The 68,495-nt window shown below is 40.5% G+C and overlaps 1 protein-coding gene across 1 annotated transcript; it reads right to left on the reverse strand.

Annotated features, from left to right (window-relative positions):
• Positions 1-8,351: 8,351 nt before the first annotated feature.
• On the reverse strand, positions 8,352-47,407 carry LOC109692415 (uncharacterized). Its single transcript, XM_074057544.1, is given in 7 exon segments — positions 8,352-9,980; positions 10,843-12,045; positions 12,048-12,329; positions 30,828-30,923; positions 31,860-32,004; positions 39,282-39,344; positions 47,271-47,407. Coding segments are annotated over 6 exon segments (1,755 nt in total). The 5' UTR covers positions 47,382-47,407; the 3' UTR covers positions 8,352-9,980; positions 10,843-10,987.
• Between the last annotated feature and the right edge of the window lie 21,088 nt (positions 47,408-68,495).

The following is a 68,495-nucleotide window of genomic DNA, read 5'->3' on the forward strand; positions in this document are numbered from 1 at the left end:
CACACTCTGAACATGGCCACGTCATCATCCTGTGCAGCAAGGGCTCCCTCACGGCCTTCTGCTGTGTCCTGGGCTCCCTGGGCTCCCTGGCCCTGGCCAGCTTCGCTGTGGCTTCCCTGGCCAGGAACCTGCCTGACGCATTCAGTGAGGCCAAGTTCCTGACGTTCAGCATGCTGGTGTTCTGCAGTGTGCGGGTCACCTTCCTCCATGTCTACCACAGCCCCAAGGGGAAGGTCATGGTGACTGTGGAGGTCTTCTCCACCCTGGCCTCCAGTGCAGGGCTGCTAGGCTGCATCTTTGCCCCTAAGTGCTACATCATCCTGTTCAGGCCAGACAGGAATTCTGTGCATGTGGTCAGGGACAGAACGCACTCTGGGAGAAATAAACCTTCCTCGGATTAAACACGGAGTTCCTAAAATGCAGACAGAGTCTGAGAAAACCTCTACAATTAATCCAGTGAGAGATCATTTTATGCTATGGGAATTATTTCCATAAATGACTCCTACTCTGTTGTCTGGTATTCTTATAGACACTACACCTCGCAGCCTTCCTCTTCTAAATTAGAATTTTATTATAGATATTTTTGGTTCCTTTCATTTAACCTGCATTTAATCCCGTAACAGCCAGGGTTGAGTATATTACCCACTGTTTTCCTGAGTTCTTCTTTGCTTTATCAATTTCTTTTTCTGAACTTTAAAATATATGAAAATCATGCCTGACATTACTGGGGTGCTGAGCTCTGTAATTACGCCGTTAACATTTTTCCTCTTGAGAAAGTCCTTTGCTTTTCCTAAACTGGTCATCACATGCTCGGCCAGCTAGTTCTTCATTTCTATTCCCACATTTTCCTTTTTCAACTTTTCTGAGGATATTTCTCCAGAATCCCTTTCTCATATGGCCTTAAGAATTCTAGAAGTAGTTGATTACATGCTGCAGAAATACTCTGCAATTTCGTATAGCAGTGTATCAAATATGTGGACTAATTTTTCAGGAGTTTGGATGAGGAATAGTTTTCTCATCCATGCCTTATCTAATTGCTCTTTGTTAATGTGATATAAATTTGTTTATATTATACACACAAATACAATGCACACATCATTCATTCTTGTCATATGTATCCTTGGACTTCTAAGGATTGTTGATAAATGAACTTGTCATACATTCACTTTATTTTGAAAATATTATTTCTAGTATCAAATTTCCTGGCTCCTATACTTGTGCTGACAGAATACCTCAATTTTAAAGCATATCATCTATGTCAGCCCTTTCCTCTCTCTCAAATTGTTCATTGCACTTATATTTTAATTTATATTGTTAATATGATGCTTGGTTACATATCTCACCATGGGATTTTATTACTCTACTTTCAGTGGAAAAGTATTATGCATTAGTCACAAAACATTGTATATTTTTACTTTTTGAGGTCACACAGTTTACCAATGGGAAAAAATGTTTTGTTTTGTTTTGTTTTGTTTTTTTGGCAGTACTGGGTTTTAAAACAAAGCCTGTGCTTACTAGGCAGGTGTTCTACCACTTGAACAATGTCTCCAGTCCTTTTTATTTTTGTTGTTTGGGAATTGGGTTTCGAATTTATGCCTAGGCCAGCCCAGGACTAAAATCTTACTATTTACACTTTCCGTGTAGCTGGATGATAGTCATGTACCACCATGCCCAGATTTTATTGGACAGGAGTCTCCCAAACTTTTTCTCCCTGGCTGGACTCCAACCATGATCCTCTAGATTTCTACCTCCCAAGTAACTAAGATTACAAGTGTGAGGCACCATTCCTGGTTGAAAACTTGTTCTTATTACACATCTAACATATTTCTTGCTTCCTATTGGAGTTACTGTGTTTCCTTCCTTCTTTTAGTAATTTTATTAATAGTGTTTGATTCTTATTACTGAGTAAAATACTGAGTGCTCATTTTGTGAAGCTCTTTAAGAAAATTTGAAGCTGGTATTTTGCATGTATTTTTTAAAAGCTGACCAATATTATTCCTCTGTAGCTTCATTTTAGTTGGCTTTTTTGTAAACTTATCCAATAATTTTATTGTAAAATGAAGGAATGAAGAGAATGGAGGCATGGATGGGAGGATGGGTGGATAGGTAGGAGGAAGGATGCACAGATGAGGAGAGGTTAATAACAGGGACAGGAGCTCATAGGGAAAGGATGGAGGGACAGAGGAAAGGAATAAAGGGAGAAGTCGAAAATGAAATGGGAAGTTGGTAAGTGTGATCATTTGTTTATAAATTGGAGTATGTTTCAAAACACGGAGTTCTTCATGCCCATGGATGAAAACAGAATAATGAAAATGTGTACAATATGGGAGGTGGGATAAGAAAGAGTTTAGAGTGGGTAAATTTATTTAAAGCACATTATGAACATGCATAGAAAAATCCCTTTGTGCAGTTATTATATGCTAATAAAGATAAATAAATCCTAAACACACTGATAAACTTAAAGTTGCTCTGTCTGGCCCAGTCCTGCTGAAGTCCGAGAGCCCTCCTTATGTTTCCCTCATCAGCAGTCCTCACCCAGAACCAGGTCCCAATGACTGATCTGCTGAAATACATTCTTCCTCACCTAAGACTTGACTTTCCCCTCTTACTCATCTCCATTTTCTGTATTATACACTTAATCCTATTTAAGTCACTAAATTGAATAATTCTTTGATCTTCCCTTATAAAATCTCGCCTAAGGGAGAAAAAGGCAAACGCTATCCATCCTTCTGTTAAAGACAGTTTCAGTGGAGCTTAGAACTCCATTGGTATAAATGTTGGGAAGTTGAATGTTTCTGGAATAATCTGACACACCAACCACTAGAGTCTTGAGAACTTCCCAGGAACTCAGGTCCATAGAAATCTCTCAGGTGCACAGAAGATTCAGGCCAAGAGGAGAAACGTATCCATTTTCTAGCAACAGATGCTATTTTAGGAGACACAGTAGGCCCACAAGTTAGCTGGAGCACGTCGCCCACCTAATGCCCACAGGTCACGTCTAGCTCTAAAATACTTTGTAAAAAATGTTTAGGTACCCAGGTCACCATGTTAACGCCATGTCTGATAACTGCTGAAAGGAGCCAGGTCCATATATTTTAGAATGAAGGATTCTGGGAAGTATCCTTGTCTCCATCTGACATTCTAGTGAAGTCATAACTAAAATCTTGTCCTATATTAATCCTCCTTGTGAGTGACAAGTTCTACACTTCATATTAGAGCATGTGAGGAATTTGTAATCCACATGTCTGAATAACACAGTGTTAGTTCTTCAACTCACTGTATGGGTAAATAATTATGTGTCATACAAAGGAATAATTTTAGCTCAACTCTTGGGTCCTAAAATGCCAGACAGAACAGACATAAGGTTGTATTGATTGAGAGCATGTTCGTGAGGTTTACCTGGTCCTGTCATCTGCAAACAGATAATGTGACTTTTTTCTATCCTCCTTGAATTCCTTTTATTTCTTCTTCCTGTCTTATTGTTCTGCCTAGGAATTCCAAAAAGTGGGAAAAGTGGACACCCCTGTGTTGTTCCTGACTTTAGAGGAAATGGTTTCAATTTTTCCCATTTAGTATGATGTTGCCTATAGGATTGCTGTATATAATCTTTATTGAGGGAAATTCCTTCTATTCCTAGTTTCATCAGAGCTTTTATCAAGAAAGGATATTGAATTTTGTTTTTTTTTTTTTCTTCACAGTACTAGGGTTTGAACAAAGGGTCTCATGCTTGCTAGGCAAGTACTGTGCCACTTGAGCCTCTCCTCCAGCCCTCTTTGTGATGGGTACTTTCAAGATAGGGTCTTGTGAACTACTTGTCCAGGGCTGGCTTTGTACTGGCATCCTCCTGATTTCTACCTCCCAAGTAGCTAGGCTTGCTGGTGTAAGCTTTTCCTGCATCTAGTAAGCTGATAATGTGATTCTTGCCTTTGATTCTGATTCTATGCTGCACTCATTATATTTATTGATTTGCATATGTTAAACCATTTCAGTGGTGAAACCAACTTGATCATAGTGTATGATCTTTTTGATATACTGTTGAATTCAGTTTACTGGTATTTTGAAATTTTTTGCATCTGGGTTCATTAGAGATTGGCCTGTAATTCTTTTTTATTATGTCCTTGCCCAGTTTTGGAATGAGTGTAATTGAATGAGTATGGTAGTGTTCCTTCCCTTTCTATTTCAGGGAAAAGTTTGAGGAGTGTTCGTTTTAGTTCTTCTTTGAAGGCCTGATAGAATTCAGCAGTAAATCCACTGAGTGCTGGAGTTTTCTTTGTTGGGAGACTACTGATACTTCAATGTCATTGCTTGCTATAGATTTAGGTGGTTTATATCCTATTGGGTCAGTTTTGGTCAAATACATCTGGAAATTTACCAATTCTAAATTTTCAATTTATTTGAATATAGGTTTTCAAAGTATTCCCTAAGGTTCCTCTGAATTTCATTGGTTATTTGTTGTAATATCACCCTTTTCATATCTAATTTTATTAATTGGGGTATTTTCCTCTTCCTTTTAGTCAGATTGGCTAAGGGCTTATCAATGTTATTTATCTTTTTAAAGAACTAGCTTTTTGTTTAATTCTTTACAGAGGTTTTTTGTTGGTTTTGTTGTTGTTTTGTTTTATTGTTGCTTTTTTGGTCTCTATTTTGTGGGTTTAGACCTTTATTTTTATTCTGTCTCCTGTTGGTTTTGGGTTTAGTTTTTTTCTTGTTTGCTTTTTGTTTGGTTTTGAGGGTTTTGAGATTGCAGTCTTAGGTCATTTGAAATCTGTTTTAATGTAGGCACTCATAGATATAAATTTTCCCTTTAGCCCTGCCTTTTCTGTATTCTATAGGTTCCAGTAGGTTGTATTTTCATTTTCATTAGATTCCAGGGACTTCATGATTTCCACTCTTATTTCTTCCATGACCCATTGGTTGTGTAGTAATGTGTTGTTCAGACTGGTGTTTGAATATTTCATGCAGTTTCTTCTGCTGTTGAGTTCTAGTTTTATTCCATTGTTCTCAGACAGGATATAAAGTTATTTTTATTTTCTTATATTTCTTAAGACTTTTTTTTTTAGTCCTAAAATTGGCTTTGGAGAAGTTTCATGGCTGCTAAGAAGAATGTGTATTGTGCTGCTGCTGGATGAAATTGTCTGTAGATATCTGTTAAGTCCAATTGGCCTATGATCTAATTCTGAAGTTTGTTAATTTTTTTGTCTGGATGATCTATCTACTGTTGACAGTGGTGTACTAAAGTCTCCTACTATCATCCTGTTGGAGTCTATCTGTGCCTTTAAGCCCAATAGTGTGCTTGATGAGTTGGATCCACCACCATTACGTGCATGTAAGTTAACAATTGTTATTTTCTCTTGATATATTATTCCTTTTATTAATATGAAGTGACCCTTTTTGTCTCATCTAATTTAGGTTTGAAGTCTGTTTTATCAGATATATGTAAATACTCCAGTCTGTTTTGGGAGTCCATTTGCTTGGAAATTCTTTTTCCATCCTTTCACTCTAAGTCAATGTTTTTGTTGGTGAGATGGGTTTCTTGTGGACAATAAATTCTCAAGTCTTCCTTTATAATCCAGCTCACCAATCTGTGGGTTTTGATGGAGTTGACATCATTAATAATGTGTTAATATTGAGAGGTAGGTTGTAATTCCTGCCATTTTGTTGCTTTTGGGTTGTGTGTTTCTTTGCTACTCTGCAATTGCTTATCTGTTCATCTCCTGAGATTTAATTATTCCCATCCCTACAGGCTACATTTATCTTCAACTTGTGTGTGTAAAATTCCTTTGAGTACCTTGTGGAGTGCTGGATTAGGATCATATATTGTTTCAATTTGCTTATCATGGAAGGTTTTTGTTTCCCCTTCAATTATGAATGATAGCTTTGCTGGGTAAAGTATCTAGGTTTGAAATTATTCATTCCTCAATACCTCATTCCATGTCCTTCTTGCTTTTAAGGTTGCTGTTGAGAAAGCTGGTGCTATTCTGATGGCTTTAGCTTTATAAGTGATTTGAAGTTTCTCTCACAGATTTCAGTACTTTTCTTCTTTTCTGTACTTGATATTTTAACTATAATTATGCCATGGAGAGGTTCTATTTTGGTTATGTCTGTTTGGTGTCATAGAGGCCTCCTGTACCTGGATGGTAATCTCTTTCTTGAGGTTTGGAAAGCTTTCTGCTTTCATTGTGTTGAATGTTTCTATTCTTTTGGCTTACACATTTTCTTCAACGCCCATGATTCAGAAGTTTGCTCTTTTAATGGCACCACAAAATTCTTGCATATTACTTTCATATTTATTCTTTTCTGTATGTTTTTCCATTTTTGCATTATATCTACTTTATGTTCATCTCCTGAAATTCTGTCTTCCACTTGTTCCTGTCTGCTTGAGTGCCTTTCAAATGGATTTTTTTTATTTGACTTAAGGAATTTTTATTTCCACGGTTTCTATTTGGGCTTTTTAAAAATATTATTAAATTCCCCTTTCACATCTACTATTGTCTTCTTTATATCTTTTACTTCTTTGTTTTCATTCAGATGTTTCTTTGTATCCTACTAATTGTTTCTGTGCCTAGCTCTGTTTATCCATACTTCTTGGGTTTTGTTGACTTGTTTTTGTGTATCCTCTTTAACCTCCTTAACTGTTGTATTATCAGTCTTCTGAGCTCAGAAACTGAGGTTTGATCCCCTGCACTATCCATCAGACCCTTTGTTGACCTTTTGAGGTGTCATATTCTCCTGCCTTTTCCTGTTTCCAATGCTTCTGAGATTTGTTCATCTAGTGTCGATTACTTGTTTGGGGGGTTTAGTCACCTCAAGCCTTGACTTAATTTCTATTAAATCAATTTAAGACAAATTTCTTAATTTCTGTGTTCTGGTAGGATTTGTTAATGACTAGGTTATTATGTTGTTTCTGTTCACTGACATGGTATAACTTAGCAATATAAATTTATGAATTCAATACCATGCCAGAAATTCACATGAAATATAAAACTTTTGCAGTATTATCTATATATAGAAGGGTGTTGGAAAAATAAGTTGTTTGTATACAGATTAAAACTTAGATTGTAAAAATAATGAGTGGGAGAGGGAACTAAGGAAGAAGTAGGATGGAAAAAGGGAGAGAAGAGGTGTGAAGTTAATAAGACCCTAGAATATACATTTGTAGTTGCTGTTGTGGAAGAGGGTGCTATTGTCAGGGATTGCATGGACAATGATGGAAAGGATGAGAGTAATGTAAGAAGGTGGTGGAATAAACCACTTGTTGAGTAGCTTGTAAGGAAGATATAGGGAAAGAGGGGGTGGAAGGAAAACAAAGAAAAAAGGGAGATTTGAAAAGGGAGAAAATTTTGGAATAAAAGAGGGGTAGACAAATTGATACCTTAACAAAAAAGAAAAAGTGTGACAGAATGAAAGATGGGGAGTTGGGGGGTAAGAGTAAAGCTCTTCTAATGGAAAGATGGTCATTGCTAATAAGAAAAATGTGATGGAGTCAGAAACTTATTTTGCAACCATCATGGTAATAATTGATTCAGACAATAATCAACAATGAACAATAAAGTTAGTGGGTGAAAGACTCATGAGGAGCTATGCATGATGGCACACACCGGTCATCCCAGTGCTTGGGAGGTGGAGACAGGAGAATCACGAGTGTAGCCAGTCTGGGCTGCATAGGGAGACCCTGTCTCACACACACGCACCCTGAAAAAGGACTAAGGTATGTACAAAGTCTCAAAGATCTCCTGTATAATACTTACAATACTAATACACCAAGCAAGGTGAGATTACAGAATCCCAGGTACTTAGGAAGCAGAGATCAGGAGCACTGTGGCTCAAGGCCAGACCTGGCAAAATGTGAGCTAGATCCCAACTCAACAAATAGGCCAGGAGTGGTGGTATGCACCTGTAATCCCAGCTAGGCAGGATGCCAGCAGGTAGGAGGATCTGGTAGGTAGAAGGATGGTGGTCTGAGGCTGGTCCTGTGCAAAAGATATGAGACCCAAATAACTAAAGCAAAAAAAAGCTGGAGGTGCAGCTCAAGTGGCAGAGTGCCTGCTCAGCTAGAATGAGGTCCTGAGTTCAAACCCCAATACAGCCAAAAAAATGTTTTCTTGCAGCTCTCACTTGTTTCCCTCCCTCTCTTCATTTTGTATTTTTGGCAGTTCTGGGGATGGAACCCAGGATCTTGCACATGCCAGGCAAGCACTCTACCACTGAGTTTCATCCATACCCTCTGCCAACTTTTCTCAATAAGTTCTGAGATGCACCAATGTCAGTAAGCATAAGCTTACATTCTCCCACTTCATTCCACATAGTGTTCCACGGCATGGAGAAGCCACAAAATACACTGACAATCCAACTAATATATGCAAAGTTTGCATTTATGAGCCATCCTTTCATGAATGCATCTTTTCTATTCCTGTAACACAGATTTACATGCCATATGAGATAGAGCAATCAAGTAAGATTTAGCTAAAAGAGATTTTCTTTTATGCATAATTGCTTCGGTTTTATTGCTTTGGTAAAGTTGTTTATAATCACTGAAAGTTTTGAAGGTCAAGAATGGTGGTAATGCCTGCAATTCCAGCTACTTGAGAAGCAGGAGGATTTTGAGTTTCAGACCAGCTGGGGCAAGGCTACTAATACCGTATCTCAAAAACAAAATGATAAAACACAAAAAGGTTGGGGGCATAGCTCAAGTGGTTGAGCACTTGCCTAGCATGCACAAGGCCCTGAATTCAATCTCTAATACTGAAAAAAAAAAGATCCTTTGTAAACCATTTCAGCATATTAATGGATATTCTTCTGTGCATTATTCCTACACTTTAGGTATACAGATATCTATTAGATTATACCATAAAGCTCTAACCTAATTTTCTCATAAATGTGAGTTTTCTTGTCATTATAAATGTATATTATTAGAACAGAGTGAAATTTATTAAAATCTTTTAACTATTTCCCTCTTTTTTGTGGGGGACAAAACTGGGGTTTGAATTCAGGGCCTAGTGCTTGCAAGGCAGATGCTCTACCATTGGAGCCACTCTACCAGTCCTTTTGCTTTTAGTTTTTCAGACAGGATCTCATGCTTTTTCCCAGACGGACCTCAGACTGTGATCTTCCTATCTCCACCTCTTGAGTAGCTGAAATTACAAGTATGCACCCCACACTTGGCCCATTTCCTTTTTTAAAAACTTTAGCATATCCTTGTGTACAATCATTCTCACTTTTGTTATAAGCCCCAGAGCAGAGTCAAAAGGTAATTGATACACATTAGCCAACTGATCTCCAAAAAACTCATGCTGTTCATGCTCCAAAAAACTCATGCTCCAGAGAAGGTAATGAACACAATGCTGGGTAAGTGGAAATCCACCAAAATCATTAAATTTAATGAAATCTAACAGGTTTCTTGAGGTGTCCCCCAATCTTGGGAAAAGGAATAGCCATAGAGGCAAGGAACTTGACAAAATTAAGGTCTTTGGACTCTACCTGCTATGGTTTGAATGTGTTCCCCAAAGTTCCACCTCTTAAAACTTGCATTAGTGATTAAGAGGTTATTAAATCATGAGGGCTCTGCCTTGTGAAGGGATTAGTGCTGTTATTTCAAGGTTAGGGTTTGGAGGGGTTTTTTTGGGTGGTACTGGGGTTTGAATTCAAGGCCTCATGTACACAATACAAATGCAAATTCATGCCATTTGAGCCATGCTGCCAGTCCTTTTGCTTTTAGTTTGTTTTTCAGATGGGGTCTAGTGCTTTTTGCCCAGACTGGCTTTGTACCATAATCCTTCTGCCTCCATTTCCCAGATGGCTGGAACCACAGGTGTGTACCACCACACCTGCCAAAAGTAGGTTGATTTTCATGGCTGTTGACTGGACATTGTTCCTGGTTCTCTCTCTCTCCTTCCCTCTCTGCCTCCTTGCTCATGTCCATGATATAAGATGGTAGAAGGTCCTTAGCAGATTCAGCCTCTTGATCCTGGGCTTCCCAGACTCTAGAAATACAAAAAATAATTACTAATTCTTTGTAAATTACATATCCCCAGGGTAACAGCCCTCCAAAACAGATCGAGACACAGCAACTCCTTTCCAGAGACACTGACATGGAGAAAGGACCACCTACTCTAAGGCCTGACTGGAAATGAGAAAAAAAAATTGTTAACACTTTAGGTTTAACTAGAAATCTTGTCATTGGTAAGTACTTCTAACATTTTCAGTAAGGTATAGTAAGCCCCATCTACATGAAGTAGACCCCCAAAATTCTAATTATGGAAATTACAGTGTCATATTACTAGATTTTTTTTTAATTCCACCATTTAATTCCACCATTTTAGTCTTTAAAAGTTGAACTAAAAATTACACTGTACACAATGATGCACACAGAGAAGTGAGGTTGGATGATGGATGGAAGTCATTTATAAGTCCTTTGTCCAAATTTGTATTCTTGTCAATGGCAGTGTTAATTTTTATACTTTAATATTTTCTGACTGATGTTAAGGCTAGTTGCAGGATTCCCGATGAATATAATTTAGGGTAGGGAACTGACTAGCATTTTCAAATATGGGTCCTAATTATAGGGGCTTCCTCACTCTCTACAGAGCGCTGACCATTTCACAAGCCAAGCACAGCTTTATGAAGCAGAGGTGGTGGGGTAGAACCTCTCTCTACATGAAGTTACACTTTAGGTGGCATCAGTTTTGTCAGTCACCAGGTCCTGCCCACAACCTTCCTTATAGGACCTTTCTCCTGGTAGACGCTGATCAATGTTCAGACTCTGCATGGCACATCTTCAGAATGGCGGCACTTTAGAACTATGGTATAAACACTGACCACATTTATAGAACTGACTTCTCTCACCTGAGATCTGACATCATCTCAACATGGAGAACTTCCTCCCTCCAGAAGATTCTCTGAAGTTTCTGGTTGTGAAGGAACTGCCCACAGTCATGGGTGTGGGCTTTCCAGTAGCAATGAGGGTATGGGGCTCTTCACACCTCACGCTCTACACATTCCCTCCCGCATGGACCCTCTGATGGTAGACGGGATGTGACCTCTGACTGAAGCCCTTACAACAGATGTTGCAGATGTAGGGCCTCTCTCCAGTGTGGACCCTCTGATGGGTGTGGAAGTGTGAGGCCTGACTGAAGCCCTTCCCACACTACTGACATGTGTAGGGTTTCTCTCCCGTGTGGACCCGCTGATGTGCACTGAGACCTGCGCTCCAGCTGAATTCTTTCCCACACTCTTCACACTTGAACGGATTTTCACCAGTATGGATGATCTTATGAACCTGAAGATTTGACCTCTGACTGAAGGCCTTCCCACATGTATCACCTTTGTAGGGTTTCTCTCCAGTATGGACTCTCTGGTGGGCCTGAAGGTGGGAGGCCTGACTGAACCATTTCTGGCAGGCATCACATTTGAAGGGTTTTTCCCCCGTGTGGACGCTCTGGTGGGCTTGCAGATTGGAGGCCTGACTGAAGCTCTTCCCACAGGCCTCACACTTATAGGGCTTCTCCCTGGTGTGGACTCTCTGGTGGTTGTGGAGATTCAGGCTCCAGTTGAAGCGCTTCCCACACACTTCACATTTGTATGGTTTTTCTCTGGTGTGAACTCATTGATGGGCTTGAAAATAGGAGCTCTGACTGAAATCCTTGCCACACTCATGGCACCAATAGCGCTTTTTTCCTGGGCAAGTGTTTCGTTGTACGGAAATCCCCGAGCTGTAACTGGTGTCCTCTTCATGGGTACTGCATGTGGGGGACTTCTTCCCTGTGTGTGCCTCCTGATGTAGTTCAAGCCTGGGGCTATTGCTGAAGGCGTCTTCACAGTCGCCACATGGGGAGGCTTTCTGTCCTGTGTAAATGTGATGCTGGGTAAGAGGGGAAGCCTTGAAGGTGTCTTTAACACAATCTCTGTTGCTGTGAGCTGCGTCTCTTCCTCTTGTTGTCTTATCACCAAGGTGTGAAATACAACTTAAAACATCAACACGTGGAGCAAAGAGACATAATTTGTTCTTCATGTGAGTCTGCCTACAACTTGTCTGATGGTTCTGAGGCAAGTTTTACTCCAAGAACTCTGAACTCTTCCAGTTAGAAGTTCTTGATCTTCTTCAATATTGGAACGTGCTCCTCTGAGAGTCACGAGGCTGCTGTCATCTACAAGTGCAATACATTGCTTGGGGATCAGAGAACTCTTTCCCTGGATATTCATTATGGAGTCTCGACTTCTGGTGAGCCTGTTTACAACATGCCTCTTCATCTGCCAGCATGAAAACTCTCCCAGCGAAAGGCACCTGAATCCTGCTTTGCAAAGAGTCTCCATCTTGCGCTGACTCCCATCACCTGAAAGAATGAAGAATGAGGAATTAAGGACAGAAAATGACATCAGCAAGGCTGTGAACTAGGAAGCTCCAAGTACTCATTTCCCTTTGGGAAGAGACCAACAAAAATAAGCTTACAGGAGCTCTCAGAAATAATGGTCTAGAGCTACAAAGGGAATGCTGAATCAAGAAAGAGCCACACATAGGGTGGAAGGAAATCAGGGGTCGGCCCAGCGTGAAGGTTTAATTTCTTTTCAAGGTCTTCAGTCTTCCCTGAGCATGTGTCTTGCTGGGCCAGTGTGTGCTTTTTTTCCATGTTTCAGTTTACACAACTGCTTTTCAATGCCTTGGTGTTTTTACTCATGGAGTGGGCTGAAGGAAGCAGAGACTGTATTTGCAACATCCGGGTCCTGTCCATGGGCTACATAAAGACTGATCTGTTTTGCCTGACTCAGAGCCAGGATGAGCAAATACATAGAAAATGGCAGTGGTTGTCATCAGGGAAGCTGCAGGGGACTGCAGACTTATAGAGACCTGGGGAAAGATTACAGGTGTGGGATATAACACCATCAAAGGCCCTAAGAAGCCAGGGTCTTACTCTGGGAAGTTGAGACCTTCAGAAGCATTTGTACACAGAAGGTAAGTGGAAAAACACAAGCTCATCAACTATCTGATGAGACCTTAAGCTCTTATCCTGAGCAGACACCATGGCTCAAAACATGCCCTGCTAATTAGTGAAAGCTGTTCTTGGAAAATAAGCAGAATGAAAAGACTGAGAAAGATGGCCTTTTTTCAAATGCAAACAATTGAAAACTTGAAGCAGAAGATTCAGTGAACTTGAAGACAGGTCATTTGAAACCAAGTTTGAGTAACAAAAAAAGAATGAAGAAAAGTGAATAGAGCTGAAGGGACATCATCAAACAGATAATGTATGCATAATGGGATCCTAGAAGAAAGAAGGAGATAATGTGGTGGTGTACTCCCAAAATTTAAGAAGTGAATACACAAATTCAAGAAGCTTAAGCACGAAGAATATACCCAGAGAGCATGATGAAAGCAGCAAGAGAAAGAAGACTCATCACATACAAGGGATCCTTAATAAGATGAACAGATTTCTCAGCAAAAACCTTGTATGCCAAAGGTCACAGTGAGATGATATGCTTAGTCATGACAAAAACCATCTATCAGCTGAGAATGCTGTATCCAATAAAAATGTCTTTCAAAAATATGGGTGGAAGAAAGACACCCCAGACAAATAAAACCTAAGGAAGGTCTTCATCATGAGAATGCTACAAGAAATGTCTAATGGAGTCCTTCAAGTTCAAAGGACACTAAATGTAAAATCAAAATTCTCTACTAAAGGGAAGTATATGGGTAAATACAAACTCCTGTATTATAATCTTGATTCATAGTTTCCACTTTCAATTCTGTTACAGGCTTTACAAGGTCAGGAGCATATAAACTAATTTTAAGCCAATGGTAACAGGGTACATGATATGTAAAGATGCAGTTTGACATTAATAACATTAGAGGTGGACAGAGCTGTATAAGAGTAGTTTTTTAATGTGACTGGAGTTAATTTTATGTTTCACATGCTCCTCAGATAAGCACAAAAAAACAGCAACAGAGAGGAAATAAGGGACAAAAAGCTGTAGGCACACAGAAAATAAATAATAATAAGAATCCTGCCTCTAAGAAATCACCTTAAATGTTAATAGATTATAAACTCCCCAGTAAAAAGACACAAATTAGAAGGATGGATTTTAAAAAACTAAGATCATGGGAAGATGGCAGATTGCTGACAGCCCCCTGAATCCCAGAGCCCTACAGTTCCAAAGGAGGAGGAAAATGAGGGTCTTGGAGAACATATAGGAGGTCCCACAGTCAGTGTTTGCACAGCAACAGCTCTGTTCAAACCAAGACAAAAAAAAAAAAAAAGTACACAACAGTTCACAGATCTGCACTCCCCGTGACCCTGGAGCCAAATGCCAGCTTCTAAGGTGGGGGCACGGAAAGCTTTCACCTCAAGAACCACGTAGAGAAGGTCAGTGCCCAAGCAAGAAAGGTGCCCAGTGTGTCATCTGCTGTAGAAAGCTGCTGGGGTCCAGGGAGCAGAAGCAGAAGCACATGGCATAGCATGTCTTTGAACAAAGACCTTACCTGGAGCCCACGCATGGGGCAGCAGTTGATATGGTTGTTGTGGTGCACAAACCTGCCAGGGAAACACCAGGACCTGGTGAGTAGAAGCTTAGCTCTCATGGGTTCCACAGAATATTGTGCAGCATGGCCTAAGAAGTTGCTGAACACACAGTGGCCACAGTAACAGGGGCCTGTGCTTCCAACCCAAGTTCAGGTCCTCCAGCTAGTGAGGACATTGGACATAAGCCTGTGAGCCTGTGTTTGTGCAAAACTACAGACAGTAAGTACTGGGGAGCCTGAAACAGGGAAAAGCTGTAAGAGATCTAACTTAGCTCTCCAACCACCTCCCTCTCAATCATCAGGCACCATTCCAGAGGCAGGTATCCAGTTAGACTGTCACCTAGTGCAGTGAAAGACTCAGACATGAAGAGAGGGGAGAGACCAATGGCTCAGAAGAGCACTAGAAAATTCATATTTGTTGCTGTTAAGATTGTGATATAGATTTGTTATTCATTTGTCTTTATCTTTCTCTGTACACGCCAACAATTTTACATTTTCACCCCCCAATTTTCTCTTTAATCATCACATGAGAGCCCCATAAGCCACCCTTCAGTTTCCACCTTAAACCATCTCTTCTCCTCCCCAATTTATACTTTCCACCTATCAACAATCAGAACCACTTTCTAGCTCTTAAGTTTCCCTTTCTCTGTCTACTCACCCACAGTCCTCCTTCACTAATAGTACTTTTAGTGGATAGATTCCCAGGTTGTTTTTGTAATTTGTTGTGTTTATATTTGTTTGTCTGTTCAACTTTCTCCATTGTTCTCCACTATCTTAATATCTAATGGATCTCTTCTACCTATCCTAGTCATTAATCCCTTTGATTAGCTCAGCTGCCACCCTGTTCTGCTTCTTAACTTCATACCACATATTATCTACTAAAGTTATTCCTCATCTCCCTCCCATCACTACCCTTACTACCTTTAGTTTTCCAGGACCATTAAGATTCATCTCTGCTCCAATAGACAACTAAAGATACCAGAACAGTAGCAGTAACTGATTGTCATTAGGGACTACTGTAATTTCAAGGCTATAGCTAAGTCCCCTTGCCCTATGTGGAACAAGGGGAAGCATCCAGCATCTTGAGAACATGAAGCAAAGGGTTTATTATTGAGCAACTACCCCTATCTAGAGACATGAAAACACACCAGAGCTCAATCACCATCCGGTCCTGTATAATCTTTCGGAAAACCCAACTAAAGGGACACAGGGGATTGGAACCTCCAACCAAAAACAACCCCAGATGTGTAAATCTCAATGCAGAAACATGAAGCAGTACGGCAACAGTTCTCTCTCAAAACTCAAGTCCACCACAAAGGATCTAAACAGTAGTGAAGACTGGAAATATCAAATATTGAATTCCAAAAGGTAATAGTAAGAATGATTAATGAGCTCAAAGAAGAGACACACAAGCAAGTGACTGAACTCATAGAAGATATGAATAAAACAACTACCTGAGCTAAAGAGAATTCAAACAAAGAGATGAATGAAATTAAGAAGAACATGCAGGATATGAAAGAGGAAATAAAAAAGATACAGAGATCCTAAAAAATAACCAATTTGAAATGAACAGCTCATATCCCAAATAAAAACCTCAATTAAAAGCTTGGCTAACAAGAGTGGAACAAATTGAAAAAAGAGTGTCAGGAACAAAAGACAAAGTAGAAGAATTAGATCAAACAGTCAAAGACCATGAAAAAATGCTAAGAAAATATGAATGGAACATGCAAGACATCTAGGATGCCATCAAAAGATCAAATATATGAACCATGGGTACAGAAGCAGGAGAGATACAAATTAAAGGCACATATAACTTATTCAATAATATAATAACTGAAAATTTCCCCAATCTTGAGAGAAGGAGGGACATCCAGGTTCAGGAGTCTTACAGAACACCAAACCATCAGGACGAGAAAAGAAACATCCCCAGACGTATTATAATCAAAACACAATATTCAGAAGGCTGCAAAACGGAAACAACAGATCACATAAAGGCACACCCATTAGAATAACAGCAGATTTCTCAACACAAACTGAAAATGCCAAGAGGTTATGGAAAGACATATATCAGGCCCTAAAAGGAAACAACTGTCAACGTAGACTAATCAATCCAGCAAAATTATCCTTCCTAATTGAAAAAGAAATGAAAACCTTCAACAACAAAGAAAAACTAAAGGAATTTATTTCCACCAAACCAGCACTCAGAAAATACTTACAGAGGAAAAAATTAGATTCAGCCAGGAAAATCCAAAACAGAACAAACAACTCGGACCAAGGAGACTAGCAAAGAAGGAATAGGGGAAAAGTAAACATCAGGGGAAAAAATGAAATACCACTCACCTCTCAATACTAACACTGAATGTTAATGGCTTCAGTACCCCAATCAAAAGACAAAGAGTAGCAAGTTGGGTTTAAAAACAAAGCCAACCATTTGCTGCTTACAAGAAACACATCTCACTGAGAAGAACAAACATTGGGTCAGAATGAAAGGGTGGAAAAAGATTTTCCAAGCAAATGAACCCCAAAAACAGGCAGAGTAGCTATACTTATATCTGACAAAGTAGACTTCAAACTAGAATAATATATACAGTGGTGATCCCTGCAAAACAATGTGAAGGTACTTAATGCCACTGATCTGGACACCTAAAACTGGCTAAAATAATGTTTTTTTATAATACATACTTTACAACTAATGAAAAGATTAAGAACACATGAACACTTTGTTGGATGTTTCAGAATTGTCTGCAGTCTTCAGTCTTAGGCTTCCATTCATGAAGAGAATCCTTGGGCTGGCTCTACCACTGTCAATTTTCTTTGGTTTCTATGGAAATGCACTGGGCTCTGAGGCAGTAAGTGTTGATGAGATTCACTTAGACTGATCTAAGAGCAGGTTAGGAGGGAGAAATGAGCTGCTTGCAGAAAAACAAAAGACATCTCAGGAAGTGCTTAGAAAGGAAATAATTTACTTCCTAGCCTAGAAGAACAGAAAGTTATTGCCTTTTCTTTGGCTACAGCAACTGCATCCTAAGCTGCACATAAATGAGACCATACAGATGATATGAACAGCAGTATCAACTTGATGACTTGGCCTTCATAGAACACTCTACCCAACAAATGCAGAAAACTCTTTTCTGGTTTACCTGAAACACACTCCAGAACAGATCACCTTCTGAGCCACAAAAGTTTTTTTCCTTTCCTTCTGCAGTCCTGGGGATGGAACCCAGGGCCTCCCCGTTATTAGGCAAGCACTCTACCACTTAAGCTTTTGTTCTCTGTTTTTGATACAAAATCTTGCTACTTTGCCCTGGATGGCCTTGAATTTGAGGTCCTCCTGCCACCATCTCCCAAGTTGCTGGGATTACAGACATTCACCACTACACCCAGTAGAAAACAAGTTCTAATGGATGCAAAAGAATTCAAGTCATAATCACAACTGGATTAGATCAGAAATTAAAAACATGCCTGGAAAATCCAAGTAGGCTATGAATCAAAAGAAAAATCAAGAGACACTGTGAAGGGTATTGTGAGTGAAAATGAAAACAGAACATATCAAAATTTGTAAGAATGCCACTGAAACAGTGTTTAATAAGAAATTTATGTATTAGAAAGATCTCAAAGAAACTAGAGAAATGAACCCAATGTAAGCAAAAAATGAAATAATAGTAAATAATGAAGTAAAAATGAAAACCTAGCTCTTTGAAAAGAACAATAAAATTGGTAAATTTCAGCATGAATGATAAAAAAGACAATTGCAAGCACAGGGAATGTAGCTCAGAGGTAGAACACTTGCCTAACAAGCCCAAGGCCCTGAGTTTGATCACCAGCACACACAAGACAAGTAATAAGTATCAAGAATGAGAGAATAGTTATGACAATAAATGTAACAACTCAGACAACTGTTAGTTATGTTAGTTAGATACCATAACTGTTAGTTATGTTAGTTAGATACCCACTTCCTCCAATCAGGCCCCACCTTCCACAGTTTCCACCCACTACAATGACATCAAATTGTGAATCCATCAGTGCATTGATCCATTGATTAGGTGAGAGCCCTCAGGATGCAATCACCTATCAATTACTAGATCCACCTGTCGGGGACCAAGTCTTCAACACATGAGCCTTTTTGGAGGAAGGAGAGACACCTCATATCCAAAACACTAAAACACAAAACTATAAAAAGCTGCTAAAACAAAATAGGACCTAAATAGAGAGGTATACCATGTTCAAGGGCTGGAAAATATCTACTGCTAGTGTCTATTGTCCCTAAACTGATCTATACATTCAATGCAATTCCAATCAACATTCTGGTAGACTTTTGTAGTTATTTTTTTGAGACAAGGTCTCACAACATAGCCCAAGATGCTCAAGTCCTTGGTACAAAATGACACAATATTTGCATAGGTCTGTGTACCTCCTCCTGCACACTTTAATCTCTACATAGCATACCTAGTGCAATGCAAATGCTATGTAAACAGCTGCTATACAATGTTGTTTAGGGAATGTGACAAGAAAGCAGTCTCTCAATGTTCAGTACAGACACAGCTGGATGACTCCTCAGATACAAAACCCAGGATGAAGGACAGAGACTGACTCCACAAAAGCCAAACGCTTTCCTTACATCAACAATGGACAAGTGGAATTTGAACTTAAAGACAATGCCATTTCCATTACCACACCCCCCAAATGAAATACTTAGGTATGAGGATAAGAAAAGCTGTACAAAGCCTACATGAGGAAATCTACAAAATGCTATGAAAGAAAGAGCCTGTGTTCATGGACAGAAAGATTCAATATAGTCAAAGATGACAGATCTTCCCAACTTGATCTATAGACTAACTGCAATCCTGATCAAACTTCAGTAAGTGTTTCATAGATATTGACAAACATTTTACAGTTTATATGGAAAAGCAAAAGACCCAAAACAGGCAACAATGCTGAAGGAGAGGAACAATGTTGGGAGACTGATATTACCCAACTTCAACACTTACAATAAATAAAGCTATGATAACTGGTGCAATGTGGTATTAGCAAAAGAACAAGTAGACCAATGGAACAGAATCACCCAGAAAAAGATCCACATTAATGCAGTTACCTAATCTTTAATAAAAGAACAAAGAAAACACAATCATACAGTCTTTTCAACAAATGGTATTGGAATAAGGTGAATGCACATTCATGTGCAAAAAAAAAAATCTAGACCTAAGCCTTAAACTTTTCTCAAAAATTAACTTAAGGGCTGGCAGAGTGGATCAAGCAGTAAGAGTGCCTGCCAGCAAGCATGAGACTCTGAGTTCAAAACCCAGTGACATCAAAAAACCCATTAACTTAAATGGTCAGGCACCAATGGTGCCTATAATCCTAGCTACTTTGGAGGCAGAGATCTGGAAGATTGTGGTTCCAGGCCAGACAAGGCAGAAAAAAATTTTGTGAGACCACATCTGAACAGAAAAAACTGGGGCGTGATGCTGGGTGCCTATCATCCATGCTACAGTGGGAAGCCTAAAATAGGAGGGTCAAAGTCTAGGAGAGCCTGGGCAAAACACAAGACCCTATCTCAAAAATAATCAAAGAAAAAAGGGCTGGAGGCATGGCTCAAGCAGTAGAGGGCCTGCCAAACAAGCAGAAAGCCCTGAGTTCAAATCCCAGTACCTCCAAAAGGATTTAACTTAAAATGGATCATAGCCAGTTATGGTAACACATCTATAATCCCAGTATTGAGGAGGTTGAGGCAGGAGGATCATGAGTTCAAGACCAGTCTGGGCTTCAGAGTGAGTTCCAGGCCAGGCAACATGGCTACATAGTGAGACCTTGTCTCAAAAACAAGGAAAATATGGATCATAAACCTAAACATAAAACATAAAACTCCCAGGATATAATGAGGAAATCTATGTAAACCAGGTTTGGGAATGAGTTTTTAGATACAACACAAAGACATGATCCACAAAACAAAGAATTGCTTACAACTCAGTAAGACCAATTTCTTTTTTAAAAAAATGGGCAAAGATTTTGAGCACAGATACTATACAAAAGAAAATATATGAGGATCCAAGATGGCAACTAGGGCACAGAAGCAGACAGCATGAGCTCTGTAAATCAAAAATCTTGCTGAGAGGCTGGAGCCACACTTGGTGGAAATAAAGCACCAAGAAAAATCAACACTTTGACACCCTGAGCCCCTAGCCCGTGGAAAGCTTCTCCATGCCACGTTACACTGAGAAAACAGGAGGCTCCTATGCTGCCAGACACCAGCTCCAAGCCTCCTTGGTAGACATTCAGCAGACCAACAGGTAAGCAAGCACCAAGCACCACACGATATTCCCCCAGCCACCCCTGGGATAAACTAGCATAGCCCCCTGGGCAGATTGACCCCCCACCCCTCAAAAAAAAACTGAATAAACAAGGAACTGAAAACTACCACACAGCAGAGGGGGCTGGGTGCTGTAAGTGCACCGGAGAAGGGGGGAAGGACAAGGAGCTGATCTCTGTGCAAACTTTCAGTAAACAAAGGCTGGAAAGGCAGAAGGGCCGACAGTGGGCAGATGATAACACACTGCCTAAAATAGGGCATGTAGCCCTATTTCATCTCCTGAGCCAGTGAGCAACATCCAAAGTCAAATGGCTCTGCAAAATTGCAAACCAATCAGCAAACCATCATAACATGCTGACAGTGGAGGGGCCAGCTGACAGATCAGACCTTGCCCCTGATAAAGGGGGTGAGGCAAAGAAACAAGCCCCCAGTAAACCAACACAGTGAAAAACCCAATCCAAAGCAGGATGGCTGGTGGGCTACAGAGCTGATCTCTGGAATCTAAGGACAACATACAAACTTAAACTGCTACACCTCACTGAGGGAGGAGTTGACCAAGCAGCTGCTGTTGAAAGAAAGAAGAAAAACTGGCAAGACTCCCCAACCACCTGGCAAGACTACAACAGAGCTTCTGCTTAAATACCAACACCAAGACTGGATACTGAAGGAGTAACACCAGAACTACTAAAACTGAAATTCTATTGTTCCTGAACCTGGAGTTTTTTTGTGTGTTTGTTTTGTTTCTTGTTTGTTTGTTTGTGTTTGTTCATCTCTCCCCATTGATTTCTTTGGGTTTTTGTTTTGTTTTGTTAGTTTTACTATTGTGAGTTAGTTAACACTAAATTACACCGAGACCAAGGAAAGAAATAGCATACATACACTAAGCTAAAAGCCCAATACACCCACAAAACAAAATTAAACCGAGGGAAAGAAAACAGGTGACTGAAACCACAATAGCCTATCAAGAACATAGTTACACAAGTCGAGCAATGGGAAGACAAACAAGGGATGGAAACCATTCTCTCCCCAAAAATAATTTAATACAAGATTAAGAGGGAAATGAAGAAAACAGATACCAGTTCCAGACTCTAACAAAACAAAATAAATGACACCAAGGAACCCAATGATGCCCACAATAACATCCTCAAAGAAGAAATCCTGCAAGTAATCACTGAGAATTTCATGGAGATGTTACTAGACATGGTCAACAAAAACATACAAGAGGCACTGAAGAAATTCCAAGACACCAAAAATAAGGAATACAAGAAGACACAGAAAGAAATAAATGAACTCATACATCCCTAAATAAACACCAAAGTGAAACAGAGAACACTATAAATAGACAGATAAATGAATTAAAGACAAAAATTGACAACATTAAAGAGGAAGTGACCCATGATATGGAAAACCTCAGAAAAAAGAATGAAACAGAAATACAAAACAAATGGAAGGCCCCTCCAGCGGACTAGAACAAGCAGAAGACAAAATCTCAGAACTTGAAGATAAAATGGAAATTAAAGGAAAAACTGAAGCGCTATTAATCAAACAACTCAAAACCTGTGACAGGACTATGCAAGAACTCACTGACTCCATCAAAAGACCAAACTTGAGAATCATGGGCATTGTAGAAGGAGAAGAGGAGCAAGCAAAAGGAATTTGGAATATATTCAACAAAATAATAAATTTCCCAAATCTAGAAAAATCTATGCCCACTCAGGTGTAGGAAGCCTCCAGGACACCAAACAGATTTGACCAAAATAAAACCACCCCATGACATGTTATCATTAAAACAACAAACACAGAGAATAGACAAAGAATATTGAAGACTGTAAGAGAGAAAAAACAAATAACACACAAAAGTAAAACCATCAAAATCACAGCAGATTTCTCAATGGAAACCTTAAAGAAAGAAGAGCATGGAGAGAGATCTTCTGGGCACTGAATGAAAAGAACTTCAACCCTAGGATACTCTTCCCAGCAAAACTATCATTCAAAGTAGATGGAGCAATAAAAGTCTTCCATGATGAGCAGAAACTAAAACAATATATGACCACCAAGCCACCACTACAAAAGATTCTTAAGGAATTCTGCACACAGAAAATGAAAGCAAACAAAACCATGGGAGGACAGGCAACACCAAACCACAGGAGAAGAAAAGACAATGAATGAGAGAATAACATTGATTCAGCTTCACACACTCAAACCCTTAAATGACAAAAACAACTAAATGACAGGAATCACCATATACCTATCAATACTAACACTTAATGTTAACGGACTTAACTCTCCCATCAAAAAACACCATTTGGCAAACTGGATTAAAAAGGAAGATCCAGCAATCTGTTGCTTTCAGGAGACCCATCTCATTGACAGAAACAAGCACTGGCTTAGGGTGAAAGGCTAGAAGAAGACTTACCAAGCCAATGGCCCCCGAAAATAGGGAAGAGTAGAAATACTTATCTCGGACAAAGTAGACTTCAAACTTGCATTGATCAAATGAGACAAAGAAGGACATTCCATACGAATAAAAGGTGAAATACACCAAAAGGAAATAACAATTATGAACCTACATGCACCCAATGTCAGTGCACCCAATTTCATCACACATACTCTGAAGGACCTAAAAGCATATATAGACTCCAACACAGTGGTAGTGGGAGACTTTAATACCCCGCTATCACCAATAGATAGGTCATCCAAACAAAAAATCAATAAAGAAATCCTAGACCTAAAATATACCATAGAACAAATGGACCTACTTGATGTCTACAGAACATTTCATCCAACTTCTACACAATATACATTCTTCTCAGCAGCCCATGGAACTTTCTCCAAAATTGATCATATCTTAGGGTACAAAGCAAGCCTCAGCAAATATAAGAAAATATAAATAATCCCATGCATTCTATCTAATCACAATGCATTAAAACTAGAACTCAACAACAAAAACAACACTAGAAAACATGCAAATAATTGGAAGCAGAACAACACATTGCTCAATGATCAATGGGTCATTGATGAAATAAAAGAGGAAATTAAAAGGTTCCCGGAAGCTAATGAAAATGAAAACATAATCTACCAGAACCTATGGGACACAGCAAAGGCAGTCCTAAAAGGAAAGTGTATAGCCATGAGTGCATATATTAAAAAGACAGAAAGATCTCAAATCAATGATCTAATGCTACATCTCAAACTCCTAGAGAAACAAGAACAAGCAAATCCCAAAACAAGTAGAAAGAGAGAAATAATAAAAATAAGGGCCAAAATTAATGAAGTAGAAACAAAAAAAATACAAAAAATCAACGTAACAAAAAGCTGGTTCCTTGAAAACATAAACAAGATTGACAGACCCCTGGCAAACCTGACTAAAATGAGGAGAGTAAAAGCCCAAATCAGTAAAATCAGAAATGCAAAAGGGGAGATAACAACAAACACCACGAAAATCCAGGAAATCATCACTACTTTGAAAACTAATATTCTAATAAATTTGAAAATCTTGAAGAAATGGGCAGATTTCTAGAAACTTACAACCACCCAAAACTGAATCAAGAGGATATTAATCACCTGAATAGATCTATAACACAAAAAGAAATTGAAGCTGCCATCAAGAGCCTCCCAAAAAAGAAAAGTCCAGGACCTGATGGATTCACTGCTGAATTCTACCAGATGTTTAAAGAAGAACGAATACCAACCCCCCTTAAACTGTTCCACGAAATAGAACAGGAAGGAACACTGCCTAACTCATTTTATGAAGCCAGCATTACACTCACCCCAAAACCAAAGATACCTCCAAAAAGAACTGTAGGCCAATCTCCTTAATGAACACTGATGCAAAAATCCTCAATAAAATAATAGCAAATCAAATCCAACAACACATCAGAAAGATCATCCACCACAACTAAGTCGCCTTCATCCCAGGGATGCAGGGGTGGTTCAACATATGCAAATCTATAAATGTAATACAGCACATTAATAGAAGCAAAGACAAAAACCACTTGATCATCTCAACAGATGCAGAAAAAGCCTTCAATAAGATCCCACACCACTTTATGATAAAAACTCTGAGAAAACTAGGAATAGAAGGAATGTACCTCAACATTGTAAAGGTTATCTATGACAAACCTATAGCCAACATCATACTTAATGGAGAAAAACTGAAACCATTTCCCCTAAAATCAGGATTGAGACAAGGGTGCCTGCTATCCCCACTCCTATTTAACATAGTCCTGGAATTCCTATCCAGAGCAATTAGGCAAGAAGAAATAAAAGGAATACAAATAGGTAAAGAAAATGCCAAAATATCTCTATTTGCAGATGACATGATCCTATATCTTAAAGACCAAAAAACTCTACCCAAAAACTCCTAGACACCATAAATAGCTACAGCAAGGTGAAGGGATACAAAATCTACTTACAAAAATCATTAGCTTTTCTATACATCAACAACAAACAAATTGAGAAAGAATATATGGAAACAATTCCATTTACAATAGCCTCAAAAAAAATCAAATACCTAGGAGCAAACCTAACAAAAGATGTGAATGACCTGTACAAGAAGAACTATAAACCCCTGAAGAAAGAGATTGAGGAAGAGTACAGAAGATGGAAAGATCTCCCATGCTCACTGATTGGTAGAATCAACTTAGTAAAAATGGCTATACTACCAAAAGCAACCTACATGTTTAATGCAATTCCCATCAAAATCCCAATTACATTCATCACAGAAATTGAAAAATCTACCCTAAAGTTCATTTGGAAACACAAGAGACCATGAATAGCCAAGGCAATACTCAGCAAAAAGAGCAATGCTAGAGGTATCACAATACCCGACTTCAAACTATATTACAAAGCAATAACAATAAAAACAGCATGGTACTGGCACAAAAACAGACATGAAGACCAGTGGAACAGAATAGAGGACCCGGATATGAATCCACACAGCTATGTCCACCTTATTTTTGACAAAGGTGCCAAAAACATACGATGAAGAAAAGACAGCCTCTTCAACAAATGTTGCTGGGAAAAGTGGTTATCTGCCTGCAAAAAACTGAAACTAGATCCATGTTTATCACCCTGTACTAGTATCAACTCAAAATGTATCAAGGACCTTAATATCAGACCCAAAACTCTGAAGTTAGTACAGGAAAGAGCAGGGAATACTCTGGAAGCAATAGATATAGGCAAGGACTTCCTCAATAGAACCCCAGCAGCTTGGCAACTAAGAGAAAGAATGGACAAATGGGACTTCATAAAATTAAAAACCTCCTGCACAACAAAAGAAATGGTCTCCATAAACTGAAGAGATCACCCACAGAGTGGGAGAAAATATTTGCCAGCCTTACATCAGACAAAGGACTGATAACCAGAATATATAGGAAACTCAAAAATCTAAACTCTCCCAAAAATCAATGAACCAATAAAGAAAAGGGCAACTGAACTAAACAGTTCAGTTTAGAAAAAAAGAAGAAATTCAAATGGCCAAAAAACACATGAAAATATGCTCACCATCTCTGGTCATAAAGTAAATGCAAATCAAAACCACACTAAGATTGCACCTCACTCCTGTTAGAATAGATATCATCAAAAACACCACCACCAACAGGTGTTGGTGAGGATGTGGGGGAAAAAGGAACCCTCTTACACTGCTGGTGGTAATGCAAGCTAGTGCAACCACTTTGGAAAACAATATGGAGGCTTCTTAAAAATCTAAACATAGATCTGCCATATGATCCAGCAATCCCACTCCTAGGGATATATTCAAAGGAATGCAACTCAGGTTACTCCAGAGGCATCTGAACAACCATGTTTATCGCAGCGCTATTCACAATAGCCAAGTTATGGAAACAGCCAAGATGCCCCACTACTGATGAATGGATTAAGAAAATATGATATTTATACACAATGGGAGTTTTACTCAGCCATGAAAAAGAATGAAATCTTATCATTCGTAAGTAAATGGATGGAACCAGAAAACATCATCCTGAGCAAGGTTAGCCATGTTTAGAAGATGAAAAATCATGTGTTCTTCCTCATATGTACACTTTAGATCTAGGGCAAACGCAGCAATGTTGTTGGACTTCGGTCACACACTAAGGGGAGAGCACATACAGGAGGAATGGGGATAGGTAGGAAACCCAAAACTTGAAAGTGTTTGATGTCCCCACTGCAGAGGAGCTAATACAGTAACCTTAAAGCGACAGAGGTCACTATGGGAAAGTGACTGGGAAGTAGAGAAGAGCTCAACCAGAGCTCAATTCAGGTTGTAATACACTTGTGCATGGAAGCAACACTAGGAATCTCTCTGTATAGCTATCCTTATCTCAACTAGCAAAAACACTAAGTCTTTCTAATTACTGCTTATGCTACTCTTCAGCAAAATTGCAGAGAAGGGCAGAATAGGTTCTGCCTGGAAGCGAAGAGGGTTGTCGGGAGAAGGAAGGAATGGGAGGCAGGGCAGAGAAATGGCCCAAACAATGTATGCACATATGAATAAATGAATTTTAAAAAAGAAGAAAATACACAAGTGGTGAAGACAAGCTTGAAAGATATTTAAACCTACTGATAATTGTTAAAGCCACAGGAAAATACCATTACACATCCACCAGAATCGCTAAAACAAAGCACAGAACTGGAGCTCTCATACATGACTGGGGGCAAACTGGTGTAGCCACTGTGACGAAGCCAGCAGTTTCTTATTAGGTTAGCCATACACCCAGCACGTAATACAGCCAACTCCACTCCTCCATCCCACTCCCCAAGAGGAAAATAACCTGTATGTGAGTTTTCATAGCAGCCAAACACTGGAAACAACTAAAAGGTCCTTCAAATGTGAATGGACAAAAATGGTATGCTCACATGAGGAAAGAAAGAGATAAACTTCCTGACACACATGATTCACCAAAATTGAACCAAGAAATCATGAAAAATCTGAACGGATATATAACAAGAAATGAGATTGAGACAGTTATAAAGAACCTCCCAACCAAGAAAAGCCTGGGTCCTGAAGGATTCACTGCTGAATTCTACCAGACCTTTAAAGAAGAATTAACACCAATGCTCCTCATATTATGGCATAATGTACAAAAGGAAGGAATACTACCAAACTCATTTTATGAAACCAGTATTACCATAATACCAAAGCCAGGTAAAGACGCATCAAAAAAAAGAAAGTTACAGGCCAATATCCCTGATGAACATAGAGAACATCCTCAATAAAGAATCCAACAACACATTAAAAGATCACACACCATGATGAAGTAGATTTCATTCCAGGGATGCAAGGATGGTACAACATGCACACATCAACAGGTAATACAACACACAAACAGAATCAAAGACAAGAACTGTATCATCATTATCAACACACACACACAGAAGTCTGACAAAATTCAACATCCTTACATGTAAAAGCTCTGAAGGAACTAGGAACAGAAGACATGCTGCTCAACATTATAAAGGCCTTATATGACAAACCTATAGCCAACATCATACTAAACAAGGAAAAACTGAAACTATTTCTTTTAATCAGGAATGAGACAAGGGTGTCACCCTGTCACCCATGTTTGTCACCCTGTATAAGTATCAACTCAAAGTGGATTAAAGACCTTAATATAAGACCTGAAACCTTGAAGGTAGTAAAGAAAACCACAGAGAATACTCTGGAAGCAATAGGCATAGGCAAGGACTTCCTCAGTAGAACTTTAATTGGCTCAGCAACCAATAGAAAGGATCCACAAATAGGACTACTTGAAATTTTAAAAGTTTCTGCACAACCAAAAAAATGGCTTCTAAATTGAAAAGACTACCAACAGAATGGGAGAAAATCTTTGCTAGCTATACATCACACAAAGGACTGATAACCAGAATATACAGGGAACTCAAAAATGCTAAATTTCCAAAAATCAATGACCTAATAAAGAAATGGGCAAATGAACTGAATAGGGCTTTTTCAAAGGATGAAGTCCAAGTGGCTAAACAACACATAAAAAATGATTACCAACCCAGGCCATAAAGGATGTGCAAATCAAAACCATGTTAAGATTCTACCTCACTCATGTTAGAACGGCTACCATCAAGAACACAAACAAAAACAAATGCTGGCGAGGAACACTCATACACTGCTGGTGGGAATGTAAGCTAGTACAACCACTATAGAAAACAGTATGGAGACTCCTTACAAAGACTAAAAATAGAACTGCCATATTATCCAGCAATCCCACTCCTAGGGATATACCAGAAGGAATGTGACTCAGGTTACAACAAAGGTATCTGCACACTCATGTTTACTGCAGCACTATTCACAATAGCTAAGCTATGGAAACAGTTAAGATGCCTCACTACTGACTAATGGATTAAGAAAATGTGGTACTTGTACACAATGGAATTTTACTCAGCCACAAAGAATGAAGTTTTGCCATTTGCTGATAAATGGATGGAACTGGAGAACATCATCTTACATGAAGTTAGCCAGGCTCAGAGGCCAAAAGTCGCAAGTTCTCTCTCATATGTGGAAAACAGACCTAAAATAAATGTGCAATACTATGGGACACTGGTCACACTAAGGGGAGGTTATGCATGGGAAGGATAGGGCAAGGGAAGGAAACAAAAACTTGAATGTGGTAGATGAGCTCTCTGTACAGGAATGAATACAGAAACCTTAAACTGGCTGGGGCCACCATGGGAAGAGGACTAGGGAGCAGTGAAGAGGAATACAGGAGATGAACCAATTGGGATTGTAATACATATATGTATGAGAACAACAACCAAAACTATCATGTTTTTCTTTTCTTCTTTTCTCCTTTTTCTTCTACAAAACCAGAGAACAGGAGGCAGAACATGTCCTGCCCAAGGAGGTGGTGGGAGGGGCACCAGTGGGAAGGGCAGGTGGTGGGGAAAGGGGATATAAGGGTGAATACAGTGCAAAAAATGTGTACACATGCATGTAGATGCAAAACTGATACCTGTTGAAACTGTTCCAGAAATCGGGGAAAGGGGGATGAAGGAGAGCAGTGGAAGGGGTGAATTTAAGTATGATATGTTTGATATATCGTAAGAACTCTTGTAATGCCACAATGTATCCCCACCCAGCACAACAATAAAGGAAAAAAAAAATAAGGAACACACTGGACCATACAGGCATAGGTAATAACTTCATGATTGGAATTCTAATAGCTCAGCAATTAAGAGAAAGGATTGACAAATGGGACAGAAACTGAAAAGCTTCTATTCTGTATAGCAAAAGAAACAGTCATCAGACTGGAGAAACAGCCCACAGAATGGGAGAAAATCTTTGCCAGCTATACATCTGACAAGGGATTAATAACTAGAATACACAGGAAGCTCAAAAAACTAACCTCTCAAAGAGTTAACAACCCTCTCAGAAAATGGGCAAATGAACTGAACAGAACATAGAAAATACTGAACCATCCAATCTATATGTGAATATAACATAACTTACTGCACTGTAAACTGCTGAATATTAGAGGGGCAGGTGACAGAGAGTAAGTAACAAGGGAGGGGCTAATCTGATTGAAGTACAATGTATACAAGTCTGAAACGCCAAGGTGAAACCCCCTTGGACCAACAGTACACTCTTTTACAAAATCAAGGACAAGAACGCACACCAGGACTTCTCCAGTGGTGGACACCAGTGGAAGGGGGTGGGTAGAGAGATAAATGAAGTAGGAGTGCATGGAGGTTTACTGGACAAGGGCATTCTAGTCAGAGGAAAGAAAGCAAAAGACTCTGGAACAGAGGCATAATTGTCATTTGGAGGAAGCAGTCATCTGGCAGAGACAGAGGAAAAGGGAAGTGACAGGAGAAAAACATAGGATGGTAAAGCCAGGGGAAGGAGCAGGTCTTGTACAGCCTTAAAAACCCCATCAGAAGGTTGCATTTTACTGAGTGAAAGGGAAGGGAAAGACTGGCGTTCAGAAGGTCCCTTGGGTTGCCGTGAGAGGAGATTACCCAGCAGAGTGACTGGACTGCTACCTCTGACTCCAGCTGCAGTCTCACCTGAGCGCCTACCTGCCTGGGTTTGGATCTCCTTCATCCAAAGCTTTTCCTCCCTCTCCAACTGGGATATCATGTCTGGTTTGAAGGACTGATGTCCTGTGGAAAGATAGGGTTTAAGTGAGAATGCTAAAGACAGAGTACTGCAAAGGTTTGGCTCTGATCCCTCAGCACAAGGCTCCACCCTGCACTCCTCAAGCAGCATTTATCAAACATTTTTATCATGACACCATGTCAGGAATACATTTAGGAACATTAGAAATACATTATTATCACATGCGGTCTACTGAAAATCCGAGGTGCAACTATCTGCTTCTGACCAATCTCTGTTTCATCTCATTGTTCTGTCTCATATTCCTTACTGCAAGCAGTTATAATAATAGCTACAACATAAAGCAACTGCTAAGAGCTGGGCAAGGTAGTGCACACCTGTAATCCCATCTACTTGTGAGGCAGAGACAGGAGCATCCCAAGTTCAAGGCCATCCCAGTTATTAAGATTCTGTCTCAAAATCAAAGTAGTAATAAAAAGACCAAGGGCGAGGCTCAAGTGGTAGAGCACAGGCCTAGCATGCAGGAGGCCACTGGTCCAATCCCCAGGACCACAAAAACACAAAGAGCTGCTGAGGAACTCAGACACTGTCACTCTACTTAATTATACAAATGCTGATGCAATTTACTAAACTCCAGGACCTACCACTGGATCATGACTTACAAGTTTAAAAAGGTGTAAGAAATAAGGACCAAGGAACGCTAAACTCAACCGTTATAATTCATTTGCAAAAGATGAGTTTGCCTTGGAACTAAGATCAGCAATGTCTCCGTTCCCCAAAGGAAATGGAAAACTCTGGTCTCTGGACAGTTACACTGACTTGAGATAGTGGGCAGAGACCAGGGATGCTACTGAATGAACTGCCCCAAAATGCACTGGCTGGGCCCCACGACAAGCATCACTCAGCCCAAATGTCAATACCGCCATGGTTGAGAAATCCTGTTCAAGGGGTGATGCTGTGTGACACAGGATGCCTGTCCTCACCCACTGAGAGCAGGTTCCTCAAGTTCTCCAGCATCACGTCACAGTACAGCCTTCTCTGGGCAGCGTCCAGCAGCCCCAGCTCCTCCTTGGTGAAGACCACAGCCACATCTTTGAATGTCACCACCTCCTTGAATGTCACCACCTCCTACAACATGGCACATAAAATCTCAATCCTACGTGTAATGGCCACTGGGAATCCAGCAACTATTTCAGTAGAGTTCCTATTCCTCCCTTTCCACAATGATAGCAAAAATGGTGTTTGGAGGAGGTGAGTGAAAAAAGAAAAATACTGATACATGTAACATGGTGGCCTTAACATAGGTGCACTTAGAACTATCATTGTTAACTCATGATGTTGACAAAGTTTACATTTTGAGAGTGTCAAATCTTGTCAGAAATTCTTTGCTAATTTTATACTGATAGTTTCTGGTAATGTCTATGTTCTCCCACTGTGCAGTACAAGAACTCACTGTCTCCATCAAAAGACCAAACCTGAGAATCATGGGCATTGAAGAAGGAGAAGAGGTGCAAGCAAAGGGAATGAGTAATATATTCAACAAAATAATAACAGAAAATTTCCCAAATCTAGAGAAAAATATTCCCATACAGATGCAAGAGGCCTCCAGAACACCAAACAGACCAGATCAAAATACAACTACCCCATGACATATCATCATTAAAACAACAAGTACAGAACTAGGGAAAGAATACTGAAGGCTGTAAGAGAGAAAAAACAAGTAACTTACAAAGGTAAACCCATCAAAATCACAGCAGACTTCTCAACAGAAACATTAAAAGCAAGAAGAGCTTGGGGTGAGATCTTCCGGGCACTGAATGAAAATAACTTCAACCCTAGGATACTCTACCCAGCAAAATTATCATTCAAAATAGATGGAGCAATAAAAGTCTTCCACGATAAGCAGAAACTAAAACAATATGTGACTACAAAGCCACCACTACAAAAGACTCTTCAAGGGATTCTACACACAGAAAGTGAAACCCAACATAACCATGAAAAGACAGGCAGCACCAAACTATAGGAAAAGAAAAAGCAATAAAGTAGAGAGTAACTTCAACTTAGATACACACAATCAAACCTTCAAACAACTAAGACAACTAAATGACAGGAATCACCACATACCTATCAGTACTAACACTTAATGTTAACAGACTTAATTCACCCATCAAAAGGCACTGCTTGACGAAATGGATTAAAAAGGAAGATCCAACAATTTGTTGCTTACAGGAGACCCATCTCACCGGCAGAAATAACCATAGGCTTAGGATGAAAGGCTGGAAGAAGATTTACCAAGCGAATGGCCCCCGAAAACAGGCAGGAGTAGCAATACTTATCTCTGACAAAGTAGACTTCAAACCTACATTGATCAAATGAGATAAAGAAGGACATTCCATATGAATAAAAGGGGAAATAGACCAAAAGGAGATAATAATTATCAACCTATATGCACCCAATGTCAATGCATCCAATTTCATCAAACAAACCCTGAAAGACCTAAAAGCATATATTAACTCCAACACAGTGGTTGTGGGAGACTTTAACACCCCATTATCATCAATAGATAAGTCATCCAAACAAAAAATCAATAAATAAATCCAAGATCTAAAATATACAATAGATCAAATGGGCCTACTTGATGTCGACAGAACATTTCATCCAACTTCTACACAATATACATTCTTCTCAGCAGCCCATGGAACCTTCTCCAAAATAGATTATATCTTAGGGCACAAAGCAAGCCTCAGCAAATATAAGGAAATAGAAATTATAGCATGCATACTATCTGATCACAATGCAATAAAACTAGAACTCAACAACAAAAGTAAAAACAAAAAACTTGCAAACAGCTTTAAACTAAATAACTCATTGCTGAATGAACAATGGGTCACTCATGAAATAAAAGAGGAAATTTAAAAAGTTCCTGGAAGTCAATGAAAATGAAAACACAACCTACCAGAACCTATGGGACACAGCAAAGGCAGTCCTGAGAGGAAAGTTTATAGCCATGAGTGCATATATTAAAAAGTCTGAAAGATCCCAAATCAATGACCTAATGACACATCTCAAACTCCTAGAAAAACAAGAACAAGCAAATCCCAAAACAAATAGAAGGAGAGAAATAATAAAAATAAGAGCTGAAATCAATGAAACAGAAACCAAAAAACCATTCAAAGAATTAATGAAGCAAAATTTGATTTTTTGAAAAAATAAACAAGATCAACAGACCCCTGGCAAACCTGACTAAAATGAGGAGAGAAAAAACCCAAATTAGTAGAATCAGGAATGCTAAAGGGGAGATAACAACAAACACCATGGAAGTCCAGGAAATCATCAGAGACTACTTTGAGAACCTATATTCAAATAAATTTGAAAATCTTAAAGAAATGGACAGATTTCTAGACACATATGATCATCCAAAACTGAACCAAGAGGAAATTATCACCTGAATAGATCTATAACACAAAATGAAATTGAAGCAGCAATCAAGAGTCTCCCCAAAAAGAAAAGTCCAGGATCTGATGGATTCTCTGCTGAATTCTATCAGACCTTTAAAGAACTGATACCAACCCTCCTTAAACTGTTCCACGAAATAGAAAGGGAAGGAAAACTGCCAAACACATTTTATGAAGCCAGTATTACACTTATCCCAAAACCAGGCAGAGACACCTCCAAAAAGGAGAACTATAGGTCAATCTCCTTAATGAACATTGATGCAAAATTCCTCAATAAAATAATGGCAAACCGAATTCAACAACACATCAAAAAGATTATTCACCACGACCAAGTAGGCTTCATCCCAGGAATGCAGGGGTGCTTCAACATATGAAAATCAATAAATGAAATAAACCACATTAACAGAAGCAAAGACAAAAACCACTTGATCATCTCAATAGATGCAGAAAAAGCCTTTGATAAGATCCAACACCATTTCATGATAAAAGCTCTAAGAAAACGAGGAATAGAAGGAAAGTTCCTCAACATTATAAAAGCTATATATGACAAACCTACAGCCAGCATTATACTTAACGGAGAAAAACTGAAACCATTCCCTCTAAAATCAGGAACTAGACAAGGATGCCCACTATCTCCACTCCTATTCAACATAGTACTGGAATTCCTAGCCAGAGCAATTAGGCAAGAAGAAGGAATAAAAGGAAGACAAATAGGTAAAGGAACTGTCAAAATATCCCTATTTGCAGATGACATGATCCTATACCTTAAAGACCCAAAAAATCTACTCAGAAGCTTCTAGACATCATCAATAGCTACAACAAGGTAGCAGGATATAAAATCAACACAGAAAAATCATTAGCATTTCTATACACTAACTATGAACAAACTGAAAAAGAATACATGAAAACAATTCCATTTACAATAGCCTCAAAAAAAATCAAATACCTAGGTGTAAACCTAACAAAAGATGTGAAAGACCTCTAAAAGGAAAACTATACATTCTGAAGAAAGAGATTGAGGAAGACTATAGAAAGTGGAGACATCTCCCATGTTCATGGATGGGTAGAATCAACATAGTAAAACTGTCTATACTCCCAAAAGTAATCTACATGTTTAATGCAATTCCCATCAAAATTCCAATGACATTCATTAAAGAGATTGAAAAATCTACCATTAACTTTATATGGGAACACAAGAGGCCACGAATAGCCAAGGCAATACTCAGTCAAAAAAACAATGCTGGAGGTATCACAATACCTGACTTCAAACTATATTACAAAGCAATAACAATAAAAACAGCATGGTACTGGCACAAAAACAGACATGAAGACAAGTGGAACAGAATAGAGGACCCAGATATGAAGCCACAAAACTATAACCAACTTGTCTTTGACAAAGGCGCTAAAAATATATGATGGAGAAAAAGCAGCCTCTTCAACAAAAACTGCTGGGAAAACTGGTTAGCAGTCTGCAAAAAACTGAAACTAGATCCATGTATATCACCCTATACCGAGATTAACTCAAAATGGATCAAGGATCTTAATATCAGACCACAAACTCTAAAGTTGATACAGGAAAGAATAGGAAATACTCTGGAGTTAGTAGGCATAGGTAAGAACTTTCTCAACAGAACCCCAGCAGCACAGCAACTAAGAGATAGCATAGATAAATGGGACTTCATAAAACTAAAAAGCTTCTGCTCATCAAAAGAAATGGTCTCTAAACTGAAGAGAACACCCACAGAGTGGGAGAAAATATTTTCCAGCTACACATGAGACAAAGGACTGATAAACAGAATATATAGGGAACTTAAAAAACTAAATTCTCCCAAAATTAATGAACCAATAAAGAAATGGGCAAGTGAACTAAACACAGCTTTCTCAAAAGAAGAAATTCAAATGGCCAAAAAACATGAAAAAATGCTCACCATCTCTAGCAATAAAGGAAATGCAAATTAAAACCACACTGAGATTCCACCTCACCCCTGTTAGAATAGCCATCATCAGCAACACCACCAACAACAGGTGTTGACGAGGATGCAGGGGAAAAGGAACCCTCTTACACTGCTGGTGGGAATGTAAACTAGCACAACCACTCTGGAAAAAAATGTGGTGGCTACTTTAAAAGCTAAACATTGATCTACCATTTGATCCAGCAATACCACTCTTGGGGATATACCCAAAAGACTGTGACAGAGGTTACTCCAGAGGCACCTGCACACCCATGTTTATTGCGGCACTATTCACAATAGCCAAGTTATGGAAACAGCCAAGATGCCCCACTACTGACAAATGGATCAAGAAAATGTGGTATCTATACACAATGGAATTTTATGCAGCCATGAAGAACGAAATGTTATCATTTGCTGGTAAATGGATGGAATTGGAGAACATCATTCTGAGTGAGGTTAGCCTGGGCCAAAAGACCAAAAATCGTATGTCCTACCTCATATGTGGACATTAGATCAAGGGCAAACACAACAATGGGATTGGACTATGAGCACATGATAAAAGTGAGCGTATACAAGGGAGGTGTGAGGATAGGTAAGACACCTAAAAAACTAGCTAGCATTTGTTGCCCTTAACGCAGAGAAACTAAAGCAGATACCTTAAAAGCAACTGAGGCCAATAGGAAAAGGGGACCAGGAACTAGAGAAAAGGTTAGATCAAAAAGAATTAACCTAGAAGGTAACACCCACGCACAGGAAATTAATGTGTGTCAACTCCCTGTATAGCTATCCTTACCTCAACTAGCAAAAACCCTTGTTCCTTCCTATTATTGCTTATACTCTCTCTACAACAAAATTAGAGAGAAGGGCAAAATAGTTTCTGCGGGGGGGGGGGGGTGCGGGGAGAGGGAGGGGGCAGAGTGGGTGGTAAGGGGGGGGACAGGGGGGAGAAATGACCCAAGCCTTGTATGCACATATGAATAATAAAACAATGAAAAAAATTTTTAATAAAGAAAATGTGGCATTTTTATACAATGTAACTTTATTCAGCCACAAAGAAGAATGAAATTCCTCACTGTACGTGTTCAGAAACACTCCCCGTCTCTCAACTGCAGCAGCACTCAGGGGCAAGGTTAAGAGCACAGGCTCTGGAACCTGACTGCTTCCGTTCACACTCCCAGGCTCTGTCCCCTACTTGCTTTGGGACCTCGGACAAGTCATCTCACTTCTCCTTACCTCATCTCCCTCATCTGTATAACATTTCCTATGTCAGGACTGGATGAGTAAAACCACACAGGACTCAGGATGGTGTGTGATACACAGTAACTCCCAGCTATCAACACTGTCACCATTTGCTTCGCCCACTCATGGCTGCACAGTAGTCCATAAAAGCATTGCATAGGTCAATAAGTTTAAACTTTAAAATTTTACATAGTTCTCAGCAAACTTGACTGCTTATTTCTTTAGCATAAATTCCAAGAAGCAGTATTTGCACTGTCATAAAAATGTGTACCTTTAGTTTCTTAATATAATGGCAATTTTTCTAATTAATTTATTCTCTAAAAGGATATAAGTATTCCTGATTCTCCAGCTCTGGCCAAAACTGGATATTACTTTATTGTATAAACCTTGGGTAATTTGGTAAGTGATGAAAACAACTCTTCTTCAAAACTTGTGAGGCAGGTGCTCTACCATTTGAACCACACCTCCAGCTCCAATCTATTTTATTTTAAGAAAAGATTATTTCACATTTTGCCTATTCATTTACTTCCTCTGTCCTACTGGGAGTATCACACAAATCAGGAAGATTTCTATCCAGCAGATTAGCCCTCTTTCAAGAATGTACAATTCCTCACTCCCGCACCCACCCCTATTATTTGCGTCTAACACTGTGCACAGTGCTCTTCTGCATAGAAACTGGTTTTCATCTAAAGACTTCTTACTTCTGCGTCTGTTTTGGTTGGAGTTCTGGGTAGCCAGCCGTGTACAAGACCAGCTGACACATCTGGTGAAGAGCCAGGCACTAGAAAGGGAGCCAGGTGAGGGGCAATGTCATTTTGGAGCCTTTGCCCACCAGGACATGCCAGGACACAGGCAACCTGGCTCCAGGCCCTGAACTGAGGACTGTGTTTTCTTCTGGGTTTTGTCACCCGAATGGAACATCTGCAACACCTGCTGTAGGCACTGGAAACTTCAGTGTCCGCTGGCACTGAGTGAGCCTCAGTACTGTCTGGAGGTTTCCGAACATGTCCCCCATGTTTAAAATGCTGGTAGAACCACCTTGACCCTCAACCCGCCGTTCCCTGGAGTAAATGCCTAGCAAATCCCCTTGGAGCTATTAGATGTTTAAAATTATGTCCCAGCACCTGAGAGGCTGAGGCTGGAGGACTGTGAGACAGAGGCCAGCCTGGACTACATAGTAAGACCCCGTCTCCAAAAAACCACCACCACCAACAACAAAAACAAACATCTAAGCATGTATTAATTTAAAATAACTGATACGTTAATAAATTAAACAAAATACTATAACACATGAATTGATCCTAGTACTAAAAGAAAAACCTTTTTGTTTGAAACAACTGAAATTACTTTTGAGTTCAGTATCACCTAGTTCCTTCCACAAAGTGAAGCAGCACACGTGTGAAAGCTAGGACTCTCTAGAAGTTAAGAACAACAAGTAGAATCCTCAGAATTCCTAATTGGGAAAAGTTATGTAGGAAAAGCATCAGGGCAAGTATCTTTAAAATGGCAAAATCAAGGGGTGGGTGTGTGACAAGTACCTGTTATTCCAGCTGCCTGAGGAAGCACAAACAGGAGGATAGTGATCCAGGCAAACCCCGGCATAAAAAGGGAGACCCTCTCTCAAAAATAACCAACACGAAAGGGCTAGTGGAGTGGGTCAAGTGGTAGAGTGCTTGCCTAGCAAATGCGAGGCCCTGAGTTCAAACCCCACTGCTGCAAAAACAAATCAATAAAAAACAGAAAGGCAAACCCAACTTACCTGGACCTTGGTCATTGTTCTCCTCTTGCTTCTGGAAAAGGGCAGCGTTCTGGGGAGGCGACACTGGGGAGGGAAAAGACATGGGAGATGCTGGGGATGCAGCTGGTCCAGATGAGCAGCACATGACTCTCGCTGGAGCTTTGCACATGGCTTAGTGAGGAGGGGGAGCTGAATTTCAGCTGCGCCTGGACCCCTCAGCTTGCAGCCTTTACTCATCAACTGACCACACAAGAGTCCTAACCCAAATGCTTCCTGTCCACCTTCCAAACCTGGGGACAGAGGAGACGAGACGTAATGGGGTCAAGCGGCCTAACGCTAATTCCCACCCTTCTGTGTACCTTGTCTCCTCCATCATAATCACCATTGATTTTCCAGTAAGTATAACTGCTTGCAGATGTCATGAAGCTGGAAAAGCCTCAACCAAGTCTGTTTTCCCAGGTGCATGAAGTTAATACCCAACAAAAACCGAGGACTCTGCAAGAAATGAAATGGTTAAAAGACTTAGCCAAAGGAAAGCCGTTAATCATGTGTCACCTTAGTTTTAAGCAGAAAGAGGTTCATGAAAAATCTGATTCCCATAGAGACAAGGAAAACAGAAGGAGCCAAAGCGGGATGAGGATAAACGGTTGTGTTGACTGTGTTCACTTACGCTTCGCAATAGCAACTAACAGCCATTGTTGCGCTTCTGTACCTGGGCTACCTTGCTTCACAACGATTGTCAAACAGGACATATTTTTGCCTTTATAAACCCTGCTTAAAGTCAGAACAGGGCTGCTCTAAGGGCCAACAACCTGTTGGTCAGAGCAGTCGCCAGCTGGCAAATAAAGACTCTCCTTTAAAGTCCTTTTTGGGTGGTCGTGCCTCAGTTGACTCGTAACATTTGGAGGCCCCAGCGAGATCTTTTTAACAACCCCTAAAGACGCTGGTAGAGTCTTGATCTCTTGGGACTCCACAGAGCCCAACAGGGAGGAGGCCCAAGGGAGTGGCCACTGAGAGACGTTCCTCAGCCCCAGGACATACCTCCTTATCCTCATGGGTGACAAATGGAGTTGGGAGACACCAATCCTCACAGCGGAGAGTCATATGGTCAGGAAAACCTCCGGAAGTGAGGGAGATTCAGAGGAAGGCTGGATGCATTACTTCCCGAATCCCGGGCGGTGGCGAGACGTCACCCCAACCCCTGGTCTGTCTGGTCTAGTTCTGTGTGGACACAAGTCATTGTCTTTGTTCTGTGTGTCTGTTTTGTCATTTCGTGTTTAACATTTTTAGACCACCCCAGGTGACTGGAGGACAACTGGAACTACAACATGGGACAATCTTCATCTACCTCCAGCCCTTTGCAATGTATGCTGACTAACCTTTCTTCTTTCTAGAAGAAGGCTTTAGACCTGGGGGCCTCTTGTGATGCCTTTACACTGAGAAAACTGTGAATTAGATTGGACTTCATTTGGTGTGGGATGGCCTGCTGAGGGGACTTTTGATTTGCCTACAGCCTATGGATGGAACGGCCTGGCCACCCTGACCAGATTCCTTATATTCTGACCTGATTGAAGTCTTATCTGAAAAGCCTTCCTGGCTACAAAAGTGCATAAAAGGAGGCATAGGCTGCTCAAAGGTTCTCCTACCCACTAAGCCCCCTAAACCATCATCATTTGCACGTTTGGAAGGTAAAAATGCTTGTCCTCTGTAAATGACTTTTAGATATACATTTTTCAGCTATCTCTAAGCACTACATATTATGCATGTAATTGTCCACTGGTTTAAAGGCAAAAAGAAAAAAATGACAAAGAATGATTCAAGGCCAAAATGATCCCATTTAAAAGATACCTCAGATTGTAGTCATTGCTGTGTGTGCATTTTATTTACCAGTGCTGTGTGCATAACAGACAAGTTCATCTAAAAATATCTAGTCCTAGATATTTAAATTATTTGATGTATTCAAAAGTAATAATATATATAAATAGCTTTTAAAAAACTTGGAAAATACTGTGTTTAAAAATGGAGTTGTAAAATCACCTCCAAACAGTGTACTGTCTAGACCTATTTATTGGGTTGAAGGGGGTAAATAGGAAGAAACCACAAAAAACATTTTGTTAGTATGTATTTAAAAATTTCAGAATACACATTACCCCGTACGTTGTGTGTTTCATTTAACTCTGCTGTACTGTATATATTGTGTAATACTGGACAAATGAGTCCTAATTTTATAATATCTAGTCTCTAGATATTAAAGAGGTTGTCAATGTATGATTTATGTGCCCTTTTCAACCACTGATCTCTTTAACTGGAAACAACAAAATCTGTCTTTTTCTGACAAGCCCCAGGGGCTAATCTCTCTTCTTGAGACTGTTTTTCACTCACCAGCCTACTTGGGATGATTGCCAACAGCTCTTACAGACTCTCTTCACAGCTGAAGAGCAAGACTACATCCAGCCAGAAAAATGTCCTGGGCCCGGACAGGGCTCCTACCGGGAATCAGGACATTCTGGGGACTGTTTTTCCCTCGGTCCGTCCTAACTGGGATCCGAATTCTCATGCAGGTAAGGAGGCTCTCGCCAACTATCGCTGGCTTCTTCTTATGGGAGTCCAAGCTGCAGCCCAGAAACCCACAAATTTGTCTAAGGTGAGTGAGGTTATACAAGGCCCAGACGAGTCCCCTGCAGCATTCCTGGAGCACCTCCTGGAGGTATATAGGACATACACTCCTATAAACCCAGAGGCGGCAGAAAATAGAAGGGCAATAAATATTGCTTTCACTTCCCAGTCGGCCCAGGACATTACAAAGAAATTACAAAAACAGGAGGGATTTGAAGGAAAATTATTATCAAAATTAGTGGAAATAGCACAACATGTCTATAATAATAGAGACACGCCAGAAGATAAGCCAAAAGCCTTTCAAAGGTGATGGTGGCAGCTCTGCAAACTCCTGCCTCCAGGCCCTCAAGAAGTTCTGGGCCTCCTGCCAACCGGCAACTTGCAAGAAACCCCAGAGCCCCACTGGAAAAAGACCAATGTGCTTATTGTAAGAAAAAGGGACCCTGGAAAAATGAATGCCCTAAGAAAAAAGGCTGGGCCGAGACCCCTTACACAAGTTACAAGCTACCATTTCCTTCCAGGAGGAGGAAACTTATCTGGACACCCAAGTCCAACCTCCTATCAAATTGTTGCTGACTTGTCCCCTAAGTGAGGAATATCTTCTATATATGACAGAACAAAACCTTCCAGAGACCTCCTATCTGTCTGAACTCAGAAAAAGGATTCCCCACGTATGGGCAGAATCCAACCCACCGGGGCAAGCTAATCATGCCCAATAGTGGTCCAACTCATGTTACAGACAATGCCTATTCCAGTTAAACAGCACCCTATTAATGTGGAGGCAAAAAGAGGCATTGCCATCCACATTAAAAGACTAAGGGAAGTGGGAATTTTGGTTCCATGTCGCTCACCATGGAATACACATCTCTTACTTGTCCAAAAGCCAGGTACTAATGACTATCGTCCTGTCCAGGATCTAAGAGAAATAAACAAGAGAGTAGAAACAATCCATCCTACAGTTCTCAATCCCTGTACTCTCCTCAGCCTCTTACCTCCTAGCCACCAAGTGTACACTGTCTTGGACCTAAAGGATGCCTTCTTCAGTCTCCCGCTTGCAGAGGTGAGTCAACCCATTTTTGCCTTTGAATGGACTGATCCGGAGGAGGGATTTTCTGGCCAATTAACCTGGACAAGACTGCCACATGGGTTCAAGAACTCCCCTACCCTGTTTGATGAAGCCCTCAGCCAAGATCTTATAGCATTCAGAGCAGGACACCCAGGGGGTAGTCCTGTTACAATATGTAGATGATCTCTTACTGGCGGCTGAAAATGAGACTGATTACAGGGAGGCCACCAAGAACATGCTTAGAGATCTGGGAAACAAAGGGTACCATGTCTCAGCTAAAAGGCCCAATTGTGTACACCCACGGCTACTTACTTGGGCTATGACCTAACCCAGGGAAAATGGACTCTCAGCAAGGGGCATATTGAGGCTATCCTCAAAATTCCACCACCAAGGACTGAAAGACAAGTGTGGGAATTTTGGGGAGCTGTTGGATACTGTCGGCTCTGGATCCCAGGCTTCTCAGAGATAGCTAAGCCCTTATACACAAGCACCAGCGGGGTAAATGCCCCCCTAGAATGGACTGAGACAACACAACTAGCTTTCGAAAAGCTAAAACAGGCATTGGTGTCAGCACCGGCGCTTGCCTTGCCAGATATCCAGAAGCCCTTCTACCTATATGTAGCTGAAGCAAGGGGCATAGCGAAGGGGGTACTTGCTCAGACCTTAGGGCCATGGAAAAGACCAGTTACATACCTCTCAAAGAGACTGGACCCGGTCGCAGTGGGATGGCCAATATGACTGAGAGCCATTGCTGCCACGGCCATACTGGTAAAAGAGGCCAATAAACTAACTCTGGGACAAGAGCTCCCCCTAGTGGCTCCCCATGCAGTGAAAGCCCTTTAAAGGACTCGACAGACAGATGGATGACAAATGCTCGTATAATTCAGTATCAAGCTCTGCTGATAGATCAAAACAGAGTAAAGTTTTTAAAGACTGCTGCTCTTAACCTTGCTACTCTTCTTCCGGATGATGACCCCAAGGAACCCATTCAAGACTGCCTAGAAACTCTTAAAAACACCCAGAGCCTTCAACCGGACCTAACTGATGTTCCCTGGGACGAGCCAGATGAGGTACTGTTCACCAATAGCTCCAGCTTTGTGACCAACGGAACAAGGTATGCAGGGGCAGCAGGTGTCACCCTGGACTGGACCACTTGGGCATGGAACCTCAGCCCAAAAGGCTGAACTAACTGCACTGACTCAGAGTCTAAAGGTATGGAAAAGATAAAGTAATTAATGTATATACAGATAGCTGGTATGCATTTCCAATTGCCCATGTACATGGAGCCCTATACAGGGAAGGAGGCTTCCTTACCTCTGAGAGTAAAAATATTAAAATTGCCCAGGAGATCCTAGCCCTCTTAGAAGCCATCTGGCTTCCTACAAAGGTGACCATCATTCACTGCCAGGGTCACCAAAAAGGGGACCACCCTGAGGCAAGGGGAAACTGTGCAGCTGACCAAGCCACAAGGACAGTTGCCAAAAAAGCAGTGGGGCCTCTCGAGATCTTGCTAACTCACCCTCCAGCCCTGCCATCACAACCAGAATACACAGAACAGGACTTGAAGTTAGGCGGGGCCCTCCAACTAAAGACAGGCCCCTCTGGACAGAAAAGGTTGCCAGATGGAAGGATATGTCTCCCCCGGTCTCTGGGACACACGCTTGTAAAGGACATTCATGAAGGACCGTTCTTTATCCAGAATTTGGAACACCTGGCTCGAGATCTCACTACAAGCTGTAATGTATGCCAACAGGTTAACCAAAAGGGACCACCCTTGGTTGAACCAGGAATGAGAGTTTGAGGTTCCTTCCCTACAGAACAATGGGAGATCGATTTCACCAAGATCAAGCCTGGCTTATACGGATATAAATATCTGCTGGTAATGATCGATACCTTCTCTGGATGGACTGAGGCTTTCCCTATAAAAACGGAAACAGCTCAGATTACTAAAAAAAAAAAAAAAAAAACTCTTACAGGAGATAAGTTCCCCGATTTGGCCTCCCCTTAATACTGGGGTCCAACAATGGCCCAGCTTTCACAGCTAAAATATCTAAATTAATAGCCAAAACATTACAGATCAAATGGAAGTTACACTGTGCTTACAGGCTTCAGAGTTCAGGGCAAGGAGAGAGGATGAACCGGACTCTAAAAGAGCTGCTTACTAAGCTCTCCTTTGAAATGAGCGATAGCTGGGTGAACCTCCTTCCTGCATTCGTATTAAGAGTTAGATGTACCCCTTATACACAGGGTTTCATTCCATTTGAGATCCTCTAAGGGCGACCACCTCATATAATCCCCAGATTCTGGGAGGAAGCCCTAACAAACATCTCTAATCATGTTCTTCTCCAGTCTCTCCAGACTCTTCAACAGACTCCCAAACAAATTCACTCAGCCGTCCAGCAGGCCCAAGAAAGGGTGAAACCTGACGGCCCCCTTGGGACTCCTTATGAGCCAGGAGACCTAATGTGGGTAAAAAGACACCACCCTGACAGCCTCAAGCCCCACTGACAAGGTTCCTACACTGTGATCCTCTCCACTCCCACAGTCGTGAAGGTAGCTGGAAAACGCCCGTGGATTCTTCATACTCAGCTCAGGAGAGCCTTCTCCGAAAACTCTGACCAGCATTGGACAATTGCCAGACCTGAGGCCAATCAAGACCCCCTCAAGGTAAGACCTAAACGTGTTCCTATTTAGTTGTCCTTTTTGTTCCTCAAATTGTTACTCCAGTATCTGTTTTTAATGGCCTTGCCCTTAAAATTACTCAGTACAATCTTTTCATTGTTTAATTCAAACTGTTTTGTTCAGAATAGGCTAAAGTGTTAAATTACATTCTTAGGTAATATCCCCTTAGCCCTAACATCTACATTCCCCTCACATCTTTGTTAAATTGTATTTTAAGTGATGTCATAGACAGGATTGTTTAAGTTTAGTTCACTCTCCGTGATCTTCAGACTGTAATATGATGTAATTGTCTACTCTGCTCTGGTTTGTGCGAACTGGGATGTTGGGGCACTTATAGTTATCTTACCTGGGGAAGTTCTTATGTTTATCTTGCTTCTCAAGTGTCTTTTACAGACATATCTAAAGAGATGGATTAAGGGTGCTTCTAAGTGCTATTGTCACAGATAAATTTAACAGTATTAACCTTTTACTAAAAGGACAAAGATAAAAAACGATTAATTTGTCACAATGCTTAGTTACAACTGTTAATATGTGACCTGCTGTTAGTGTACCTGTAAATACAAGGTGTCTTTAATTCCAACCAGATAAAATATAATATCGATACTGCTAAATCTGCATTTCTTCTGTAACACTGATGGTCTTGAGAACTAAATATGATCCTATCCAGTCAGAAGAGTCTAAGATTTGACTCTGTAAGTAAAAGCAGTGGGGAATGTAATGGTTAAAAGACTCAGCCAGAGGGAAGCCATTAATCAGGTGCCACCTTAGTTTTAAGCGGAAAGGGGTTTATGAAAAATCTGATTCCCATAGAGACAAGGAAAACGGAGCCAAAGCGGGATGCGGATAAACGGTTGTGTTGACTGTGTTCACTTACGCTTCGCAACGGCAACTAACAGCCATTGTTTTGTGTCTGTACCTGGGCTAGTTTGCTTCGCAACGATTGCCAAACAGGACATGTTTTTTGCCTTTATAAACCCTGCTTAAAGTCACAACGGGGCTGCTCCAAGGGCCAGCAGCCTGTTGGTCAGAGCAGTCGCCAGCTGGCAAATAAAGACTCTCCTTTAAAGTCCTTTTTGGGTGGTCGTGCCTCATTCGACTCGTAACAGAAATGGTGTCAGAGAGACACGCAAGGCCCGGGCCCCTGCGGACCTGGCTGGATGTACGGAGGCCTCACCCGGCTCCGGCGGGAAGCGGTCTCCCTCCCTCCTAAATAAAGCCAGTCCGCGACCCCCGGCAGCGCCCAGGCCCGCATCCGAGGGGACCCGGTGCGACGCGGGCTCCACCCACGTGGCTCCCGGGGCTCCGACCACAGCGCCATTGCGGCCGAGCCCGGCCGTGTGCGGGCGCCCGCGTCCCCAGCGTTTGACACACGCAAAGCCTCACATTAAACATCACGCGGCAACTCCACGAGAAGCCACGAGGAAACTGAGGCAAGAGATGCGGGCACTCGCCCGGTCCGTCACCGCGAGAAAGGGCAGCGTGGCTGCTGCGGGGGGAGCGGGCTGGGGACAGCGGGCAGCGCGGGACCCCAAACTCAACGCCCGCCCGCAACGCGGGAGGCTCCGCCGCGGGCTCGCCAGCCGCCGTCACCTCCCACCCGAGCCCTCCGTCCCTGGCTTCTCTTCCCCAGGCCACAGACGACTCACCGCCCACCGCGGGCCGGGCCCGGGGCTCGGAGAGGTGGCTGGCTCACCTCCCCCGGGGCAATCTCGGAACCGGCCTCGCCTTCCCGGAGCAGAAGGCCCTCCATCCGCCATGGACCTCCGTCCGCCCCTGGACTCCACTTCCCAGAATCCCTCAAGGGCAGTGCTTCGGCGCTCGCCCACTTCCGGAACTACATTTCCCAGAATGCGCCGGGACCCCGCGGCCTTCTGCTTTCACCTCCTTTGGAGTTACTTCTCTGCAGCTGTTGCTGTCACATCTGGCTCATGAGAAAACAGTAGTGAGGTTATAAAAATGAAGCTATAAAAGTGAAGCTTGCGATAAAGCAAGTTTAAACAAATTGTTTAGGGGGAGTGAAAGGAAGGCTAAAACTGGGAACCGTAACAGTGGCAGGTTGAGCTGAGCTGGACACCGAACTTAAGAAACACTGGATGTCAAGTTTGTGTCCAATGACAACCCCCCAAATATCCATCGGCAGTGCAATCTGTTGATAAGGCAGTTTGTTGCTTCTCGCGGTAATGGAGAACACCAGGACAGACCGTTGGCACCTTGACAGGGCCCAGTGTGGGAGCCAGCAAGGCAAGGTCAGCATTTGAGAGCTGCAAGTTGGTTAGGTGAGTGAGTCTTTGGTGTCGGCTGGAGAGGGGCCGGGGAGTCTGCATTCAAGGACGCGAAGGCTTGGCCCTTGGTGGCTTGAAGATGGAGGTTCTCATGGTAACGATGTGGGAAGAGTGGTCCCCAGCTGGCAGCGAAGCAATGCAAGGCTGAGTAGCTCAGTTTCAACGTTAGGTTGAAGTTATGTCATATCTTCATTACGTCAATTCAGCATCTTTTCTGTGGTTGTTGTGATCAAAAGCAATCAGTATAAAAATCCACGTTAAACAGGAAGTTAGGTACTTCCGCTTTCCAGTTCCACGTGTTAGATAGAGGCTTAACTGTTGCCTCTCCATCCTAACAGTGAGAAAGCGGAACAAACTCCAGCCCATTCTAGTTACCCTGACCTACCCAAGGAAGACAAAAACTGACAAGCACTTGTGACACTCTCAGTCCCGAGGCACAGGATCATTATCAGACTGAGACTTTGCCACAGAAGTACAGAACGCCTCGCCTCCCACACTTCACCTCCATTCCTTAAGGAGTACTATAGCAGCCATTTTACCTAGTACACGATTCCTGGGTAGCAAAAAAATTACAAAGCATACTGAAGGGCAAAAAGAGTTTGAAGAAACAGAGCAACTATCAAAAGGAGACAAGGCAGGGACACTAGGATAATTGGGGACTTGAAACAACTATTAATATGTTAGGAGCTCTAATGGATGAACAACATGCAAAGCTTCTGTACAACATAAGCAAGAGATGGAAATCCTACAGAAGGACTACATTTGCTAGAGGTCAAAAGCATTGGAACAGAAATGAATAATGCCTTCCGTGGTGTTTTAGCTGAAAAAGAAGCTCTAAGCTTGAAACCCCCAGAACCAAACAGCAGAGAAGACTACATAAAACAGAATATTGAAGATCTGTGAGACAAATATAAAAGATATAAATACATTTAATGAAAACACCATAAAAACAAGAAACATAGAAACACAAGAAGTATTTGAAATAATAATAACTAAGAATGTTACTGAGTTCATGTCAGACACCATCACAGATCCAGGAAGGCCAGCAAATACCATGCAGGGTAAATACCAAAACAACAAACACACAAGAGCAAGAACAAACAAAAGTGATACCTATGCACACCCTGTTCCAACTTAAAAAATAAAGAGTAAGAATAAACTCTTGAAAGAAGTCAGTGAAGAAAGCATCTTAACTATAAAGGACCAAAGGTAAGAATTACATCCAGCTTCTCCTCAGACACCATATAAACAATAAGTGAGTGGAATAAAATAGTGAAGGTGTTGAAAAAACTAGGTGACTTGGAATTCTGTGTCCTGAAATTTTATCCTTCATAAATGAGGGAGAAATAAAGACTACCAAATAAACAAAAGTTGAATTTGTCAGTAGACCTACCTTGAAAGAAATGTTAAAGTAAGTTCATTAGAAAAGGAAAATGATATAAATCAGGAAGTGAAATCTACATAAAGAAAATGAGACCAAAAAAACAAAAAGGAGACCATCCCAGAAGGAATAAGTGAAGGTAAAACAAAACTTATTTTTCTCAATCTAACAGGTACCAGTTTATTCAAAATAATAATAGCAAGAAGGCATTTGATTATGCTTGCATATAAGTATATATGTATGTGTGTATGTATGTATGATTATATATAAGTGAAATGAATAAGCAAATATGAAAGGAGAAGGAGGGAAAACTTAGGATGTATTTGTTATTACAAGACATTCATACTACTCATTGAATGATACAGTGTTATATGAAAGTGGGCTTGGATTAGTTGTAAAGGTCTGTTGTCAAATCTAGGACAATCACTGAAAAAATAAAAAGTATATCTTACATACTAAGAAAGGAGAGAAAATGGATTCAGATAAAAACTGAATTAAAACAAAAAAGCATACACAGAGTAGAAGATAAAAAGTAGGAAAAAAAGTAAGGGCAATGTGTTAGTTATAGTTGCGTCACTGAGAGAAAAGAACTGAGACAAAAACTTGAAAAGAGGAAAGATTTATTTGGCTATCAGTTTCAGGGGGTTGATTGGTCCACTGCACTCGGTGGTATAAGTGTATGGAGAAGGAGCTATTCACCTGATTGTGGACAGGAAGCTGAGGGTGAGAAAGGGGCAGGGGACCAGGTATAACCTAGCAAAGCATACCACCATTGACCACTTCCTCCAAATAGGCCCTACCTCCTAAAGTTTCCACAACCTCCCAAAATAGTACCACCAGCTGGGGATGAAGTGTTTAACATATGAGCCTGTGGGGAACATTTCATATTCAAACCATAGCAGACAACAAATAGAAAACATTAACAAATATGAAAGACATTAATATAATTATATAATCAGGTTGTCAATGGTAAAATTACCAATTTAAAGATTGAGATTAGCTGTGGATCAAAAATCAAGACCCACTATACATTATCATGATATTAGGAGATACATATTTTATTTTTTTGAGTATAGTCCCTGGCTTTAACTCCTCCCTAAGGCAGACCATAGAAATTAGAATTTCTTTTCCCCAAGATGGTTCATAAAACCTCTGTCTTTCTATCTTGGAGTGGCCATAAATTCTCTGGCCTACCCTTGATAATAGGTCATAAAACCCTTGTTTGTCCAGAGGGGTCCATCCCCATATCCTGCTGGGAGGAATACTGCACATGGAGGCCAAGAAGGATCTGAACAGACAGGCTCTGCTGGTTTCCCCACCCAGTCTATCAGCAATCATGCCAATGCCATGAAGTCTCCATAAAGACCCAAAAGGTCAAGGTATAGGGAGCGTCTGGATATTTGGACACGTGGAGGGTGGTGTGTCCAGAGAGAGCATGAAAGCTCCGTGCCTTTCTCTCATACCTTGCCCCATGCATCTGATTGATTGATTGATTGATTTACTTATTTATTTAATTTTTGAGATAAGGTCTTGATATGTAGCTCAAGTTGACCTCAAACTTATGATCCTCCTGCTTCAGTTTCCTGAATGCTGGGATTATACATGTGTACCACTATGCCTGGCTTCCTTCATACTTTATAATATCTTTACAATGAACTAGTAGTTGTAAGTAAGGATTTCCTTGACTTCTGAGCTTCTGAAGCCAATTAATTGGTTCCAAGGAGGAGGTTGTGGGAACCCTCATTTAAAGCTGGTGCATGAGAAGTACAGGTGCTTGTGACTGTCATCTGAAGGGGAGGCAGACTTGGGATGTTTATTAGACCCAAGAAAGAAGAAAGAAAACTGTTCATGCATGACATGATTGCCTATGTATAAAATACCAAGGAATTGACAAAAATAAAAAGAGACAAAAAAGATATCATGGAACTAAAAAAAAAAAACATGGGTACATCAAGTCAGAACTGAACTGGATTAGAGGCTACACCTGCTGGATATGCTGCAGAATGATTGCTTACTTGCTGGTGGGAGAAGTCCTCACACATCAGGTGTCAGAAGTCTGTGTTGATTTTAGTGTGATAGCAGGGTGGGGGGGAGTCAAGACATTTTGTTTTCCAACAATCAGAGTTGTTGCAAGAAATTCACTTTAATTACAAAGACATTTAGAGATTAAAGCTAAATGCATGGGGAAAAATATCATGATAACATTAACCAAATCTGGCATAACTATATTAATTTCAGATAGAGCAGACTTTGAAACAATAGAAGTTATCATGGATAAACATGGATATTATTACATGATAATAAAGTGTCAACTTTCAAACAAGACACAGCAGTTCTTAATGGGTGTGCTAACAACAAAGCATCAAAATATGTGAAACAAAAACTGAACTCAAGGGGAAACAGAAAAATCCACTATTAAATTTGGAGACTTCAACACCTCTCTATCAGAAATGGTCATCTCAAAGAGGCATAAAATCAGTAAGGACATAGTTGAACTCAACAGCACCCTCAACAAGTAGATACAAGGGACATCTATAGAACACTTCAACAACAACAGAAGACCCATTCTTCTCAATCCACATGAAGCATTAACCAAGATAGACCATATTCTGGGTTATAAAATATACCGTTAAAATGTCATAGAAATCTACAAACTGTTTTTAGACTACAATGGGACTGAGCTACAAATCAATAACAGTAAGAAATGAACAAACCTAAAATGTATAGAAGTTAAGCAATTTACAAGTCAAAGAAGAAATCTCAAAGGAAACTTAAAAATATTTTGAACAAAGTAAAGCTGAACACCACATATCAAAATGTGTGTGATACAGAGAAAGCAGTGTTTAGAGGGTATTGATAGTTTTAATGCATATGTTTTAAAAAGAGAAAGACCTACAATCAATCAACTGAACTTCTACTTTAGGAAATGAAAAAAAGAAGAGAAAATTAGATCCAAAGCAAGCAGAAGAAAAGAAAAAATAAAATAGAGCCAAAATCAATAGACCTGAAAACAGGGTATCAATAGGAGAAAAAAAAATCAGTGAAACCCACAAGCTGGTTCTTTGAAAAACAATCAGTAGAATCAGTCAACCTCTAGCCAGGCTAACTAAGAAGAGAGAGCACACAAAGACTTACCAGAATTGAGAAAGGACATCACGACACATCCCATGGACATGAAAAGGATAATCGAGGGAAAATGTCATGCCCATAAATTTGATAATTTAGATTAAATGAACAAATTCTTTGAAAGATACATTCTGTCAAAACTCACACAAGAAATAGACAATCTCAATAGACCTCTATCTATTAAAGAAAGTAAACCAATAACATAAGCTTTGCAAACAGAAAGCACCAGACTCAGACAAGCTGACTGGTGAATTCTATCAAACATTTAAGGAAGAAATTATAGCAATTCTCTATAATATCGAGGGAATACTTCCTTGGCTAACACCACCCTAAAGGCAAAACCAGGCAAAGATATTACAAATCAAGAAGAACTTCAGGTCAGTATCATTCATGAACACAGATGCAAAACATTTAATATAATATTGGCAAACCAAATCCAACAATGAATAAAAAATTATATGCCATGCTCAGATAGGATTTATCCATGGAATGTAAGGATGGTGCAATTTCTTCAGCTGAAATCCTCATCAATGATATCAGTGGTTGCAATGATAGCCCTAGTGTGTGGTGTCTGTGGTACAGTTTTACAGTGTGTGGGCTCACTGCGTAAATGGATGCTGGTGCTGCAAGCTGGCCAGCTTTCTGGTGGGCTGTCCTGAGGGATGGGGCCAATGTCTGTCTGGCTTTGGCAAGGGCACAGTGCACATGGGCCACTGGCTCCATGCTGGATTCCCCTCTATGCCAGTCTGCCTATTCCCTGGGAGATGGAGGGCCATGTGGGTTTGGAAACCAAGATATCAGTCTTTCTTCTGGACCTAGGTGCTAAGCAGCCAGGGTGACAGTGGTACACCTCCTAGAAATGGATCCACTTTCAAGAAGGCATCAGGCCATAGCAGGTCACGGGACATAGAAGTATACAATGTGGGTTCTTATTTGGCAATACAGCCATGTGAACTTTAGGCAACTAATTGTTTTGGGGGCTGTGAGGGCTGTGACAGTCTGCTGTGCAGCTGACCACAGCAGTAATGGAAAACTTTTCCCCATAAGAAGTCCTTGGCTCAGAAGCAATGCAGGCAGGGGAGTCAGTGTGGGAGAGGCAGGGTGCCTTGCCCCCCTCCATGGTGCTGGCATGAATTTCACACTCTACTGGGATCACACCATTTCACTGCTCCTCTCCACAGTACTTCCTCACTCACTCCAGCTGCATTATAGTTGTTTATTATCTGTTGTGGTCCCTTTTGTGAAGAGGAAAAGCAACAGGAAATTCTACTTAGCCATCCTGCTGACATCATGCTCAGTGTTGTGTTTTTAATTTCAGATTCCTTTGTTCATTGCTGGTATATATTTAACTTTGTATCTTGCAACCTTCTCATGATTGCTTATTAGTTCCAGGGGTTTTTTATTTGGGTTTTTGTCAGTTGTTTGTTTTCTTCATTTCATCTGTGAATAAAGTTTTTTTTCTTCTTTCCCAATAAGTACACATGCTTTACTTCCTTTTCTTGTCTTATTGCATTAGCTAGAACTTCCAGGCCATTATTGAAAAGGAGTGGTAAAAGGGGACATCCCTGTCTTGTTTTTGGTCTTTGAGGAAAAGCTCCTATATTCTCACTGTTATGTCCTAAGCTAACCATCGGGTTTTTTTATAGCTATTCTGTCACACTGAGAAAGTTCCCCTCTATTTATAGTTTACCAGTCTGTGGGTTTTTTTAATCATGAATGGGTATTAAATTTTGTCATATAATTTTTCTGCATCTATTTATAGGATCATGTTATCTTTCTCACTCAGTCTGTTTGCAGTATTGATGTACATACTACTGGGTCTACCCAGAATCAAAATTAATACCATATCTAACATCCCAGCAACTACCCACAGAGAAAAAGAATCCCTCTATATGGGAAAAATAAAACAAAATGTAAAAGTCTTTATAAAATCAGAAAAGTCAACTGTTGTACTAGTTGTACAGATACCAACATAGAGATACAAGAACCATGAAAAGAAAGATAAATGATACCTCCAAAGGAACACAATACTTCTCCAGTAACAGAACCTAAGGACAGAAAATTTATGAAATGCCTGTAAAGGAATTCAAAATAATTATCTTAATGATGCTCAGCAAGATAGAAGGAAACCCAGACAAATGGCTCAGTGAAATCAGGAAAACAATCCATTATCTGAAGGAGATGTTAAACAAAGAGACATAAAAAAAGAATGAAATACTTAATTGAGAGCCACAACAAAAGTCTAACCTTGAAGACATATCTTTTGAATTAGCCATATATCAGAGGACAAGAAAAGAAAAAAAGATTAAAAAAGAGCAAAGTCAATGAGACCTATGGAAAACCACTGAGTGAACAAATGTTCATATTATTGCAGTTGCAGAAGACGAAGAGACAGAGAAAGGCACAGAAAAATGTAATTAATGAAATAGCTGAAAATTTCCTATGTTAGACATAATGATCCATGCAGTTCAAACAACCCCAATAAGCTTCAATCCAAGAAGCCATTATAATCAAGTTGACAAAAATCCAAGACAAAGATAAGTCTAAAAACTGTAAAGGAAAAATATTAAAACATATATAATGGAATCTCCATTAGACAGACAATGCATTTCTCAGCAGAAATATTAAAACATATATAATGGAATCCCCATTATACAAATAATGCATCTTGCAGTAGAAATATTAAAACCTACATAATGGAATTCCCATTAGACAGACAATGCATTTCTCAGCAGAAATCTTGCATGCCAGGAGAGAATGGGATGATATATTCAAAGTGTCAAGACAAAAAAAAAAAACCTGCCAACCCAAAGTACTGAATCTAGTAAAACCATGCTTCAGAAATGAAGCATAGTGTCCTTCTCATACAAGCAAAAACTGAGGTAATCCAGTACACTGGCCCTTAAAAGAAATGCTGAAGGGAGTCCTACATCTAGAAGCAAATGAACAACACTCACTGGTAGAGTAGAACATAAATAGAAAGAAAGGAATCAAAATTTATCACTATAGAAATCCAGAAAACCACAAAGATTGCAAGAAGAAAAAAAGGAATAAGGGATACACAAAACAACCAGAAAACAATCAACAAAATGAAAGGAATAAATTGTTACCTATCAGTACTTTGAATGTAAATGGATTAAATTCCTAATTAAAAGATATAGACTGAATAAAGATTTTTTAAACCTAAAAATATGCTACCCAAAAGAAATTCACTTCCCACTAAAGACACTCATAGACTGAAAGTGAATGAATGGAAATACCCTCATGCAAATAGAAATCATAAGTGGGCAAGAGTAGCTATACTCATATCAAATAAAATAGACTCTAAGCCAAAACTGTAAAAAGAGACAAAGTCATTAAATAATAACTTTCAACAAGGCTTAGTCATGTATCTGCACTCAACACTGACCAACCCAAATGTACAGAAAAAACATTACATCTACATAGAAACAAAAACAGCCCACTTTCCTCATTGGACAGATAATCCAGAAAGAAAATCAACAAAGAAGCATCAAAGTTAAACTAAAGTATAGTCCAAATGAATCTTACAGATATTTATAGAAAATTTCATCCAATGTCTGCAGAATGTACATTCTTCTTATCAGTATATGTCTACATAAATTGTAAAACCAAAATCTTATCATATAATTATATAATATCTTGAACCAGTGAATTAAAACTTGAAAATCAGTAAAAGAACAATGAAAGTTGTTAAGAGCCATGAGCCGCAATCTGACAAGGTCGTTGCAGCTTAGCAGGATCCTGACAAGGTCAGAGACTGCAAGTGCCCCACATCTCTCACTGAGGTTTTGAGGAAACATGGAGTGACTCCCTTTGACTGGAGAAAGGAAACATTGACCTGAAGGTATTTGTTTATGAAAGGTCAGGAACAGAGAGCATGCTCTTGGCAACCAGTCCCGAGATTTATGTATGTGAAACCAAGTGAAGCTAGATGAAAACAGGGGGGTTTGGGTGCAGTCATTGAAACTAGGAGAATCTGAGTTTCGCTTGTGTAACCTAGGAGATTGGAGCAAAAACATTGTTTTTCAGGTGGGGGGAATTGTTTCCCAGGCATAAAAACTCTTCTTGCATTGTATAACTTCCTACTTTGTACATTTACCAGTAAGGTCACCAACCTTCTGGTCATGTGTCTTGTCTCATCTTTTCATTCCTTTCCTGAGCCCTTTTGGGACAAGGACCTCTGTGATCCTGGCAGAAAGTTATACAAACACACAAAATTTAAACAATTGCTCTTGAATGATCAATAGGTAAATGAACAAATCCAAAGGAAAATTTTTTAATTTTTTTCTTTCTTTTTTCATGGTACTGAGGTTTAAACTTAGGGCCTTGTGCTTTCTATGCAAAAAATTCTTGAAACAAATGAAAATTAAACACAACATGCCAAAACCTATGGGATAGAGAAAAAATACTTAGAAAGAAATTTATGACAAAAAGCACCTAGATCTATAGGAAGAAAGATGCAAATAACCAGCCAACAATGCAACTCAATGAACTAGGAAACAACCCAACCTCAAAATTAGTAAAAGGAAAGAAAACAGAAAAATTAATTAGAGACTTTAAAAACAACACAAAAGATCAATGACATGAAGAGCTGCTATTTGAAAAGATAAAACATTTAGCCAAATTTAAAAGTTTAGATGCAAAAAAGGAGACATTACAACTGATATGGCAGAAATTCAAAGAACTGTTAGGGGCTATTTTGAATAACTATATACCAGCAAATTGGAAAGCCTAGAAGAAATGGACAAATTTCAGGACACATATAATCTACCAAAATTGAATCATGAAGACAAGACACAGAAAACCAGAATAGACCAAGATCAGTAATGAGATTGAATTAATAATAAGTTTCCCAGAAAAGAAAATTCAAACCCAGGTGGATTGATTTCTGAATGTTATCAAACTTTTAAAGGACTAATACCAATTCTTCTCAACTAATGTCAAAAACGTAAAGGAAATGAATTCTTCCAAATTCATTCTACAAGGCCAGAACTACCCTGATATGAAAACCACAGACAAAAACCACAAAAAGAAAATTACATAAAGGTAATAAACCACATTAACAGAAGCAAAAACAAAAACCACTTGATCATCTCAATAGATGCAGAAAAAGCCTTTGATAAGATCCAACATCATTTCATGATAAAATCTCTAAGAAAACTAGGAATAGAAGGAAAGTTCCTCAACATTATAAAAGCTATATATGACAAACCTACAGCCAGCATTATACTGAACGGAGAAAAATTAAAACCATTCCCTCTAAAATCAGGAACCAGACAAGGATGTCCACTATCTCCACTCCTATTCAACATAGTACTGGAATTCCTAGCCAGAGCAATTAGGCAAGAAGAAGGAATAAAAGGAATACAAATAGGTAAAGAAACTGTCAAAATATCCCTATTTGCAGACAACATGATCCTATACCTTAAAGACCCAAAAAACTCTACTCAGAAGCTTCTAGACATCATCAATAGCTATAGCAAGGTAGCAGGATATAAAATCAACATAGAAAAATCATTAGCATTTCTATACACTAACAATGAGCAAATGGAAAAAGAATGTATGAAAACAATTCCATTTACAATAGCCTCAAACAAAATCAAATACCTAGGTGTAAACCTAACAAAAGATGTGAAAGACCTCTACAAGGAAAACTATACACTTCTGAAGAAAGAGATTGAGGAAGACTAAAGAAAGTGGAGAGATCTCCCATGCTCATGGATTGGTAGAATCAACATAGTAAAAATGTCGATACTCCCCAAAGTAATCTACATGTTTAATGCAATTCCCATCAAAATTCCAATGACATTCATTAAAGAGATTGAAAAATCTACCATTAACTTTATATGGGAACACAAGAGGCCACGAATAGCCAAGGCAATACTCAGTCAAAAAAACAATGCTGGAGGTATCACAATACCTGACTTCAAACTATATTACAAAGCAATAACAATAAAAACAGCATGGTACTGGCACAAAAACAGACATGAAGACCAGTGGAACAGAATAGAGGATCCAGATATGAAGCCACACAACTATAACCAACTTGTCTTTGACAAAGGAGCTAAAAATATACAATGGAGAAATAGCAACCTCTTCAACAAAAACTGCTGGGAAAACTGGTTAGCAGTCTGCAAAAAACTGAAACTAGATCCATGTATACCACCCTATACCAAGATTAACTCAAAATGGATCAAGGATCTTAATATCAGACCACAAACTCTTAAGTTTTCCTACTCTTAAGAAAGAGTAGGAAATACTCTGGAGTTAGTAGGTATAGGTAAGAACTTTCTCAATGAAACCCCAGCAGCACAGCAACTAAGAGATAGCATAGATAAATGGGACCTCATAAAACTAAAAAGCTTCTGTTCATCAAAAGAAATGGTCTCTAAACTGAAGAGAACACCCACAGAGTGGGAGAAAATATTTGCCAACTATACATCAGACAAAGGACTGATAACCAGAATATACAGGGAACTTAAAAAACTAAATTCTCCCAAAACTAATGAACCAATAAAGAAATGGGCACGTGAACTAAACAGAACTCTCTCAAAAGAAGAAATTCAAATGGCCAGAAAACACATGAAAAAATGCTCACCATCTCTAGCAATAAAGGAAATGCAAATTAAAACCACGCTAAGATTTCACCTCACCCCTGTTAGAATAGCCATCATCAGCAACACCACCAACAACAGGTGTTGGCGAGGATTCGGGGAAAAAGGAACCCTCTTACACTGTTGGTGGGAATGTAGACTAGTACAACCACTCTGGAAAAAAGTTTGGAGGCTACTTAAAAAGCTGGACATCGATTTACCATTTGATCCAGCAATACCACTCTTGGGGATATACCCAAAAGACTGTTACTCCAGAGGCACCTGCACATCCATGTTTATTGCGGCACTATTCACAATAGCCAAGTTATGGAAACAGCCAAGATGCCCCAGCACTGACGAATGGATTAAGAAAATGTGATATCTATACACAATGGAATTTTATGCAGCCATGAAGAAGAACGAAATGTTATCATTCGCTGGTAAATGGGTGGAATTGGAGAACATCATTCTGAGTGAGGTTAGCCTGGCTCAAAAAACCAAAAATCGTATGTTCTCCCTCATATGTGGACATTAGATCAAGGGCAAACACAACAAGGGGATTGGACTATGAGCACATGATAAAAGCGAGAGCACACAAGGGAGGGGTGAGGATAGGTAAGACACCTAAAAAAGGGCTAGCATTTGTTGCCCTTAATGCAGAGAAACTAAAGCAGATACCTTAAAGCAACTGAGGCCAATAGGAAAAGGGGACCAGGTACTAGAGAAAAGGTTAGATCAAAAAGAATTAACCTAGAAGGTAACACCCACGCACAGGAAATCAATGTGAGTCAATGCCCTGTATAGCTATCCTTATCTCAACCAGCAAAAACCCTTGTTCCTTCCTATTATTGCTTATACTCTCTCTACAACAAAATTAGAAATAAGGGCAAAATAGTTTCTGCTGGGTATTGAGGTGGGGGAGAGGGAGGGGGCAGAGTGGGTGGTAAGGGAGGGGGTGGGGGCAGGGGGGAGAAATGAACCAAGCCTTGTATGCACATATGAATAATAAAAGAAAAATGAAAAAAAAAGAGAAAGAAAAAAAAGCAGAGAGAAAAAAAAAGAAAATTACAGACCAATATCACTGATGAACACAGATAACAAACGTTCATAAGAAAACACTAGCAAACTGAATCCAGCAGCACATCAAAGAGATTATACACCATTATTATGTAAGATTCAGCCTAGGAATGCAAGGATTGTTAAATATGCAAGCAAATCATTGTAATAGCCAACATCAACAGAATTAAGGACAAAAAAAGTATAAAAGCATCTCAGTAGACAATGAAAAAGCATTTAATAGAATTCAACATCCCCAAGGTTTGAGGGCTGCCCAACCCACTGATGACTATTTCAGCCTCCTCGATCCACTTTAGACACTCAAGAAGATCTGAACAGGATTTGCCTACCCAGTCCTGACACTACACTCTCTTTCAGGGCCTCTCTAGGGGAGCACAGACTCTTATTCCCATTCCTGCTGCCTTTAGCCCTACCTGGTCCAGCATGCACCTCTGGTGCAGTGGAGGTGCATCTTAAGTTCTGTTCCTTTGTGGGACCTGATAATTTTTCAGCTGTTTGCTATTGAAATAATGAACATGTACTTGGCTGAAAAAAAGGAATTCAACGTCCCTTCATGATTTTAAAAAATTCAAAAATTAGGTCTAGAAGGAACATAGTTCAACACAATAAAGACTGTCTATGATAAAACCACAGGCAATATCCTACTGAATACTGAAGTACTGTATGTCCACTAAAATTTGGAACAAGACATATTCATTTTCATTACTTTTATCCAACATTGTGTACTGGAGGGCTTACCCAGAGCACTTAGACAAGAGAAAGAAATAAAAGGTGACCAGATAGAAAAGAAGAAAATCAAAGTATCCCTATTTGCATATAAAATATTTATATAGAGAAAATCCTGCAGAGTCACCAAACAAGAATTGACAAATGATTTCTGTAAAGTTGCAGAATATAAAATCAACATTAAAAAAACCAGTAAAATTTTTATACATCAATACTAAACTTACTGAGAAGTTTAAAAAGCAATTTTGTTCTTATGAGCTACCAAAAAAACAAAACAACAACAGCAAGAAAAAACAACTCTAGAAAGCTACTTGGGAGGCTGAGATCAGAAAGATCATGGTTAGAGGTCAGCTTTGACAAGGTCACCCAATAGCTGGGTACAGTGGCTCATCCCAAGATTGGAAATATTAATGTAGTTTTAAGTATATATTATTTCCCAAAGCAAATCTATAGGTTCAGTGCAATCTGCATCAAAATACTGTTGTGGGAAATGGCGAGGGAAACAAAGTCACCGAGACCACTTTGCAGGATGCAGGAATTTTATTATGCTAGAGAACTCAGGGGAGATAATTTCTCAAAGCCCTGAGCCCCAATTAGAGTCAGGAGATGAGTTATATAACCCCCAGGTGGTATATATAACGGGGGGGGGTTGCAGTAGATGATTCACAGGTGGTCAGAAAGACAAGCCAGTTACAGAGAAACAAACTGGTACAGAGTTTCCCCCAACCCCCCTACAGAATGTGGTCACAGTCACAGGAAACCTAGCTGGAGGTCTGTGACACTTACAGAAAGCTGCTTGTGGCCCCAGAGTAGGAAATCCAAGGCATAGTCCAGGCACATAGTAAATCCCAGAAAAATAGCCACGTTGACTCCTTTGATGATTTGGCACTTTATCAAAATGCATCAGCTTTTTCATCCTCAGGGATGGGATTTACTCTTTGGTATCCTTGTAACAGATATAATTGTGCAGCCATTTTTCTTCCACTATGGCTTCCAACAGGGTCGATATGGACCACATGACCAGTGGCAGCAAGCGTGGGAGTACAAGACAGCCCCACACCATAATTAATATAGCCCCAAACATCGTTTTAGATCCTCCTATTGTAGAGAACCATCCTCCAAGCAAATTGTCAGGATTCCACCCTTTCCAAGTTTGAACTGGAACATGAGCAATATTTCTATCTGTGATCTCTTCTATTACTTTCCAGTGTCATCAATCTGAAGACAACAGTTACTCAAGTTGAATTTGCCACAAACTCCCCCTTCGGAGGCTAAGAGACAGGCTTGAGCCAAGCGGTTTTGATAAATTGCATTGCGTATTTTGGTGCCTTGCTTAGCTAATATATTGAGGGCTTTTGCAGTTTCATTGGTTATGATCTCTACCACTGCCTGGAGCTGTATGATATGGTTGAGCATATATATTGGAGTTCGGTATCCCCAAGAGCCATCCTCAGCCCATGTGGCTGGCCCATAATACTGAATTATCCAATATAATCCTCCTTGGGCCCCCCATCCTGTGTGTGTGTCGACCTTGTTCCATGCCTGTCGGAGGTGGGGGAAATTGGACAAGCGGTGTGGGTTTGGCTCAGAATGGTTTGGAGACCCCCACCACTGGGTTTTTCTAGCAGTGGCATTATAAAGTCGTTTACCCAAGCATGTTAAGCTCCTGATGGGGTTGTTGAACTTTCTTCCCCACTGGGAAAGACAGTTTTTACCAACAATGGAAGTTTTTAGGAGCCAATTTCCTTCCTTGAGGCAAGGATGTTTTGTCCCATTGGGGGGTTTCTGGGGATCTAATTCTTTAGCGTTCCAGGGCCATTGATCTCCCATATTTGCTCCCCTGACACACATAGGAAGAAGTGACATTAAGAGACTGAGATGTTGTCTCTGCTAAGGACAAGAACAAATTTCTGGTACTGATGGAAATGGGAGGAGGGCCTTTTTCCATCTCCTCATAGAAGGAATGAAAACTAGTTTTGCCCTTGGGTCATTCCATAGGCCATCTTTGTGGATGCCTATTATGTGGCCCCTTTCCCATTTTCATCTGGAATCTGTGAAGTTAAGGATAGTGAAGCTGACAGGATTACAGGCTCCCCAGAAACAATCAGGTGGGGCAGCTCTCTTTTGGAGGATGGCAGACTTACTGTTTTCACGGGCTCCAGCCCACGTGGCCCAAGTTACACATTTCCAAAAAGGGCACATGGGTGAGTTTCCATAACACCCATATTTATACCCAGTTGGCTGTTCCTCACACATGCACTTGTTCTCTTTAGTATGGCTCCTTACCCAGGAAAAGGCTGTACACCCAGAGACCTCAGCATCAGCAAGCAATATGAGTTAATGATCTGGGTCCGGGTAATTAGGGGCCCTCTCGTGTGTCAGACCTCTAGCCCTTCTTCTGAGGGAGCATATGCAGGGTCAAAGCAGGTGTGCTGATTGCTGTGAGAGCACACGGAGTAAGTGGTACACTGTGAAAACATGACCCCATAACAGTACCTGCACATGAGCAACAGCTATGGAACAGCAGGGCTCTGGGAACGGCATCCCTAGTCCGAGTAGCACGCAAGCACAACTCACAGGCTGAGCGGTTTGGGCTTGTAGGAGGAACCCAGAATAGAAACACCCAGAAACAATACCATATCCTGTCACTAGGAGGAGAAAGATTGCCAGAAAGAGCCCCTTGATTCTGCTCCGTCCTGCTGGGGCAGTTACTGTTATTGCTACTGGTCAAAATAAGGTTACAATACCAAAAAGAGAGATAGGTAAGGGACGGCAGAACTCAAACACCACCACAGAACATTGCCATGAGAAACAGCAGTCCATTAACCGTCTATCCAGTCTACTCCTCAAGCTTCTGCCATGCGCAGACTAGTCAGCTTCCAGTTTGTGACTAGGGCAAGGCTGAAGGTCCCCTCCTCAGGGTCAGTTTGAGGGGATCACTGGAATCCAGTTGACTCTTCCACTCAGGAGTTGCCTTTTTCACTCAGGTGTGGTGGATCCACAGGGTGATCTCTGTCACCTTGATTGCTGTGAGAGTGGTTAGGATCACTGAATACAGCCCTCTCCACAGAGGCTGGAGAGGCTGAAGATTCCACTCCTTTATCCAAACTTGGTCACCTGGCTTAAAGGAATGCACATCAGTGGTTAGGCTAATAGGGAGTCTTCTCAAACATGGTGGTGTTGGTCATTGAGCACCCTTCCCAAGCCACGCATCTGTGGGAGCAAAGTTAGATTTCCTATCTCTTTTAGATCTCCCTTTATGTCCTTTATTAGTGGGGGTGGCCTTCTGCAGAGAAACTCATAGGGCAAAAACCCAGTCTGTTTGGTGGGACTACACCTAACCCTAAGTAGGACCAATGGTAAGACCTGCTCCCATGTCAGGTGTGTTTCCTGACAGAGTTTACTCATCTGAGTTTTTAGTGTCTGATTCATTCTTTCAACTTTGCCTGAACTCTGAGGCTGGTACACTGTGTGAAGGTTCCAGGTTATTTTTAGTCCCTTTGCCAGTTTAAGAATTTCTGCCACAAAAACTGGTCCATTGTCTGACCCAATGAAGATGGGGATCCTATACCTGGAATTATTTCCTTTAGTAAAGCATGGACCACTTCTTGGGCCTTCTCTGTTCAGATGGGGAAAGCCTCTACCCACCCAGAGAATGTGCACACAGTCACCAGAAGATATTTGTAGCCTCTAGTTCGGGGCAGCTCAGTGAAGTCTATTTCCAAGTCTTCAAAAGGGGAATTACCCACATGTTGGATTCCTGGTTTAGGGAGGGGTCCCTGCTTGGGGTTATTTTTGGCACATTTCACGTTGCTTACAAATATTGCTGGCTAGACTGGTGAGATGGGGGACATAGAAATACTGGCTGAGCAATTGCTCAAGGGCCAACTTTCCCATATGAGAGTCCTGATGAGCATTCTTTACAAAGGTGGGGGCTAGTTTCTCTGGAATCCCTATCTGCCTATCTGCAAGCTGATACCATCCCCCTCTACTTTTCCTTCCTCTTGAGTAAACCACTCACATTCATGACAGGAGTAATGTTGAACACATTCTGTCAGTGGGGTAGGAAGGAGTGCAGCAGTTACAGCCACAGGCAGGGCGGGTGACACCCAGAGAGCTCTGCATGAGCTTCCTGATCAGCTCTCATTTCCCAATGCCACCACAGACTTGCCCTTCTGATGACCTGGACAATGCATAACAGCAACCTTTTTGGGGGCCCACACTGCCTCCAGGAGGTCAAGAATGTCCGGCCCATATTTGATGTCTTCCTCCTGAGGTAATTAATCCTCTTTCTTTGTATATAGTCCCATGAACATGAAGAGTGGTAAAAGCACATTTAGAGTTTGTGTATATGTTAACAGTCTCTTCAGCTGCCAGGACGAGGGTGTGCATCAGTGCAGTGAGTTCAGCTTTTCATGCTGATGTGCCTGGAATTAGAGCCCGAGCTTCCAGGACTGAATCCAGAGACACCATTGCATAACCAGCATATCTTGTTCCTTCTTTAAGGAAGCTGCTCCAGTCTGTGAATAGTTCGAGGTCAGGCTGAGCTAGTGGCTGGTTGCCGAGATCAGGGCAGCTCAAGAGGATCTCATTAATCACCTCAACACAGTCATGGTCCAGAGGCCCTGCAGCCAATGGGAGGAGGGTTGCTGGGTATAAAGCCCAGACAACTTATAGTTTCACTTGCGGATTTTCACAGAGCATACTCTGGTATCCAACCATCCTGGCATTTGTCAGCCAATAGTGTCCCTTTACTGTTCATATATCCTTGCTTAAAGTTCCAAATTCTCTTAAAAGGATTTTATACACTCTGTTTGAATCAATATGAAAATATGTCTATTCACTGCATATGATTATTGCATATGTCCCATGAGTCTCTTGTAATCTATAATTGACCTCTTCTCGGCCCCTCTCTTCTTCATACTCATCACCTGCTAAGAAACTACCCACTTTTCTACTTTTCTCACTCAATGTTTTTGCCAATAAACTGGAAATTAGATTCTGGTTCTTCATTTTTGGCCAGAATAGTTTAAAGACCTGTACAATGTCCAGTTGAAACTCTTTGTTTTGGCTTTATTAGGGAATGAACTCCCAACTTTACATTTGTTAAGCAAGTGCCTTACAATTTGACCCATGCATTTTAGTTTGCTTTTCAGATAGGGTCTCGCACTTTGCTCAGCAGACCTCAGACTGTGATCCCCCTATCTCTGTTATCCCAAGTAACTGGGATTACAGGGATGAACCAACATGCCCACCTTGTTTTTGAGATAGTGTCTTGCTAACTTTTGCCCAGGCTGGCCTCCAACCTAGTTCCTCCTATCTCCACCTTCCATGTAGAAATGGAAACTCTTAAACTCTGGATAAACACTATAACTAGAAAAAGTGAGAGACTTAAAAGGAAACCATTTTAAGGAGTCAGACCTCACAATATATAATAATTACCTCACAAACTCTTTTATAGTACTTATTACCAGGTATATATTAAATAAGATCACATTGACAATAGAAAAGTTTTTTCAAATAAGAACTACAAAAACATTTTAAATGCAGTATATACAATTAAAAATGGATACCTCCATCTCTAGTAATATAAAACAGATAATTCCAAACAGTTCTCCTGCTTAGAAAACTGTAGAAATATCATTAAATGTAAAATTATTTTTTCAGAAAGTCCACAAGGAAAATGGAGAAATAATAGTTCAATACAAACATCCAGTGACATGAGCCAGGTATTTGGGATTACTTTTACCCTGATTGTCAAGTTGAAAGGTCTAACACTGTAGTATTTTTCCCACTTGTGTAGCTGGGGCAACAAATGCTAGAGTTGTGGGTTTTTCAAATGGGAAGACTTGTAAAGTCACCTTACTTTATGAAGAGGACTCCAATACAATGCATACTGAGAGTAAGGAATCACATGAGTGATCCCTGTAAATCCAAGCCTGGCACTGTGGAAGTCCACAATCCACAACACCAATAGACACAGAGGATAAGAAGGCCCCAAGAAAGACTTCTGTCTCTAGCAAAAGATAAGAAAAGGGCAACCTTACAAGACAGAACACTTTTAACTGAATCCATCCCTCTTTGGGTAATACCATCGATATCCATATCCCTCCCTCTTCCCCACACAGCCATGATGTCCTAGACACTTGTCCATCCTTACCCTGCACTAATGAGGTGCCCTTTTTCTCCCTACATGGTGCTGCAGACTGAGGTGGAGCTCTGTTAATCATCCCCACCCTCATTAAGTGAATGTCACCCAAGATGAAGACCCCTTACTCCATCCCAACTCAAGAGGGAGCTAGGAAAAAGAATTTCAAGTATTTCATCAAAAAGAAAAAATGAGAGATAAACAAATGTGGCAAAATCTTTATTGTTCTGGAATATGATAGGGTGGGGGTTGATTTATAACTTTTTGTGTTTGAAAAATTTTATAGCAAACCTCAAAATAATTATCACCTGATGAGTTCAAATTCTGTTTTTCCTAAATAAAGCAACCATCTTAACCTGATCTTTTTTTAATTCCTGCAATTTGTTAGTCAACTTTATCATCCCTGGGACAAAATGCCTGACATAAACAAAAGGACAGATTGATTCATCTCATAGTTTCAGAGGTTTCACTCCATCCTGAAAGAGTGTAGGAAAAGTGGAGCAAAGTAGCTCACCCCATGGTGGCCAGGAAGCAGAGAGAAAAAAGAGCCCAGAGTCAGGCATAACCTGATTCCTGATTCCTGATTCCTTCAAAGGCACCCCCCCACCTCCAGTGACCCACATCTTCTAGCTAGGTCCCACCTTCTAAAGTTTCCACTATCCAAAATAGCACCAGCCAGCTGGGCACCAAGTTTTCCACACATGAGCCAGCAAGGGAACGCTTCATATTCAAACCATCATCATAATGGAGATGTAAGCTCTTCCTGAGAAGGAACACTATTTTTAGAAAGAATAATGGAAATGACAACCTACCTGGAACTTGGTAACATGACTCTATTCTTGAAGAACAGAAGATCTTTGGAGGCAAAGATATGGATGATCACAATTTGAGACCAGCCTGAGCAAAAAGTTAGCAAGAGCCCATCTCAACAGAGAAGCTGGGAGTACTGGTACATGCCTGTAATCTGAGCTATGTAGGAGGCTTAAGCAGGGGGATCATGGTCCAGGCCAACCTGGTCAAAAAAATTCAAGACCCTATCTGAAAAATAACTAAAGCTAAGAAGGGATGGGAGCATGGCTCAAGTGGTGGAGCACCTGCCTAGAAAATGTGAGGCTCTGAGTTCAAGCCCCAGTACAGCCCAAAATAGGCAATTTCATGGCAACACATAGTTAAGGGAGAAAAAAAATCCCATGAGATGGGCATTGGTTTCCCCACCTCGTTTGTTTGTGTGGAACCTACACAGTAGGAAGGGAAGACTAGACAGCAGTGACTATTGGATTTCAATTGTATGATTTTCTCTTTCCTTCTTCCCAAATTACTTTCTCCTCTTTTTCCACCTTCTGAACCCCTCCCAGCCCACCCACCCCCATCACGGACTCTTACAGAACTCCCGCTTGTTCCCCCAGGCTGTTGGGTCACATTGTTTCCCATTTCTCAGTTTCCCAAACTCAGTGATGTCACCTAAGTTCTGAATAACTTCTGAACAGGATTTGCTGCTTTTGAGAGATAGCTCAGGG

The sequence above is a fragment of the Castor canadensis genome, chromosome 16 (genome assembly GCF_047511655.1).
Source record: "Castor canadensis chromosome 16, mCasCan1.hap1v2, whole genome shotgun sequence".
Classification (NCBI taxonomy): Eukaryota; Metazoa; Chordata; class Mammalia; order Rodentia; family Castoridae; genus Castor; species Castor canadensis.